General features: G+C 48.9%; 3 protein-coding genes across 3 annotated transcripts; 1 reads left to right on the forward strand and 2 right to left on the reverse strand.

The window, feature by feature from the left end:
- Positions 1–574: 574 nt before the first annotated feature.
- On the forward strand, positions 575–1,507 carry LOC311216437 (olfactory receptor 14A16-like; the record flags this gene model as incomplete). Its single annotated transcript, XM_084297972.1, has 1 exon — positions 575–1,507. The coding sequence occupies one exon, from the start codon at positions 575–577 to the stop codon at positions 1,505–1,507; it is 933 nt and encodes a 310-aa protein (XP_084154098.1).
- Positions 1,508–6,275: 4,768 nt separating this feature from the next.
- On the reverse strand, positions 6,276–7,223 carry LOC311216438 (olfactory receptor 6E1-like; the record flags this gene model as incomplete). Its single annotated transcript, XM_084297973.1, has 1 exon — positions 6,276–7,223. The coding sequence occupies one exon, from the start codon at positions 7,221–7,223 to the stop codon at positions 6,276–6,278; it is 948 nt and encodes a 315-aa protein (XP_084154099.1).
- Positions 7,224–42,551: 35,328 nt separating this feature from the next.
- LOC311216439 (olfactory receptor 14A16-like) lies at positions 42,552–43,487 on the reverse strand (the record flags this gene model as incomplete). The annotated part of the gene is made up of 1 exon (XM_084297974.1): positions 42,552–43,487. One exon carries the CDS (start codon positions 43,485–43,487, stop codon positions 42,552–42,554), a length of 936 nt encoding a protein of 311 aa, XP_084154100.1.
- Between the last annotated feature and the right edge of the window lie 10,684 nt (positions 43,488–54,171).

Below are 54,171 nucleotides of genomic sequence, written 5' to 3' on the forward strand. Positions count from 1 at the left end.
CCTCCCACCGAGCAGAGCCTCTGCCCTCTGGGCTGGGGGGTCCTGGGCAGGAGCTGCCTCCTGGGTCGCCAGAGCCCCAGAAGAAGGAAGGTCTGCCTCTCCTGCCATGTGCCCTGTCCAACTGCCTGGCAAAGGGCTGAGAGCCACTGCTCTGCCATGGTGCTGCCTGGCAGCCAGCATGCACAGCTGGGCTGGTTGACCCTTTCTGCTTGCTCATCTGTCTCTCCCTCCCCTCTCTCGGTCATGCTTCTTGTCCTCTTCCCTCCACCTCTCTGTATTGTTTGTTCTCATGCACTGGAGGTCTTGGATATGTAAGTAATTTGGGACAGCCAGCTGGGGGTCAGCAGAGGAGCAGATGCTGGCACTCAGGCAGAGAATTGTGTTCCTTACAGTGCACTCACCCAGCACAGGGCAGAGTGCCAGCTGGGGAGAGGGAAATATGCTATCCTGAGAAGGTAAGAATGGAAGTTAGTGTGCAGGAGCTCCATGAGAAACAGAGTGGATTTTGCTCGGATACCCTGTCCTGATTATGCATTTTCCTCCATGGACAGGCAACCATGCCCAGAGGCAGCAAATGTCCAACAGCAGCTTCCCCACTGAGTTCCTCCTCCTGCCATTCACAGACACACGCCAGCTGCAGCTCCTGCACTTCGCGCTCTTCCTGGGCATCTACCTGGCTGCCCTCCTGGGCAACGGCCTCATCCTCACAGCCGTAGCCTGTGATCACCACCTCCACACCCCCATGTACTTCTTCCTCCTCAACCTCTCTCTCCTTGACCTGGGCACTATTACCACCACTGTTCCCAAAGCCATAGCCAATTTCCTCTGGGAAACCAGGAATATCTCCTACTCAGGATGTATTGCCCAGGTCTTTTTCTTTCTGTTCATGATTGGAGGAGAGTATTGTCTTCTCACCGTCATGGCCTATGACCGCTATGTTGCCATCTGCAAACCCCTGCACTATGGGACAATAATGGACAGCAGAACTTGTGTCAACATGGCAGCAGCTGCCTGGGGCAGTGGCTTTCTCAATGCCATGGTGCACACTGCCAGTACATTTTCCCTTCTTTGCCAAGGCAATGCCCTGGACCTGTTCTTCTGTGAAATCCCCCAGATCCTCAAGCTCTCCTGCTCAGATGCCTACCTCAGGGAATTTGGACTTGTTCTGATTAGTCTCCCTTTAGCTTCAGAGTGTTTTATTTTTATTCTTTTCTCCTATGTGCAGATCATCAGATCAGTGCTGAGGATACCATCCAAGCAGGAACAGCACAAAGCTTTTTCCACATGTTTCCCTCACCTGGCTATGGTCTCCATCTTTTCCAGAACTGCCATATTTGCCTACCTGAAGCCCCCTTCCATCTCCTCCCCATCCCTGAACCTGATGGTGACAGTGCTGTACTCAGTGGTGCCTCCAGCAGTGAACCCCATCATCTACAGTATGAGGAACCAGGAGCTCAAGGATGCACTGAAGAAGCTGAGTCAATCAGTAGTCCTTCAGCAGCAGTAAGCTGCCCATGTCTCTTCACAAGGGATTTCCAATTCATCTCAGGAAACTGGTGGTCTTTGTGCATTTTTTTCTGTGATAATCTTGTTTGTCTGCCTTCACTCGACTTCTGTAGAGTGGCCTAAATCCACTCTTTTTGACCCAGAGGCCCTTGTACCTGTATCTATTGTTAAGGTACAACTGGCTTCCCCTGTCACATCTCTTTAATAAAAGGGTGTTTCCACAGTGCTGGTGCCTGGACGTTGGGTTCTTCTTCCAATGTTGTGGTCAGGAACAGGCTGAAGAAATTGTTTTATTATCAGGTGGAGGTCATTGCTCTATGAAATTGCTGTCAATGGCTCTATATCCAGGTGGAAGCTGGTGAGGAGTAGTGTCCCTCAGGGCCTGTCTTGGGACCAGCACTGTTTAATATTATTATCAGTGATGTAGACAGTGGGATCAAGTGCACCCTCAGCAACTTTGCCAATGACACCAATCTGAGTGGTGCTGTTGATACAACAAAAGGAAGGGATGATATCTGTTTGGACCTGAGCAAGTTTGAGAAGTGGGCCCATGTGAATCTAAACAGGTTCAACAAGTCCTTGTGCAAGGCATTGCACCTGGGCTAGGGCAATCCCAGACATGAGAACAGACTGGGAGAAGAAGTCCTTGAGAGCAGCCCTGCTGAGAAGGACTTGTGGGTTCTGGTGGAGAAAAAGTTTGACATGAGCCAGCAGTGCATACCTGCAGCCCAGAAGCCAACTGCACCCCAGGCTCCATCAACAGAGGAGTGTCCAGCAGGATGAGGGAGGTGATTGTGCCCCTCTGCTCTGCCCTTGTGAGGCCTCATTTGGAGTGTAGGGTCCCCAACACGAAAAGGAAGTTGATCTGTTAGAGTGGGTCCAGAGGAGGTTCACATAGCTGATTAGAGGACTGGAGCACATCTCCTGTGAAGAAAGGCTGAGAGAGCTGGGGCTGTTCAGCCTGAAGAAAAGAAGGGTCCTGGGAGACCTCAATGCAGCTTTTCAGTTCTTAAAGGAGTCTTATAAATAAGATAAAGAGTAACATTTTGCTTGGGCCAGTAATGACAGGACAAGAGAGAATGGCTTTAAACCAGGCCTCTCACTCTGCAGAGCATCACCACCAGCTCTGAGCACTGCATGGAGCACAGGGAGGGGACAGGAGTGGCAGGTCCTGTCCTGCCAGAGGAAAACTCAGATGTTGTCTGAGTTGTGTGGCCATGCTGGGTGAGGACTCACAGCAGGGCATTTGTGGTGCAGAGCCAGAGCCAGAGCTCGTGGACAGGAGTAACATGCAAGTGCAGGAGGCAGGTGGTCACTCTGGGCCAGTGGTGGAATGATTAGCCTGGGAAGGTGGCCCAGGACATCCGTCATCCCCAGCCTCTAGCCATGGCTGTTCCTAGTACTTGCTGCTCACTCTGATTTATGGCTGGGGTTTGCTGCCAGGCCACCCCCGTCCTCACCTTCAGCTCCCTGCCTGTGTGGGGGAATGGCCAACCCTGTCCAATGTCTTCCCTGGACCAGACACCTTCAGACCCCAGATCAGGGATGTCTATGAAACCTCCCGTGGGACATGGTCAGGGCAAGGCAGGCATCAGGTGCAGGGGGAAGGGGAGAGCTATAGAGAAAGGGAAGCAAGGGCTGCAGTGGGGATCGTGCTTGGGGACCATTACCCACCCTGACCACACCCTTCCCTGTGCTGTGCCTGAACCGTGGGGCCATGGGACCATGTGTGGGACAGAAAGGACAGGATGGTGCAGGGATAGAGCCCAAGTTAGGGAGAAGTGTCTATCTGCCAGAGGGTATGAAGGCCCCTCAGAGTGACCTGGACAGGATGGATCAAAGGGCAGAGGCCAATGGGATGAGTTTCAACTTGGTTAAGTGCATCTTCATGCAACGCTAGAGGCTTGTGGCAGAGTGTCTGGAAAGCTGTGCAGAGGAAAAAGATCTGGGGGTGTTTGTTGATGCTCACCTGAACATGAGCCAGCAGTCTGCCCAGGTGGCCAAGAAGGCCAATGGCATCCTGCCTTGTGTCAGGAATAATGCAGCCAGCAGGACCAGGGAGGTGATCATCCCCCTGTACTCTGCTCTGCTGAGGCTGCACCTTGAGTACTGTGTTCAGTTTTGGGCCCCTCACTACAAGAAGGACATTGAGGCCCTGCAAAACATCCAGAGAAGAGCTACAAAGCTGGTGAAGGGTCTGGAACATAAGTGCCTTGAGGAGCAGCTGAGGGAACTGGGGTTGTTTAGTCTGCAGAAGAGGAGGCTCAGGGGAGACCTAATTGCTCTCTCTAGCTATCAAAAGGAAGTTGTGGGGAGCTGGGGGTCAGCCTCTTCTTGCAGATAACTACTGATAGGATTAGAGGGAATGGCCCCAGATTGCTCCAGGGAGGTTTAGTTTGGAAATTAGAAGAAATTAGAATTTTCTTCTCAGAAAGAGTAGTCAGGCATTGGAATGGGTTGCCTAGGGAAGCAGTAGTGTCACCGTCCTTGGGGGTTTTTAAGGAGAGCTAGGACCTGGTGCTTAGGGACATGATTTAGTGGGTGACATTGGGAGTAGGGGCGTGGTTGGACCAGATGACCTTGGAGGTCTCTCCTCCAATGATTCTATGATTCTATTTTGCCCAGTTGCTGTATGAGCTTCAGGGAGTTAGAAACTTGCCCCATCTCCCAGAACTCTCATGAACTCCTTTACAGTATTTTTCTTTCTATGGTCTGTTTTTCTAAGACTTTTCCTTTGCAGATAGCCCTTAGATGCAGCATGGTCATGGCAGGCATTTCTTCTGCACTATGGGCCTGTGTTTTGGTTGTAAAGAAACTTTCCCAAGAGGTCCACCAACTCAAAGAGCATATACTTTCCTCGCTCTACATCTATGAACCAGTACTTCAGCTGTTAGGAGTAAGCATGCCTCTGCAAAAGAAAGGGGTATGGTGGGTCCACACAACATACCACTCTATGGTTTTACCCATGTGACCATGAAGGAGACATGAGAAAATGGGATGGGAAATCTACCTCAACCCTAGAGGCATGGGTATATAAGTTACAAGGAAAAACAATTGCAAAAGGGGGTGGAGGGGGGGACGGGGGGGGGAGACGGGGAATGGCTCTTCCAGGAAAATTGCTGCTCCAATTTCCATGAATACTCTGACCAGAACTAGAGGTGCTCTGCCTCCAATCGGGTGGAGGGACAACTGAGTTTATTGGACTGTGTGGGTTCAATGGCCTGACACATCAGACCAACAGAAGTTTAAGGCTCTTGTGGACACCAGCGCACAGTGTACTGTAATGCCATCCAGCTATAAAGGGGCAGAACTCATTTTTATTTCTGGGTTGACAGGGAAATCCTGACAGTTAACTGTACTGGAGGCTGAAGCAGAGTTACATTAAGATGATGACATTAAACAGCTGTTTACCTTGCCGTGTTTCTTGGAGAATCCTTCTGTTGTGGGGTTGCTGAGGGTCAAAGAGCAGCAGATGCTGATCATTACCCCAGTGGTGCACAGGGAGCAATATTGCACTAACTGAGACTCCCTGATTCACATTCATGAGTTGGTTTATTGACTGGAGAGACAAGAAGTGATCAGCAAGACTTGCTCACCCTTTAATAGTCCCATATGGCTAGTGTGAATTCTTGACAAAACGTGGAGACTAACAGTGGACTATCGTGGCCTGAATGAAATCATGCCACTACTGAGTGCTGCAGTGCTGGACGTGGTAGAACTCCAATATGAACTAGAATCAAAGCCAGACAAGAGGCATGCCACGACTGATACCACTAATGTGTTTTTCTCAATCCCTTTAGCAGCAGAGTGCAGTCCACAATGACACAGGACACGGGTGAATGCACGCAGGCACACTCAGCATTCACACAACCACAAACAACACCAGCAGCATTATCCTGATTGCCTCTCTGGCTGAGCAAGATGGAGGCCCATTAGTGGGAAATGTAAAGTGCTTGTGTGTGCAAATGCATGTGCATGTGCATGTGTGCAAGGTAGATCCCTCCAGCAGCTGGGATCAGATACTCAGCTTGCCCAGGACAAGTTCCTGGCTCCCAGTCTGCCCAGATGAAGACAGTTGGACATATGAGCCCCCGTAGGCGCAGCCCCACTGTAGCTGCTGGCACACACCAACCCAATCTAACACACACTCACAAGGACACAGGCACACACACATTAAGTCTACACACTCCCATCTCTCCTGTTGCTGACTACAATGACACATGGGCACTATGATGCCCTGGTTCTAGCCCAGCTGCTGCACTTACCCCTATGTACAACCATCAGGTGACCTACAGCCCTTGGCAGCAATCCCATTAGTCCAAATGGTGATGCGGAGAGCTGCTGCCAGTGATGCATCTGGATGGGTTTCTGCCTGGACAGTGGGGTGATAGCCCTCCCAAGGCAGTCCTGGAAGGAGCTGGGACAAGATCTTGGTTCCACAGGAGCCAGTGACTTGGATTCCCACCTGCCATTGTGCTTTGTGCTCCTCTGGGCTCATGGAGATGGGCTTTTGTTGAGCTGAGGGCTCTCCTGTGATGGGCCTGGAAGCAGTCAGGGCAGGGCATGAATTGAATTATTCATCCTGACATCATTTCCTTAGGCCTTTATTTTGTTTGCAGATGTGCTTCTTATCACACAGCCTAACATAATCCAGCAAGAACATAATCCTCTGGAGGCATCTGCATGTGGAGGTCATATATGTATGATTGTGGTATTACATAAGATATGACAGCAGAGAACTCAAATTGCTCTTCAGAAATGCATCACGGTTAGGCGAAAAGCTGTGCTGTTGCACGGGCCATGGCTTCCTTCAGGGCCAGCATCACGGCCTTGTTTCTAAGACTGTAGATGAATGGGTTTAAGAATGGGTACAGGACAGTGTTCAGCAAAGCTACAATGCTGTTGGTCTCCAAAGAAACATGTCCTGACGAGGGTGCGTAGAGAGCAATGCAGCTTCCATAGGCAATGGCCAAGGTGGTGAGATGGGAAGAGCATGTAGCAAAAGCTTTTCTCCTCGCAGAGGCTGCTGGCATTTGTAGAATACAGAAGAAGATGCTTGTGTAAGATGCCAGAGTTAAACACAAGGCAGACAGCACAATAAACAATAAGAAAACCGCATCTGTTTTCCAAAGCAGGGTGACATCAGAGCAGGACAGTTGGAATAAGGGGGTGTTGTCACAAAAAAAATGCTGGATCTTGTTCAAACCACAGAAAGTGAGCTGGGAGAGCAGCACCAGGCGGTAAATCAAGAATATGAAGCCCGTGACCCAAACAGCAGCAACCAGCTGGATACAGAGCTGATGCTTCATGATGGCAGCATAGCGCAAAGGCTGGCAGATGGCAACATAACGGTGAAAGGACATGACAACAAGGAGAACAAACTCTGCACCACCCAGGGCAAAATAGAAGGAGGACTGGGCAAAGCAGCCGCCTACTGAGATTGTTTTCCTGCCAAAGCTCAGAATCACTAACAGATTGGTGCTTGTGGAGGACGTAAACCAGATTTCCAGGAATGCCAGATTGCCAATGAAAAAGTACATGGGGGTTTGCAGGCGGTTATCCACACACACCAGGAAAATAATGGCTGCATTCCCCATCACCGTTGTCAGGTACATGAGTAGAAGGACCAGGCAGAGAAATAACTGTAGCCTTTGATCAAGCCCTGAGAAACCTGTGAGGATGAATTCAGAAACAACAGTTCCATTGCCTGTTCCCATGCCCAATTTCCATTCATCCTGCTGAGGCAGGAACATGGTAAAAGTACAGGTACAATAATTTCATGGTCTGGACAGGAGGCTACCTCCTTCCTTCTCTCTTTCCTTGCTTGCAGGCTTCCAATACAACAGAGAGAGGGACTTTTGTGTTTCACATATCAAGAAGAGCCCTCAGGGAATTTCTTGTTTTCTTTCCACCTTTGTCCATCAGCCACAAATGATTCTTTCTCAAGAAAAATGGACCAATAAGGGGTTGTTAGCGATTGCACCCTGTTCCTGGGAAAGTCCACATTCACTCAGAACAATTGCAAACATACATCATAACAACATCTTAAAAGGAAATCTCATGTCCTGAACAAATACATAGGTGCTAAACCATCAGTTCAAATATGTACATTGAAAGTTATTCTCTCTCCTCTTCAGTACTTGCCTTTTTGGACAAGCAGCTGAGGATCCCTTGATTTCAAACTGAGAAAACTTCAAGTACCTCTTTTGTAATGCCCTGCTTTCTTCTACATCATCTTCCTTTGCTTCTTTAGGAAAGAGGGAATACCAGTAGTAAGTGTAGTTTGCCTTTTTCAGAACTGTAAATTAAGGCCAGAATTCATTATGGTCCCACCAGATCAGTGGAAACAGATCTGTCACACAATCTCATCTGACCTCATTCTGTGTGGAAATGCAGTTGTTTCTGCAGTTGCTCTTCTCTCTTACTATCAAACGTCCTCACCTAAATGCCTTAATTTTCCGAGAGGTGTAAAAATCTTGTCATCTTTAAAAGTTTAAGGACAGTCCTTGTTGTACGAGGAGGAAGCGCCTAAAAAAAAAAAAATAAAAAAAAAACCTCAAAGTGCCATGTACTACTGTGTAGGTTTATATTTCAGTTGTCTAGAAGTCACATCCTTCAGGTTGAGCAATTTAACTTACCCTCGTCCTGTCAATGCTGAGAGAGAGAAGAGCATCTGAAAGAGATTCCTCACCTTTATTTGTCATGACAGTTCTAGGCTGGGACAACCCAGCCATGAGCACTTTCTCTTGTCTCCATTGACTGTTGGGGGAGCCTCGGGAGAACAAGTTCTCACAGGCACCAGGAATGAAGTAGGTGAAACTCATTACTGAAGTCTCAAGTCTCTGATGATTTTAGTAAATTATTCTCTTCTGTAAATCAAAGTATTCCTCAAACAGGAAAAAACAAACAAACAAACAAACAAAAACTTATTGAAGAAAGACAGACATTTTCTCCTTCACCTTTCCCTGTGTGTTTAGAAATAGAAAGGATCAGAGCAGATGACTACAAAAGGAGAACACCTCAAAATGCAAGGGTGTAGGAGGAGGAGATGATGGATTTGAGGCAGAAAAGTAGTTTCTCAGTGGGCTGTATTGTCCCCTCAGGACCTGTCCCAGGGCAGAATGAGTGCACTTAGACAGGAAAATGGAAAGCTCAGAAGTGGGGAGTACAACCATGTTTATGTGGACATTTCAGCCTGGGGTTTGGGCTGCTCTTAGAGCCCAGATAACCTGCCTTGCTCTTTGCCTCTTGACTGGCAAAGGGGAATCTGTGCACTGGCTTCATCTGGAAAACTTCTTCAGATTAAACCATTGTCTGTAATTGTTTTAGCTGAAGATTGGCCCAGTCACCAACAGCAATATGTTGTGGTTTAGACCTGACAGGCAGCTAAGCACTGAGGGGATCTGGTCAAGGACCTTTTCCCGTACGAAAAGGGTAAATAAGCATGGGAGAAAGTGATGGGAAACAAGTCTGGTCAGCCACATTAATCATAAGATCACAAAAACATAGAAAGATTTGGTCTCAAAGGTACCTAAAACATCATACAGTTCCAACAGCCCTGCAGTAGGCAGGGGTACATTGCATCAGACCAGGTTGATCAAACCCCATTAAACCTGGCCTTGATGAATTCCAGGAATGGGGCACCCACAACTTCTCTGGTCAACCAGTTACAGTACCTCACCGCCCTCAGAGAAATCAATTTCTTCTGAATATCCAGTCTAAAACTACCCTCTTTTAGTTTAAAAGCTACCTCTGTCTTGAATGGAAATGCAGGACAGGAAGACCCACTGGGCACAGTTGTTTGTGCTGCTGCTACTAAGGACAAGAGATATGCATCCCAGTCTGTCTCAGGAGCCTCACACTGAAATGTAGGTGCACAGGGTTCATGTGCAAGCCTGATACATGAACTCCTCATTCTGGTGGAGATAGTCAAGGAAGAGGAACACTCTTTTGTAAGCACCCAGGAAAGAAGTGCACAGCATCTGTCCCAGTCCATATCTTTTCTACCTCGTGCAGCTACTGAAACGGGGGACAGTCACCTTAAAGGTCTATGTCATGCTTTTCTGATCCATGCAGAATTATCAGATACCCAAAGGAATCAGAAATGACCCCAGAAACCAATGTTTGGGTTATCTCATCTATTTTTATTCACAGGCTCTCATCTGCATGGTATCTCTCCTCCAGCTGGATCCCTCTCTTCACATCTAATTCCTTTGCCCCCAGTGGGCTGCATCACCTCAGTACTTTGGCAACTTGGTTATATATGTTGCACCTGGGCTATTGCCCATGGTGGGGGTTAAGAGAATCTCCTTTCCTCTTCTTGTCTCACACCTGGCTTTCTCATCTGGAAGAAATCTCAGCTGATGAGCTACAGACTTCAGAAAAATTTTGTCTCTTTTTGAAACTCCAGAGAAATATCCTCATCAATCAAAGTGTTCATCAAGCAAGAATCTGTGTGGGTTGTGTTTGCTGAAAGTTGAGAAGCAAACAGTCCTGGAATTGTGATCATTGTTGGGCTAAAGCAGCCCTGTGTTTCAATTCTCTTCTGTGCTGAGGAAGGATGCTGCCAGCTGACACTGAGCAAACCAGAACCTTGGTAAGGAAGCCTCTGAGACATGGGTAGAGAAAGGAGTAAAAGTTTTATTCATTCACCCCTGAATTTTGATAGAGGGAACTTGATTTGATTAAGGTACTCATTAAAGGTGCCGTTTATATTTTTTGTGTGTGAAAGTATTGTGTGATATGTTACAAGAAAGATGCATGATATTGTTCAATATACAAGAAAAACATGGTAATATATATATATGGTAATACACATAGGCTAAATGTAGTAATATATGTACCATGTATAGTTCTTTAAGTTATAGGATGTTCTAAGGAAAGTAGGAGGGATCTGGGACAAAGGAACTACAAGGGGCAACTGCAGACTTGAGTGGAGAAGTCTGATGTCAGGAGAAGTGATGCAAGTCCTAGGGGATCAATGAGAAAAATGGTGCAATCTGGGGAGGTGAGGAGCAAGGTTGTCTCTACAGGGTCAAACTTCTCCTACCTGTCCAGACCTCCTTAAGAGACCTCTAGGCCTTTCTGTGTCTTAATAAGCCCCAAAGTGTAGTTGATGCTAAGTCTATCAACTTCAACTCCTGAGAGCAGACTGATGAAATCTCTCAGAAATTCAAAGTCAGAAGCCAAACCCCAGAGTTCTTCAAAGCATTGATTGGTCGCAATGAGGGCCATTTCTGAAAAAGCCCCATGGACACCTTAGAGCACTGTGGTGGCAATTGGAGGCCATGATCAGAGGTAGGCCAAGGCCCTGTGCAGGTGGCTCTGAGGCTGAGAAAATGCTGGCATCCTTCACACAGGCATCCACACCCATCAGCTTTCATGGGGCCTGTCAGATGACCAGACACAAGGAACCTCACCATGATCTTCCAGGCTATGTGACCTTCCTGATGGACTTTCAGCTCCTCAGATAGACACAACCAAGCCACACGACTGTCTCTCTCCAGTCATGTACTCAGGCACAAGACATTTGACAACCCACTGCCAAGGCTGCTTCTGAATGGGCCTTTCAGGTACTTGGGCAGAGGGCATCACACAAGCACCAGGTGCCTTCTGCTGGTCTGTGAGAGACGCTGCGAGATGTGAGCCTAAAAGTCCATCTGGCAGCCCAGAGGTGAGGGTTGACCTGGCAGCTACTTCCGAAAGATAGGACCTCCCAGTGCCTTGCCCAGCGATGCTCCTGATGCTGGCCTCTCAACTCCAGAGGCAGAAGTGAGCTCACAGTCCCCACCAAAACCAATTGCTTCCTGCTGGAGTCAGAGTTTCTAAGGCACAATTGACACCCTATAAGAACATCCAAACCCGGCACCCTCCTTGACGCCTGGCACCTAGCAAGATAAAGGCAAGGTCGTTTTCATCTTATAATTCTTAATAAATTTGCATCTCCTACTGCCACCCAGCAAAGCAAAAGTAGAAATTTCAAAGGAAAGAATGCTTCTCCTCAAGAATCCCTTGCTCTGACCTCTTAGTTGAGGAGTCCTCTCTGATGTGTTTTCGGTGTCCTGTGGAGCTCTGAGCAGCATGCCCCAGGAAGCAGCCTACCACAAGCAGCAAGACCCTGCCCTGTCCTGCCCTTGTTGGGGGGCTCCTTCCACCCAGAGCTTCTCCCCACAACACCCTGGGCAGCTCCCTGGGCAGGCTGAGTGCTGAGCCTGGCAGGCAGCAGAGGCCCTGCCCCGACACACAGCCCCTGGGGCACAGCAGGGACCCTGCTCTACACCACAGCCCTGGCCACCCCTGCCTGCACCCTGCCTGCACAGTCTGTAGCCAGCCCTGCCAGAATGAAGTCTCGTGTCCTGTTCCTCTGTTATTTATGACAGATAATCCATGCTCTGGAGCTTCTCATTCTCCTCTTCTCCAAAGAAACTCTGACAGTCCTCCTGAAAGCTCCCACAGGCTGTGGGATTTGCCAGCAAATCTGGAGATGGCACCAGGAACAACAGCTGTGTTGCCCTGCAGCCACAGACTTACCCTGTTAAGGGTTGTGAAGATTTCTCCTGCAGTGAGCTCTCAGCATCCCCCCCCCCCCCAACACACACTGCCTTTAACATCTCCCTCCCTTCTCTCAGCCTCCCTTGTCCCCTGCAGGCTGTGCCCCCAGCCCTGCTGCGCTGAGCAGAGTAACTGCTCCTGGGCAGAGCTGTCTCTCTGCAGTGCTGCCCGCTTGCCAGAAGCTCCCCTTGGGCCCAGGAGCCCAGCCCAGCTCATAAGCACAGGGGGCTCTTGCCAAGTCCCTGGGCCTCCAGAGGAATCAACTTTGAAACACACTGAAGTAAACATTCATGCTGATTCCCTCCATTGGATAGGGGACAATGTCCTTTTTCATTTCAGAAGAGGTATGATGTCCAAGAATCACTTTTTCCGTATCCTGGTTTTAGTCAGAACACCCAGCCTTCCCTCTCCTGAGGAAAGAGTTTCAGCTGGGTCAGTCAAGGCATCTCCTTCTTTATTTGCAGTCCAGATGCTAGAAGAGGGCTTAGTTGCCTCTCCCATGCCTCACACAAGCTCACAGGATTTGGGATTCCTCTTGCCTTGTTTTAAATATGCACAAATCAGGAATCTGCATGTTAGCTGCTTGTCTCAGCTCCCAGCACACTGAATGAAGACAGAGGCCAGGAGGAAGCTGTTCAGATGCAGACACCAGGTGAAAATGGAGGTGCCAGAGAGACATTAGAGTAATATTTGAAGTGCCAAATCCCTCTGGGCCATAAACAGAGATTTTATTGATGCATGTTCAGTATAATATAGTCGTAGCCATTTCTCAAGAGCAAAGAAATAAAAAGCAAACTATGACTTGGTTGCAATAACTGAAACATGGTGGGACTACACTGATCACTGGACTGCTACAATGAATGGCTATAAGCTGTTCAGAAGGGACAGGCAGCACAGAAGGGGTGGTGGTGTGGCTTTTTATATTAGAGAGTGTTTTGATGTTGTGGAACTCGAGTCTGGGAATGATAATGTTGAGTACATATGGGTTAGAGTCAGCGGGAAGGCCAACAAGGCAGGCATCGTGCTGGGGGTCTCTTATAGATCACCAAACCAGGATGAGGAGATGGATGAGGTGTTCTACAAGCAGCTGGCAGAAGTTGTGCAATCACCAGCACTTGTTCTCATGAGGGACTTCAACTTTGCAGACATAGCCTGGAAATGCAATGCAGCTCAGAGGAAGCAGTCTAGGAGGTTCCTGGATAGTGTCAAGGATAGCTTCCTGACCCATTTGGTTAGTGAGCCTACCAGGGGAGGTGCCCTGCTAGACCTGGTGTTCAAGAACAGAGAAGGACTGGTGGGAGATGTGGTGGTCAGGAGCTGGCTTGAGCAGAGTGAGCACGAAAAGGTAGAGTTCTCTATTCTTGGTGAAGTCAGGAGGGGGATCAGTAAAACTGCTGTCTTGGACTTCTGGAGGGCAGACCTTGAGCTCTTCAGGACACTGGTTGGCAGAGTCCTTTGGGAGACAGTCCTGAAGAGCAGAGGAGTCCAGGAAGGCTGAGCACTCTTCAAGAAGGAAATCTTAATGGCTCAGGAGCAGACTGTCCCCACATGCCCAAAGATGAGCCAGCATGGAAGAAGACTGGCCTGGCTGAACAGAGAGTTGTGGCTAGAGCTTAGGAAGAAAAAGAGGGTTTGGGACATTTGAAAAGAGGGCAGGCCTTTCAGGAGGGCTATCAGGATGTCATGGTGGCTGTGCAGGGACAAAATTAGAAAGGCCAAAGCTCATCTGGAGCTCACTCTGGCTACGGCTGTTAAAGAGAACAGAAAATGTTTTTTTGTAAATACAGAAACACAAAAAGGAGGACTAAGGAGAATCTCCATCCTTTACCGGATACGGGAGGAAACTTAGGGAAAAGAGATGAGGAGAAGACTGAGGTGCTTAATGCCTTCTTTGCTTCAGACTTTAGCAGCAAGACCAGTTGTTGTCTAGATACCCATCCCCCTGATCTGGTGGAAGGGATGGGGAGCAGAATGTGGCCCTCATAATCCATGAGGACATGGTTGGAGACCTGCTATGGCACTTGGATGTACACAAATCAGTGGGGTCAGATGGAATCCACCTGAGGGTACTGAGAGAACTGGTGGAAGAGTTGATCAAGTTGCTTTCTATCGTTTATCAACAGTCCTGGCTATCAGGGGAGGTGCCAGTCAACTGGCGACTAGCAAATGTGATGCCCATCTACAATGAGGATTGGAGGGTGGACTCAGGAAATGATGGGCCTGTTAGTTTGACTTCAGTACCAGGGAAGCTCATGGAACAGGTTATCTTGAGTGTCATCATGCGGCACTTGGAGGACAACCAGGCAATCAGGCCCAGTCAGCATGGGTTTATGAAAGGCAGATCCTGCTTGACGAACCTGATCTTCTTCTATAACAAAGTGACACACTTAGTGGATGACGGAAATGCTGTGGATGTGGTCTACCTTGACTTCAGTAAGGCTTTTGACATCGTTTCCCACAGCATTTTCCTGGAGAAACTGGCTGCTTGTGGCTTAGACTGGTGTATACTTCATTGGATTAAAAAGTGACTGGGTAGCTGGGCCCAAAGAGTTGTGGTGAATGGAGGACTCTGCTAGTGACCAGCAGTTGGAGGCCGGTCACTAGTGGAGTCCCCCAGGGCTCAGAACTAGGGCCAGTTCTCTTTAGTATCTTTATCGATGATCTGGATGAGGGGATCGAGTGCACCCTCAGTAAGTTTGCAGATGACACCAAGTTAGGTGTGTGTTTCAATCTGCTCGAGGGTAGGAAGGCTCTGCAGGAGGATCTGGATAGGCTGGACTGATGGGCTGAGGCCAACTGGATGAAGTTCAACAAGGCCAAGTGCCGGGTCCTGCACCTGGGGCACAACAACCCCAAGCAGAGCTACAGGCTGGGAGATGAGTGGTTTGAAAGCTGCCTGGCAGAGAAGGACCTGGGAGTATTGGTGGATAGTTGGCTGAATATGAGCCAGCAGTGCGCCAAGAAGGCCAAGAGCATCATGGCTTGTATAAGAAGCAGTGTGGCCAGCAGGTCTAGGGAAGTGATTGTCCCGCTGTACTCAGCTCTGGTGAGGCCGCACCTTGAATACTGTGTTCAGTTTTGGGCCCTTCGCTACAAGAAGGACATCAAGGTTCTCAAGCGAGTCCAGAGAAGGGCAACGAAGCTGGTGACGGGTCAGGAGAACAAGTCCTACAAGGAGTGGCTGAGGAAGATGGGATTGTTCAGTCTGGAGAAGAGGAGGCTCAGGGGCGACCATCTCTCTATATATAGGTACCTGAAAGGAGGCTGTAACAAGGCAGGCATTGGTCTATTCTCCTACGTGTCCTTTTATATGACAAGGGGGAATAGGCTAAAGTTGCACCAGAGGAGATTTAGGTTGGATATTGGCAAAAACTTCTTTAAGGGGAAGGCAGGAGGAGCCTGGCCAGGAGAGATGTGAGATTTGGGGGAGGAAAGAGGAGCTTGGACAGCAGAAGCTAACTATTTTGAAGAGGTAAGAATATTCAGGTAATGTTGATCCCACCATAAAGCTGAGTTAAAGCAGTCATGTAAGGGCCTTACCCTATTTTAACCTGTTACATTAATACCTAAATCTAAATGCCACTCCACACCCTGACAGAAATCCACCGCTCTAATTTTTTACCGCAATATCCCTGGAAGCCAAAATTAGTCCATAACCCCTTTCCATTACCTTTCCTCTATTGCTCACCCTGATCCTGCACTTCACCATAGCATTAAAATGCTCTATTTAACCCTGGTATTCTTGCAGACCTAAACAAAACCCTCAAACAAACAGCTTGCCCATACCCTAACCACAAACCTGACACCACAAGCAGAACACCAAACCCTCCCACTAAACATCTGCTTGATCTCTCAACCAGCAAGGTTCGCCACAGTCCCTAATTCCACACATGAACAACTAACTTTCAAAGCCTGTCTTCCTGTGCATTAACCTTCTCACCTTTAACCCTTTTCCTAACCCTTAACTTTAGGTTCTTGTTCCCTTGTGGCAGGGCAGGAACCATGAGATTGCTGTGCAGTCACATGGCATTCAAAATGAATGTGAGGGACCATGGATTTGATCAGCTTGTAGGCCACAAGGAGGAGATGGGTGGGAATGCTCTGATGAGCTCAGTTCTGCCTCAGGATCTCCTGAACCAGCAGGAGGAATTGGCCTGTGAAAGGGACTGTGAGGTCAGTTCTGTCTCTGTGGTTGATAGGACAGCAGCAGGAACATGTCACAGAAAGGGACTGTGAGGTCTTTTCCATCTGAAGTAGTTGTCAGGTCACACTTATACCCTGGATCTGTACTTTTCATCTGACATCTGCCAGTGGTCCTGGTAGGCCAGCAGAAGGTACCTAGTTGACATGCTGACTGTGGGATCCCCTCTGCCCACATACCCAGGAGGACCCAGACAGAAAGAAGGCCCACATATGGGTTGCCCTGTCCCTTCTACTTGAGTCCATGACCGGACAGCAGCAGGCACAAGGCTTGGGTTTGTCTACACAAGAAGCTGCAAGGCCAGTAGCTGGACCGTGGTTTGGAAGATGCTGTTGAGGTGATGTCTGTCTGGTTGGCTGACAGGCCGCAAGAAGGCCAGCGGGTTGGGAAGCCTACTTTAGGACAGGTTTCCACCCAGGTGGAACTTTCTTTGGTAGTAGGAAACAGCAGTAGAGAAAAACCTGCCAGAAAATGCACCTTGGAAGGTTGGCACTGGCCATGAAGAGGAAGAAATGTCCCTCAAAGAGTTGTGCTGTGGTGCTAGAGGTCACCCAAAGAGTGTCTTTGATCAGATCATGGCTTTGTGTTTGAAGGAACAGCTGGTGAGAGTTCACAAAACATCGGTGAAACCACGGAAATGCCAGGATGAGAGCAAGGTGAAGAACAGAGATGGGTGTCTGCAGGTTTCCAGGAAATAGGGCAATAGTGTGGGGCAGCATAGGAAAGTCTGGAGAGGATAAAGAGGTGGGTGCTGTCAAGAAGGGAAGGCCACAGCAGCCCTGACATTTTTGTCCCCTTCGATACAGCTTATGAGGAGATGAGATGCAGTCACTGCAAGGGGGCTCATTGCTTTCTTGAGACCCTGTGCAGAGGCAGGGAGGTGTCATACCATTGTTCTTCTTGAGGCATCACACAGCCCACCATATCCCACAGACCCCAAGCAAGAGCCCAGAGCCAGACATGGGGGTTCAGGACATTCCCTTCCAGTGGCTGGAATCAGGACCTGGCCCTTTTACTTCAGCACAACAAACCCAGACTTTTCTCAGCACAGTGCTTTGCCTATCTGTAATCATGGCCTCCAATTATCTGCCCTAACAAGTCCCTGAGGAGAACCTCTGGGTAATGGCCCTCAGTGGGGCCCATTAATACTCCAAGTCACTTCAACTTTTCCTTCTGACTTTACTTGCTCAAGCAATTGCATCATTCTCCTCTCATTACCTCAGGTTCACAGACCGAGCACCAAAATCCACCATGGAACTCATTACAATGCAGAAACAACTAAAGAACATAAACAACTAAAGAATTCCATAATGTTATTCATATCCTCTAGACTTGAACAGCTAATTGGAGAGCTTTCATAGTGTAGTTAAGGAGGAAGATTCCAAAAAGCACCTAATAAAAATCTTTTCTCATTTTAAAGGGTGATTTTTGTTGCATTTCAGTTTTGAGCATCTTTCTTCAATTGATATTAACCCAGGGCTTCTCCTATGGAGACATCCATAGGGAGGAAAAGCAGACTCTTGAGGTCTGATAGTGCATGGACAACCTTGCTCCTCACCACCCCAACCCTGACACTTCTCTCACTGGCCACCTGGAGCTTGAATCACTTTTCCTTACTCCACACTTCTGCACTGAAGTCTGCAGCTGGATGTTACAGCCCCTTTGCACTAGCTCCCACCTGCTTTCCTTAGAAAACTGGCTGGACACAGGCACACAAGGGTTTTTCCTTATTTTAAAACAATCAACAAGAAAACATGCAGCAATTTTCTAAACAGCAAAGCAAGCTCCTCATCTTGTATGTCTCCAGTCAGGTTTACCTTACTAGTTTATCCTCACAAAAGGATGACTGTAAATTAAGTGTTTCATACTGATTAATAGGAATGTATAGGTATTAAGATTACTATTATTCCATATGATTTTAATTCAATGATAAATGATGAGGAGCTTGCTACAGAAACAATTAGGCACACTGCTAATCGATGGGCAAGCTTGAACTCAATGAATCTCAAAGCAGCAACTGGGTCAGTGAGAGAAATCTGAATGATCAAAGAGTAAGGGGAGGGCAAATGAGGAGAACCATGGGAAATGCATAGGTCCAGACAGGCAGCTAGAAAGGGGACATTCAATACGGATAGTTTATTCAAGATGTGTGGAAGTGCCTGGAAGATGAGGGAGTACACCATGATGGAGAAAGCAATGAAATGCAAGTGCTCGTGACCATCAGTATTTCTTCTCCTGTGATGAATAGAGATCCTGAAAATTTATCTGAAGAAGGATGTAGATCACTGGTGAAGGGACTGTCTTTTTGTGCCATCACCAATGCAGATTACAAAAATACTTCCACACGTCATGGTAATATGTCCCACCCAATTCTTGTCATCCTATGGGGCAGGGCAGAGGGAGCTGACAGCCAAGGGACACATTTGGGTGACAAACAGGGGACCCAGCAGAGATAAGGAGTCAAGGCAGTGGGGTGGGGGAGGCCAGGAGAAGCAGCCCAAGGGGTGGTGCAGCCTGAGTGGGCAGCAGCTGTCTAGAGGAGGGGAGAGGCCAGGGAGCACATGCCAAGAGCATTCCTGCCAGCAGAGACAAGGCCAGGGCCGAGGCCAAGGGGAGCGGCAGGCCCAGGGCAGGGGGCTGCAAGGGCCATGCTGAGCTCCCTGCCCCTGCAGCAGCTGCACTGGCCCTCAGCAGATGTGCTGGCCGGCATGCACAAGGAGGTCCTGGTGTGCATCAGAGAGCAGCAAGGAGGGTACTTGAGAGGGCTGGGGTGATGTGGTTGGCAGTGTCCCATGAAAGGGCTGTCTGGAGTCCCCTCTGCTACAGCTGCTGCATGGAGCATGGCAGGAGGAGGGCACGCAGGGCTTGTGGCCACAGTGCAGAGCCTGGCCCTGGACTCTCCATGACTGCCTTGCAGGCATGGCCAGGCAAGCCGTGGTGAAGGGATAAATGCCCTGGGCCCTCTTCCTGCTCTGCCCAGGCCAGCAAGGGCCCAGAGGGGCCTCCTCTCCCCTGGCCCTGCTGCTCTGGGCTCCCTTTGCGCAGCCCTGGCTCTGCAGCACCAAGTCCTGCTGGGAGCACTCCCCTAAATGCTGCCACCACTCCCTCATGCTGCTGTTGCCCTGTACCGGGGACTGCCCAGCCCAGCCCATCCCCTGCCCACCTCTCCCCACTTGGATGTCCTCTCCCCAGTCCAGCACAGCCCAGCCAAGCCCATCCCAGTCCAACAGCCCAGGCTGGGCTGGCCCCAGGGCAGTGCCCACCACAGGCTGCTGCAGGGCTCTGGGCATGGCCACCACAGCTGCAGCCTCTCGCAAGGCACCACAGCTGCTGGGACAAAGGTGGTTCTGGGCCTCCCCAGCAACCCCAGGGCTGGGGCCAGCCATGGCTCAGGAAATGGACGGACATTAGGCTGCATTCTTCTTCACCAATGTTGTAAGTTGCCCCCTTAATTAATTTTCAGAGAGCATTGTATTAATAATAGCAAGGAATTTATTGATTAAGCAAACAGTAAGCAAAACAGTGCTGGGCGGCCGGGGAGTCTCAGCTCCGCCAATGGCGCGCACCTCACCCCCGCCAGGGTCCCTTTTTATATCTTGGTAATTCCAGGATTACACAGCGCATCCTGGTATGTTCTGCGCCTGCGTGCACTGTTGCTAGGGGTTCGTCTCTGTCCCTCTGGTGGTCGTGAAGATGAAGGCCGTAGTCTTCCTCGGTGTTGTGGTTCAACTTCTTCTTTTTTTTTTTTTTTTTATTTGGTCATGTTGGCCCAGCATGAGACAGGAAGGCAGGATGTTGATACACTAGTTTAACAACTTATCAGGAGGTGGTTACATGAACTTTGCAACAGTGTCTTTGAACGAAAGAGGCAACTGAGATGCAGAAAGAGAGAAGGAAAGGGGGGTTCTCTTTTTTTGTTACATTAAGCAAAAGAATTTTCATAGTGTCTAGCCAAGCATTATACAGCTCCTTACTTCAGCAGGGAGCTTTAGCAACTCCCGCTCCTCAAACCAAACTCCTTGTTTTTTATAATACAAAAGACAATGAACAAACATTTATGGTTTGTTCAAAAACCCTCTTCCTCTCTGCTCAAGTGTATCTAGCGACTCACCGAGGCTGTCCGTGTCCAACCATCCTCATGGAGCTGTCACTCCTGTCCTAGCCTGATCGTGTCACCTTCCTGCTTACTGTGGACAGCGATGGGTATGGGTTGGGGCAATCTTACCTGTCCTGGAGAGCACTGGCAGCTCTTCCTTCCAGCTGACTTCTCAAGGTGAGAGCAGCCAGGAGTGTGCTGTGGTCTGGTCCAATCGCCGAATGATTCTGGCTGAAATAGAAGAAGCTCCAAATAGAGCAGCATCCCTCTGTGAACATGGGCAGCCCCTGCCTCTCTGCCCGAGGCTCTACCGCGACTCACCGAGGCCGTCCGTGTCCCATCGTCCTCATGGAGCAGTCACTGCCCTCCTGGCCTCATCGTGTCACCTTCCTGCCTGCTGTTAGAGGCAGGTGGATGTGGGTTGTGGCAATCTTACATGTACATGCCCTTGAGAGCATTGGCAGCTCTACTGTCCAGCTGAGTGCTCGAGGCCAGACAGGCCAGGATTGTGCCATTTCTGGCTGAAAAAGGAAAAGCAACAAACGGAGCAGCATCCCCCTGTAACCATGGGCAGCGCGTGCCTGAGTATCCAAGGGTCTCCAGCGACTCACCGAGGCTGTCTGTATCCCATCATCCTGATCCAGCGGTCACTCATGTCCTGACCCAATCCTGTTACCATCCTGCTTGCAGTAAGAGCCTGGCGGGTGTGGGCTGGGGCAATCTTACCTGTCCTGGAGAGCATTGGGAGCTCTTCCTTACACCTGACTTCTAAAGGGGAGAGTGGCCAGGATTATACCGTTATCTGCTTCCATGCTGTGCATTTCTGGCTGAAAGAGAAGCACCACGAGACAGAGCAGCATCCCTCTGTGAACACGGGCAGCTCCTGCCTCTGTGACCAAGGGTCTCTAGTGACCCACCGAGGCTTTCCGTGTTCCGTCGTTTAACATGGAGTGGTCAATGACATCCTAGCCTGATCGTGTCACTTTCCTGCTTTCTGTGAACAGTGGTGGATGTGGGTTGGGGAGATCTTACTCTTACTGGAGAGCGCTGGAAGTTCCTTCCAGATGTCTTCTCAAGGGGAGAGTCGCCACGATTGTGCCGTCGTCTGCTTCCCATCGCTGTGTGTGTCTGACTTTAATAAGAGAAAGAACTAACCGAGCAGCATCCCCATGTGACCAGGGGCTGATCCTGCCTCTGTGCCCAACGGACTTGAGCGTCTCACCACGTCAATCTGTCTCCTGTCATCCTGATGGAGCAGTCACTCCCATCCTGGCCCAAGCGTGTCACTGTCCTGCTTGCTACGAGACCATGCTGGGGTGTGGGTTGGGGAAATCTTACTGGTCCTGGAGAGCGTTGGCAGCTCTTCCTCCCAGATGAGTGGTCGAGGGCAGAGAGGGCAGAAGGTTGCCGTGGTCTGGTCTCATCGCTGTGTGTGTCTGGCTGAAAGAAAAGAAACACAAAACAAAGCAGCACCTCCCTGTGACCATGGGCAGCCCCTGCCTCTCTGCTCAAGAGTATCTAGCGACTCACCGAGGCTGTCTGTGTCCCGTCTTCCTCATGCAGCATTCACTGCTGTCCTGCTCCCATTCTGTCAGCTTCATGCTTGCTGTGGACCATCAGGGGTGTAGCTTGGGGTGATCTTACCTGTCCTGGAGAGTGTTGGGAGCTCTTCCTTCCAGCTGAGTTCTCAAGGGGAGAGTGGTCAGGAGTGTGCTGTGGTTTGGTCCCATCACTGTGTGAATCTGGCTGCAAAAGGAGAAGCACCAAACGGAGCAGCATCCCCCTGAGACCACAGGCTGTCCCTACTTCACTGCCCGAGGGTCTCCAGCGACTCACCAAGGCTGTCATTATCCTGTCGTCCTCATACAGCGACCACTCCCGTCCTACCCCGATAATGACACCGTCCTCCTTGCTGTTAGAACCTGGTGGGTGTGGGTTGGGGGGATACTACCTGTTCTGCAGAGCGTTGGCAGCTCTTATTCCAGCTGATTTATCAAGGGGAGAGTGGCCTGGAGTGTGCTGTGTTTTTGTGCCAATGGCTGTGCGATTCTGGCTGCAAAAGAGAAGCACCAAAAGGAGCAGCATCCGTCTGTCAACACGGGCAGCCCCTGCCTCTGTGATCAACGGTCTCTAGAGACTCACCGAGTCTCTCTGTGTCCCATCGTCCTCATGGAGCTATCACTGCCATCTTAGTACGAGTGTGTCACCATCCTGCTTACTGTTACAGCCTGCTGGGTGTAGGTTGGGGAGATCTTACCTGTCCTGGCGCACGCTGGAAGATCCTTCAAGCTGACTTCTCAATGGGAGAGAGGCCAGTATTGTGCTGTGGCCTGGAGGCAATCCTCTGTGTGTCTGGCTTTAGTAAGAGAAGGAAAAAGAGGAGCAGCATCCCTCCATGACCACGGGCAGCCCCTGCCTCACTGCCCGAGGCTCTACCACAACTCACCGAGGTTGTCCTTGCTCCGTCATCCTGATCCAGTGGTCACTCCCGTCCTACCCCGATCATGTCACCATCCTGCTTGCTAATAGAACCTGGTGTGTGTGGCCTGGGGAAATCTTGCCTGTCCTGGAGAGCATTGGAAGCTCTTATTCCAGATGATTTCTCAAGGGGAGAGTGGCCAGGATTGTGCTGTGTTTTGGTGTCAATGGCTGTGTGATTCTGGCTGCAAAAGAGAAGCACCAAAAGGAGCAGCATCCCCCTGTGACCATGGGCAGCCCCTACCTCTGTGCCCGAAGGTCTCCAGTGACCCACTGAGGCCGTCCCTGTCCCATCATCCTCACGGAGCGGTCACTCCCATCCTCACCCGATCATGTCACCTTCCTGCTTGCTGTTCGAGGCTGGTGGATGTGGGCTGGGGTCATCTTACTTGTCCTGGATAGTGCTGAATGTTCCTTCCACATGTCTTCTCAAAGGGAGAGTCGCCACAAATGTGCCGTCGTCTGCTTCCCATCGCTGTGTGTGTCTGGCTTTAATAAGTGAAAGAAAAAATGCAGCAGCATCCCTGTGTGAGCAGGGGCTGACCTTGCCTCTGTGCCCAACAACCTCGAGTGTCTCACCACGTCAATCTGTCTCCCATCATCCTGATGGAGCGGTCACTCCTGTCCTGGCCCAAGCGTGTGACTGTCCTGCTTGCAGTTAGAGCCTGGTGGGTGTGGGTTGGGGCAATCTTACCTGTCCTGGAGAGCGTTGGCAGCTCTTCCTTACAACTGACATCTCAGGGGGAGAGCGGCCAGGATTGTGCCATGGTCTGGTCCACACTCCGCGTGATTTTGTCTGAAAGAGAAGAAGCATCAAACGGAGCAGCATCCCTCTGGCAACACGGGCAGCCCCTGCTTCTGTGTCTAAGGGTCTCCAGTTACTCACCGAGGCTGTCCGTGTCCCATCATCCTATTGCAGCGGTCATTGCCCTCCTGGCCCGATCATGTCACCGTCCTCCTTGCTCTTACAGCCTGCTGGGCGTACGTTGGGGCGATCTTACCTGTCCTGGAGAGCGCTGGAAGTTCCTTCCAGATGACTTCTCAAGGGGAGAGAGGCCAGGACTGTGCTGTGCTCTCGTCCCATCGCTGTGTGTGTCTGGCTTTAATATCAGAAAGAACAAACGGAGCAGCACCCCCGTGTGACCACAGCATGACCCTGCCTCTGTGCCCGAGGTTCTCGAGCATCTTACCAAGTCTGATTCCTGCCATCATCCTGTTGGAGTGCTCACTGCCGTCCTGGACCAATCGAATCACCTTCCTGTTTTCTGTGGACCTTGGTGAGTGTGGTTTGGGAGGATCTTACCTCTCCTGAAGAGCATGGCAAGTTCTTCCTTCCAGCTGACTTCTCAAGGGGAGAGAGGCCAGGAGTGTGCCGTGGTCTGGAGTCAATTCTGTGTGTGTCTGGCTTTAATAAGAGAAGGAAAAAGAGGAGCAGCATCCCTCCATGACCATGGGCAGCCCCTGCCTGTCTGCCCGAGGCTCTACCACGACTCACCGAGGCTGTCATTGCTCCGTCATCCTGATCCAGTGGTCACTCCCATCCTACCCCGATCATGTCACCATCCTTCTTGCTCTTAGAACCTGGTGGGTGTGGGTTTGGGAGATCTTACCTGTCCTGGAGAGCGTTGGCAGCTCTTCATTACAGCTGACTTCTCAAGGGAGAGAGGCCAGGATTGTGCCATGGTCTGGTAAACACTCCGTGTGATTTTGGCTGAAAGAGAAGAAGCACCAAACAGAGCAGCATCCCTCTGTGAACACGGGCAGCCCCTACCTTTGTGCCCGAGGGTCTGAAGCGACTCACCGAAGCTGTCATTGTTCCGTCATCCTGATAGAGAAGACACTACTGTCCTACCCCGATCATGTCAGCTTCCTGCTTGCTGTTATGGGCTGGTGGGTGTGGGTTAGGGCGATCTTACCTATCCTGGAGAGTGCTAGATGTTCATTCCAGGTGACTTCTCAAGGGGAGAGTCGCCACGATTGTGCCATCGTCTGCTTCCCATCGCTGTGTGTGTCTGGCTTTAATAAGAGAAAGAACAAACGGAGCAGCATCCCCATGTGACCAGGGGCTGACCCTGCCTCTGTGCCCAACAACCTCAAGCGTCTCACCACGTCAATCCGTCTCCTGTCATCCTGACCGAGCGGTCCCTTCCATCCTGGCCCAAGTGTGTCACTGTCCTGCTTGCAAAGAGACCATGCTAGGGTTTGGGTTGAGGCGAAATTACCTGTCCTGGAGATCACTGACACCTTTTCCAGCTGACTTCTCAATGCGAGAGAGTCCAGGAGTCTGCCATGGATTCTCAAGAGGAGAGCGGCCAGGTTGTGCCGTCGTTTTTTTCCATCGCTGTGTGATTCTGGCTGCAAAAGAGAAGCACCAACTGGAGAAGCATCCCTCTCTGAACACGGGCAGCCCCTGCCTCTCTGCTCAAGAGTATCTAGCGACTCACCGAGGATGTCTGTGTCCCAACTTCCTGATGAAGCATTCATTGCTGTCCTGCCCCAACTCTGTCAGCTTCCTGCTTCCTGTGCACCATCAGGGGTGAGGGTTGGAGCGATCTTACCTGTCCTGAAGAGCGCTGGGAGCCCTTCCTTCCAGCTGATTTCTCAAGGGGAGAGTGGCCACGAGTGTGCTGTGGTTTGCTCCCATCTCTGTGTGAATCTAGCTGCAAAAAGAGAAGTACAAAACGGAGTGGCATCCCCCTCAGAGCACAGGCTACCCCTACTTCTGTGCCCAAGGGTCTCCAGCGACTCATCGAGGCTGTCAATGTTCCGTCATCCTGATACAGTGGCCACTCCTATCCTACCCTGATCACGTCACCATCCTGCGTGCTAACAGAACCTGGTGGGTGTGCGTTAGGGCAATCTTACCTGTCCTGGAGAGCGTTGGCATCTCTTCCTCCAGATGAGTGCTCGAGGTCAGAGAGGCCAGAAGTTTGCCATGGTCCAGTCTAATGGCTACGTATGTTTCTGTCTGAAAGAGGAAAAGCACCAAACGGAGCAGCATCCCCCTGTAACCATGGGCAGCACTTGCCTGAGTGCCCAAGGGTCTCCAGCGACTCACCGAGGCTGTCGTGTCCCATCATACTCATGCAGCAGTCACGCCCGTCCTAACCCGATCATTTCACTGTCCTGCTTGCAGTGCTTGCACCTGGTGGGTGTGCATTAGGGCGATCTTACCTGTCCTGGAGAGCATTGGCAGCTCTTCCTTCCAGCTGAGTGCTCGAAGGCAGAGAGGCCAGGATTGTGCTGTTTCTGGCTGACAGTGGGAAAGCACCAAACAGAACAGCAACCCCCTGCGACCATGGCAGTCCCTGCGTCTCTGCTCAACAGTATCTAGCGACTCACCAATGCTGTCAGTGTCCGTTTGTTCTCATGGAGCGGTCACTGCCCTCCTGGCCTGAGCGTGTCACCATCCTGCTTGCTTTTACAGCCTGCTGGGCATAGGTTGATGAGGTCTTACCTGTCCTGGAGAGTGCTGGAAGTTCCTTCCAGCTGACTTCTCAACGGGAGAAATATCAGGATTGTGCCATGGTCTGGAGTCAATTCTCTGTGTGTCTGGCTTTAATAAGAGAAGGAAAAAGAGGAGCAGCATCCCTCCATGACCACGGGCAGCCCCTGCCTCTCTGCCCGAGGCTCTACCATGACTCACCGAGGCTGTCCGTGTTCCGTCAGCCTGATCCAGTGGTCACTCCCATTCTACCCCGAGCATGTCACCATCCTTCTTGCAGTTAGAGCCTGGTGGGTGTGGGTTCGGCAATCCTATGTGTCCTGGAGAGCATTGGCAGCTCTTCCTTCCAGCTGATTTCTCAAGGGGAGAGTGGCCAGGATTGTGCCATTCTCTGGTTCTATTGCTGTACATTACTGGCTAAAATAGAAGCACCACGAGACAGAGCAGCATCCCTCTGTGAACACAGGCAGCTCCTGCCTCTGTGACCAAGGGTCTCTAGTGACTCATCGAGGCTTTCCGTGTTCCATCGTCTCCATGGAGCTGTCACTGCCATCCTAGCCTGATCGTGTCACTTTCCTGCTTTCTGTGAACAGTGGTGGATGTGGGTTGGGGAGATCTTACTCTTACTGGAGAGCGCTGGAAGTTCCTTCCAGATGTCTTCTCAAAGGAAGAGTCGCCACAATTGTGCCGTCGTCTGCTTCCCATCGCTGTGTGTGTCTGGCTTTAATAAGAGAAAGAACAAACGGAGCAGCATCCCCATGTGACCAGGGGCTGACCCTGCCTCTGTGCCCGATGGACTTCAGCGTCTCACCACGTCAATCCGTCTCCTGTCATCCTGATGGAGCAGTCACTCCCGTCCTGGCCCAAGCGTGTCACTGTCCTGCTTGCTATGAGACCATGCTGGGGTGTGGGTTGGGGAAATCTTACTGGTCCTGGAGAGCGTTGGCAGCTCTTCCTCCCAGATGAGTGGTCGAGGGCAGAGAGGGCAGAAGGTTGCCGTGGTCTGGTCTCATCGCTGTGTGTGTCTGGCTGAAAGAAAAGAAACACAAAACAAAGCAGCACCTCCCTGTGACCATGGGCAGCCCCTGCCTCTCTGCTCAAGAGTATCTAGCGACTCACCGAGGCTGTCTGTGTCCCGTCTTCCTCATGCAGCATTCACTGCCGTCCTGCCCCCATTCTGTCAGCTTCCTGCTTCCCGGGGACCATCGGGGGTTTAGCTTGGGGCGATCTTACCTGTCCTGGAGAGGGTTGGCAGCTCTTATTCCAGCTGATTTCTCAAGGGGAGAGTGGCCAGGAGTGTGCTGTGGTTTGGTCCCATCACTGTGTGAATCTGGCTGCAAAAGGAGAAGCACCAAACGGAGCAGCATCCCCCTGAGACCACAGGCTGTCCCTACTTCACTGCCCGAGGGTCTCCAGCGACTCACCAAGGCTGTCATTATCCTGTCGTCCTCATACAGCGACCACTCCCGTCCTACCCCGATAATGACACCGTCCTCCTTGCTGTTAGAACCTGGTGGGTGTGTGTTTGGGCAATCTTACCTGTCCCAGGGAGCGTTGGCAGCTCTTCCTCCTAGATGAGTGGTCGAGGGCAGAGACGCCAGGATTGTGCCGTTTCTGGCTGAAAGAGGAAAAGCACCAAATGGAGCAGCAATGCCCAGCCTGCAGGGTGTTGGTTGGGGCGACCTTTCCTGTCCTGGAGAGCGCTGGAAGTTCCTTCCAACTGACTTCTCAAGGGCAGAGAGGCCAGGATTGTGCCATGGTCTGGAGGTAATCCTGTGTGTGTCTGGCTGAAAGAGAAGAACCAGAAAACAAAGCAGCACCTCCCTGTGACCATGGGCAGCCCCTGCCTTTGTGCCCAACGGACTCGAGCGTCTCACCACGTCAATCCGTCTCCCGCCATCCTGATGGAGCGGTCACTCCCGTCCTGGCCCAAGCGTGTCACTGTCCTGCTTGCTATGAGACCATGCTGGGGCGTGGGTTGGGGAAATCTTACATGTCCTGGAGATCACTGACACCTTTTCCAGCTGACTTCTAAATGCAAGAGAGTCCAGGAGTGTGCCATGGCTTCTCAAGAGGAGAGCGGCCAGGTCGTGCCGTCGTCTTTTTCCATTGCTGTGTGATTCTGGCTGCAAAAGAGAAGCACCAACCGAAAAAGCATCCCTATGTGAACACCGGCAGCCCCTGCCTCTCTGCTCAAGAGTATCTAGCGACTCACCGAGGCTGTCCGTGTCCCGTTGTCCTCATGGAGCGGTCATTGCCATCCTGGCCTGAGCGTGTCACCATCCTGCTTGCTGTTACAGCCTGCTGGGCATAGCTTGGGGTGATCTTTCCTGTCCTGGAGAGCGCTGGAAGTTCCTTCCAGCTGACTTCTCAACGGGAGAAATATCAGGATTGTGCCGTGGTCTGGAGTCAATTCTGTGTGTGTCTGCCTTTAATAAGAGAAGGAAAAAGAGGAGCACCATCCCTCCATGACCACGGGCAGCCTCTGCTTGTCTGCCTGAGGCTCTACCGTGAATCACGGAGGCTGTCCGTGTTCTGTCATCCTCGTGCAGCAGTCACTCCCATCTTAGCCCGATCGTGTCTCCGTCCTCCTTGCTGTTAGAACCTGGTGTGTGTGGTTTGGGGCAATCTTACCTGTCCTGGAGAGCGTTGGCAGCTCTTCCTTATAGCTGACTTTCAAAGGGAGACAGGCAAGGTTGTGCTGTGGTCTGGTCTCATCACTGTGCATTTCTGGCTAAAAGAGAAGCACCATGAGACAGAGAAGCATCCCTCTGTGAACACGAGCATCCCCTCCCTCTGTGCCCGAGTGTCTCTAGTGACTCACCGAGGCCGTCCCTGTCCCATCGTCCTCATGGAGCGGTCACTCCCGTCCTGACCCGATCGTGTCACCATCCTGCTTGAAGAGAGAGGAAAAAGAAGCTGACTCCCTCTGGTTGAGGTTGTCTATGGAGCGGACACTTGAGCGGGAGGAGCAGGCAGCCGAGCAGCCTCCCCGTCAGCACGGGCAGCCGGTACAGGCCTGCCCAACCGCCCAACCGCCCTTGGGGCCAGCATTCCGCAGCCATGGCCGTCCCCAACGCTTTGTGTTGTGCCAGCCTGGGCTTTGCTCTGCCCTTGCCCCTCAGGGTGCAGAAGCCTGGGGGTTGCCATGTGCTTCAGCTTGCTCTCTGGAAGAAGGCATGTGTGGCTAGAAGCATGCCTGCTGTTGTAATCCAGTTACATTTAACTGGAGTTAAAGCCACTTGGAGGCCGGTCACTAGTGGAGTCCCCCAGGGCTCAGGACTAGGGCCAGTCCTCTTTAATATCTTTATCGATGATCTGAATGAGGGCATCGAGTGCACCCTAAGTTTGCAGATGACACCAGGTTAGGGGTGTGTGTCGATCTGCTCGAGGGTAGGAAGGCTCTGCAGGAGGATCTGGATAGGCTGCACCGATGGGCTGAGGCCAACTGCATGAAGTTCAACAAGGCCAAGTGCCAGGTCCTGCACCTGGGGCGCAATAACCCCAAGCAGAGCTACAGGCTGGGAGATGAGTGGTTGGAAAGCTGCCTGGCAGAGAAGGACCTGGGAGTATTGGAGGATAGTCGGCTGAATATGAGCCAGCAGTGTGCTCAGGTGGCCAAGAAGGCCAACAGCATCCTGGCTGGAATAAGAAGCAGTGTGGCCAGCAGGGCTAGGGAGGTGATTGTCCCCCTGTACTCGGCTCTTGAGATTCGTTTCTGAAGGCTGAGCCACAGTATCTCTTGTCAAGTGTTCAGAGATTGTACTGATACAGAACGGATCATTTCCATATCAACTCTTAGAAATAGGAAAAATCCTGCAAATAAGCAATTGACATGATTATGCTTTTAGTGCTGCACAAGCTAACAGTAGTCAAGTAATCTTTGGCACTAATGCCATGGTATTTTGCAAGTTAAAGTCCTAAGTTAGGTAAATGCATGTTTTTAAACACAGTTTTCTTGGTGTAATCATGTTTGCACTCTCTATTACTCATCTTTTACGTCTGTATTCTTAATCTATTTCTACAATCGTTTTGTGTAATTTTGTTTAGTTTCTTCTCCTACATGCATTCACTTGCATTCTGAATTACCTTTTTCCTCTCTTATGCTGTCGTACACTTTTTCCTCTCTTGGACTTTTTTTTCATTGCTCTGCTGATCTAGACATAGTTCTTTCTATATCTCCATTTGTTCTTATTTCAGCCCACAAATAATTAGATTCCATTTACTTCTGAGCAAGATATATCTCACTGCAGAAAGAAAGTTCTCCAAGTAGCAAACAGATTACACAAGAGCTAGCAAGGTCCACCCTATCTATCAGTCACTCCTGAACTAACTAGTGATGCACTGCTTCCCATGCTCTCTATCCCATGATACAGCAAAATAGAACCACTTCCACGCATCAAAGGCTCATCTCCTACAAACAGGGATCAGTGTTATTTATGGTTCATGTGTTCAGTCATGTGTCAAACACGAACATCTGGATTCCAAGATCTGTGTCAACGCTGATGTGTTCACACGGCACTCTCAGTCTTACCATCTGTTCCATAAAACCTTAGAGCTCTTTGAAGTATGAGGCCCTCACCCTCAGACTTCGAAGTATATTCCCATCTGGATAAACACATATTGCCTAAATCAATCTCCCTGCACTGTGTAGTTTTACTGTAATATAATATGGTGGATTTTTATTATTATTATTATTTTTCTTAATGGAAGGCTTAAAAGCAGGTGTTTTACTGACAGGAAGAATGAAAAGACCTCCCAGTTTTTCATTCCCTCTACAGCAGATCAATCTTCATCAGCTGGCAGAATCATAAGAGCTCATGCAGCTCACAGAACTGCAGTGAAATATGTCTCCGGTTAGCTAGACAAGAGAAGGTTGGTGTGCAGATGTAGACATGGGTTATAGGTAAATATATCAAAAGCAGTGGGAAGCAATAGCTGTAAAATAAGGCAACTGGAGAGGAACAGCTGACAATAGGACATAGTGAAAGTGAGAAAGGAGGAAAGGAAGAGCGAAGCTATAAATCTGAGTTACGGAAGAATCACTTTTTCTTCAGGCTTTATTCAACTAAGAAACACATAGTTTTGAACTGCGCTTTTCACAGATTAGGAAAAGTGGTAAATCTATCATTTAATCAGCCATTTGGATAGTTAAGGTGCTGCCCTGTGTTTAGGCAGAAGCAGCTGGAGTGAAGATTAGACTGGTTCAAAACAGAACAGGGTGTAATTATTTCAGCCCTCTGAGCCCAGATTTTTACTTTCCCTGGGCAGCTGCAAGATAGCTAGAGAGCAGCTCTCTGCCATTTACAGATAGATAAGTGATTGTTTTCCATTTCCAAAATTCGATTTATTTTTGATTAATAAGCATCCAAACTCTTCTGTATCACCCTATCTCTGTCAGAAAAGGAGAACAATGAAGAAAAAAAGGGGGGGAATGACGACACGTGGTATAAGCAACCCAGACAAGTAAATCAATATTCCAATTCTCAACCAGACAAAAGTTCAAAATACTGAAAGGGTGTCAGAAAGCTTCCAGGAATTTTAGTCCACACTGAAGGTATTGGCACCCAGAGAGGACTGACAGCATGAGTGACTGCTTGACAAAGAAATTACTAATCATGTGGGTCTACCATTTAAGTAACTTTCAAAGGGCAATCTGAATAAAGGAGGCAAAGGATTGATCTGATAGGCTAACAACTGGTATACTGGTTCAAAATCCTCTGTGAAGAGAAGTTTGAGGTCTCTTCCCTAAAGAGAAGGCTTAACGACCCTTCAAAATCAAAAGAGATTGTCTCTGTAGAAACACTTTCAGACTGAGATGAGAAAAGTAATTTAAAGAGTCTTAATTTTCTTGTATTGCTCAGAAGCCAGAGTTCACATAGACAAAAAAGATAAGGACTTTAACGCTTAGAGAAAGGGGCACTGAATTTGTAAATTAAGTCAATGTGGACACCCTTTCTTTCTACACATTCAAAAAAAAAAGGTGAACAAAAAGGACAAAGAACAGGATGAATGTGTTTTACAAATGCTAGAAACATATGTAACAAGATAGCTGTATTAGAAACATATGTTGAGGGAAAATTATGATTACATTGGAATGACAGAGACTTGGTTATATCAAGCTATCAACTGGGAGATAAAATTACCAAGGGATAAAGTTTGCGGATGGGTGAGGTAAAACAAAAGTAATGAGGGAGGGAGTAATTTGCGTACAGGGAGAATACTGAATAAACAGAAATAAATGACACTAGGATTTTGGCTGACACAACCGGGACTGTTTGAAGTAAACAGAAGAATGAGATATGGAAAAAGTTAGTCCTTGGACCTTGCCGCAGACTTTCAGGAGAGGATGAAAAAGCATATCAGGAAACGTTTTTACAGATGAAGGAAGTCTGTATCGAATCCAGCGTAATGATCCAGTGGAGGAGTTCAATTACCTAGACATTTCCTAGGAAAATGTTAGTGGGAAAAACTATTAAGCAAGCATGATTATAAGAGTAAAAAAGGATTGCTTCCTTATGGAATATGCTCAAAAGCCACTCAGGCCACAGGAAAAGGGTAATGTGGATATAGTGACTAGAAATAAACTAGACACGATGAATACAGTGAAAGCTGGGAGGAGTATTACAATAAATGTATAGTGCAGTACATGTGGTTGCAATGCCATTAAGACTGGGGGGGTAAGTTGCACTTGCATGTTAAATAAAATCAGACCCTTACTGAACATTAAATAAATTAAAAGTAGCCAAAAAGAATCAAGCTTCACCAAAGGAAACGCAGGGAAAAATCCGAGGTATATTTAAGAATATATTTTCAAAATACAAGTAATTCATCAGGGATGAAGCCAGAAAATAAATAAATAAATAAATAAATAAACCTGCAATTGTATCAGGGAAGTGTAGTGCTTTATCTAGTCCCATTCACTGAACAATAGGAAAAGAAGCATCTTGTGGCCAGTAACACACGTTTGTAACAGCATAAATTCCACATGACCTGTGAGCCCATCTGTTTTGCTACTGGTGCTGGAAGAAAAATGTGAGTAGATGAGAAGGGACTGCAGATGAAAAGTAGAGACTAGGTGTGAAGAGAGAAATGGTACATGTTTCAATAGTTTCTCTGACATTTCCCTGTTTGCAGTGAATGAGGTTCACAAATGACCTTGCTGCCACGCACAAAGCCTAATAGCCAACCTCCACAGCACATTACAGGCAGACACTCACACCAATGTGAGGAACCTAGATTCAAGATCATATTTTGGCTAACAGAGATTGGACTCAATTCTCTGAGGAAGATATTAAAAAAAAAAAAAAAAAAAAAGTTCATTTTATAAAAAGTAATTGCATTTATTATTTGGAAATTTAGCCACACAAAAATATTCACACATGCAGTAGTTAAGTCAGGTTAAACCTAAACTAATCACCAAGTTGATGATTAAAGAGAAAAAGCAGTATGTAATCCTTTCCCTGAAAGGAACAGTGTTTTAGGGGAAAAACACTAAGGAGTAGATACATGAATAAACATCACGGGTCACAGTACGGCCACCTGGATTGCTATGTCACCTGAAGTGTGGGTATGTGTACTCTGCCTTGCTTTTCTCCTTACACAGTGTGGTGGTTTTACTCGGGTGGGCAGCCGAGTTCCACCACAACCGCTCTCTCACTCCCCCTCCTGAAAGGGGAACACGGAGAAAATACAATCAAAAGGGCTCAAAGGTTGAGATAAGGACAGGGAGAATGTGCAGTAATTATTGTGACTGTCAAAACAGACTCAGCATAGGGAGACAGTCAGATTGATTGCCTATTCCTAAGCAGCTAGAAAAGCGAGAAACAAAGGAAAGAAACCAAAAGCACCTATCCCCCCCATCCACCCTCTTCCACCTCCTCCCCCCAAGTAGCGCAGGGGAGTGGGGGAATGGGGGTTATGGTCAGTCTATAGCGCTTCTCCACCGCTCCTTCTCAATCCCTCTTGTCCCCTGTGCTGTGGGGTCCCTCCCACAGGATGCAGGCCTTGCTGAACTGACCTGGCGTGGGCTTCCCACAGGCAGCAGCTCTTCCAGAACTGCTCCCACATGGCTTCATACCATGGGCTCCATCCCTCAGGAGCAGACTGCTCCAGCACAGGTCCCCCACGGGCAGCAGCTCCTACCAGGTCACCTGCTCCTGCGTGGGCTCCTCCACGGGCTGCAGCGTGGAACCCTGCTCCACCGTGGTACTCCATGGGCTGCAGGGGGACAGCCTGCTTCACCATGGGCCTCACCACAGGCCGCAGGGGACTTCTGCTCCATGCCTGGAGCACCTCTCCCCCTCCTTCCTCACTGACCTTGGTGTTGTCTTCAGGGGGCAGTGGCGACCTGGCTCAGGAACGGCACGGCGACCAACCCCAGGCCGCTCGGTCCATCGGCTCACAGACACCAACGTGGTGGATGGCAAATGGCGTTTATTGTCGAGTCACATGGCATTATATACCCGAGGCCCATAGCGTCACTTCCGCTTGCTTACATCACAGACCACACGCTGCTGTCCATCAAGGGACGGGCTCCACCTTTCCATACAGCACGACATCTTCCGGCCGCCAGACCCTAACTACCCACACCTTGGCACCCGCAAGGCCGTTCCTCACTCCTCACTCTCCCAGCTGCTGTGTGACACAGTGTTGTGTTTTTTTTCCCCTGTCTTAAATCTGCTCTCACAGAGGCGCAAAACAACATCACTTACTGGCTCAGCTCTGGCCAGCAGTGGGGCCCTTGCCAAACATGGGGCAGCTTCTAGATCCTTCTCACAGAAGCCATGCCTGTGGCCCCCTAACACCAAAACCTTGCCACGTAAACCCATGACACAGCAAGTGGCTCAGACTTTCTCTTCCTGGAACTACTCAAGAAATGAGAGTATGAGTAGCTTTCTCACACCAAGACAATTAGAACAAATGTTGAGGTTTGAAAGCCTGTTGCTCTAAGGATTGAAGCCTATTTTTAACATTTTAGATGTTGTTTGGCATTCATAGAGCAGTGTTCAATGGTAGGCCTCACAGCTGGTTTCCTCTGGATTTCCGATAATCCAACAAATTTCTCCTTCCGTTGATAGCAGTCTCACCCTAGTATGCAACAGTCTCGTAGTAGCAAGTCCTGGTCCCTGCCAAATAATTATCAGTACAGGAAAGATCTGAGAAACATTCTAAATGGATACTGTCAGTAGATGTTTGCGATGATTTTAAAAAATCTGAATAGAAACATTGAAGATCATACCCATGCAGGGAATGTGATTAGACCCTGTTTCAAGCATCTTAGCACCACTGAGACCAAACATCAAGGAAAAAAAAAAAAAAAAAAAAAAAAAACGAAAAAAAAAACAACCTTTCAGATTTGTTTTTGAGAGTCTGAATAACACATTATCTCTTCTCATTTTGTTGCTTATTAGACAGTATTGCCATTCACATATTTTTCTCCAACAATGAGAAAGTCAAATGGCAAAAAGGTTGGAAAATAGTTCTGAAAAACACCAGTTTAATCAGGGATAGTTCACCGGTCTTGAGCCTGAAAAAATGCCACGTCTCCAAATCCAGTCTTTTTTTAAACTCTGTGCCTTTTCCCCAAAGAATTATGAAATAGTGACAAAGGCAGTCCTGAAGGTCTGAACACCAGTGCATTTGAAAGCCTGAGACATGAGCACTACAGTCTGCCTGGGCAGACCTATTCTCCCATGTGGAGCCTATGGTTCAGTTAACAGGACTCCAACCATCTGCAGGAAAGTACACAAGAACATCAAGCCCTTAATTATTCTCCACTATCGCAGTATATTTATATTCTGAAATCAGAACTTCATTTTCTGCTGACATTTAAGTGTGGAAATTAATCACTTGGGATTGTAATTCTACATATGATGCTAGGGGAAATTATAAAAACATCCAAAGTACCACATCTTTAGTCTGCATTTTGGTTTAGACATGTTAGATAATGCTTAGTGAAGCATTTTACATCCTATTAAAGCTTTACAGCACACACTCTTCCTACTAAAAAATTCTTAGAGTGAGTGCCTAAGTGCTGCTTAAAATCAGATACACTTCTAAAATAGAAAACATAATATTTAATTTTCCTGTATGATAGAGTTCATGCAACTCTTTTGTATTTTTGGTGCAGTATTCATGGCAATAACTGCTGGTGGTAAAATATAGTAGGTAGAGATCAAGTAGCACGTGTGCATTGTAACATTATAGGTTCCAGAATTTTGATATATGACTCAAATAAATACAATAAACACAATATTTATTTAATATAATGCACCTGGATGCTATTTCTATTAATGAATGATAATGTGCTATAGAGCTTTCTAATATTCTAAAATAAAAACATTATTCAAGACACATAGGCTGAAGCATTCTGGAAGTCCTTAGACACAGTGGAGTACCATTTGTCAATAAAGAAGTCTTTTCATGAACATTAACAACAGTATTTCAAAACAAGTGGGTATTGATCACAAAATCTGAATCAACTTTTAAGCACATAATCAAATCTTGCTAATGCTAGTAGGGCAACGTAACTCACCCAGGTAAATATTCAGGCAACTATAAAAATAAAAACAGAGAAGGCAGGAAGAAAGCCATAGACATGTCATAAAGATTGCACAAGATTCCATGGCTTTAAAATCATTTTTTTTTCAGTAATTTTAATTTCTGTATTAGAATTTACCATGAGGAAAAAAAAGCGTTGAGTCACCTGACCCAAAGAGTTCATTCCAGAAATATCTTCAGCAACTGTGATTTGATCAAATTTGAACTAACTATTGGAAGTGTTGAAAGCCCCATCCTTAACACTAGATAAACTTACTGACGAATTCCAAGTGCTTGATCCAAACACTAATTTTGTTGGAGAACAGTTCCAACCTTAGAACAGTTTTTCTACCTCCGTTCTTGTAAAAAGATGCATTGAAACTTTCCAGACACTTCAGCTATAGGTATATATAGGTATACCAACCTAGTATGTTTCAGCCTATATTATTGATATTTTAAGATACTAAAACAAGGTTCTTACGGTATGGTGATAACCATAGATGTAATTGTGACCATATGTGTCTATTCTACTGGGAGAAATAAACTGTAAAAGTTTACTACTATCTTTGCCACAGCTGTAATAATAAATGGTAAAAATCATCATCTAAGCATCAAAAAGTTCTCTTGATAAAGTTCTCTTGATTTAAAGATCAAAGCCAAGATTTCCTTAAGTGGTATATTCTTTATTGCAGCGCTGGATGCACGGGGGATCCTTCCACCTATCGTGCATGTTCGAAGTGACAAACTATCTCGTATTTATACAGCGAAACAATGAATATTCAATTAGCACCTATACATATTCATTACCTAACCCCACCTACCCTCGCTTCGTATGCTAATTAGCTTATCAGTCCTTGCGCTTGCGCAAAGCCTTCCAAGAGTTGTGGGCCAGGGTCTCCAGGATGTGGGCAGTGGTCTTTGGGAGGAAGGCCGTAGGTCTTCCTTGTAATGCACTTTCTTAATCAGTTGTTTTCCAAGCTGTAAAAATCACACAAAATCACAGAATCACAGAATTTCTAGGTTGGAAGAGACCTCAAGATCATCGAGTCCCACCTCTGACCTAACGCTAGCAGTCCCAACTAAACCATATCCCTAAGCTCTACATCTAAACGTCTTTTAAAGACTTCCAGGGATGGTGACTCCACCACTTCCCTGGGCAGCCTGTTCCAATGCCTAACAACCCTTTCAGTAAAGAAGTTCTTCCTAACATCTAACCTAAAACTCCCCTGGCGCAACTTAAGCCCATTCCCCCTCGTCCTGTCACCAGGCACGTGGGAGAACAGACCAACCCCCACCTCGCTACAGGCTCCCTTGAGGTACCTATAGAGAGTGATAAGGTCACCCCTGAGCCTCCTCTTCTCCAGGCTGAACAAGCCCAGCTCCCTCAGCCGCTCCTCGTAGGACTTGTTCTCCAGGCCCCTCACCAGCTTCGTCGCCCTTCTCTGCACCCGCTCAAGCACCTCGATGTCCTTCTTGTAGCGAGGGGCCCAAAACTGAACACAGTACTCGAGGTGCGGCCTCACCAGAGCTGAGTACAGGGGGACGATCACCTCCCTAGCCCTGCTGGCCACACTGTTCCTGATACAAGCCAGGATGCCGTTGGCCTTCTTGGCCACCTGAGCACACTGCTGGCTCATATTCAGCCGACTATCCACCAATACTCCCAGGTCCTTCTCTGCCTGGCAGCTCTCCAACCACTCACCTCCCAGCCTGTAGCTCTGCTTGGGGTTATTGCGCCCCAGGTGCAGGACCCGGCACTTGGCCTTGTTGAACTTCATGCAGTTGACCTCAGCCCATTGGTGCAGCCTATCCAGATCCTCCTGCAGAGCTTTCCTACCCTCGAGCAGATCGACACACTCACCTAACTTGGTGTCATCTGCGAACTTACTGAGGGTGCACTCGATGCCCTCATCCAGATCATCGATGAAGATATTAAAGAGGACCGGCCCCAGCACCGAGCCCTGGGGGACGCCACTAGTGACTGGCCTCCAACTGGACTTGGCTCCATTCACCACGACTCTTTGGGCCCGGCTATCCAGCCAGTTTCTAACCCAACGAAGTGTGCGCCAGTCCAAGCCAAGAGCAGCCAGTTTCTTGAGGAGAATGCTGTGGGAGACGGTGTCAAAAGCCTTGCTGAAGTCAACGTAGACCACATCCACAGCCCTTCCCTCGTCCATCCAGCGCGTCACTTTGTCATAGAAGGAGATCAGGTTCGTCAAGCAGGATCTGCCTTTCATAAACCCATGCTGACTGGGCCTGATCGCCTGCTTGCCCTGCAAGTGCTGTGTGATGACTCTCAGGAGGATCTGCTCCATGAGCTTCCCTGGCACTGAGGTCAAACTGACAGGCCTGTAGTTTCCTGGGTCTGCACTCCGGCCCTTCTTGTAGATGGGCGTCACATTTGCTAGCCGCCAGTCAACTGGGACCTCCCCCGATAGCCAGGACTGCTGATAAATAATGGACAGTGGCTTGGCCAGCTCCTCTGCCAGTTCTCTCAGTACCCTTGGGTGGATCCCATCCGGCCCCATCAACTTGTGCACATCCAAGTGCCGTAGCAGGTCACCAACCAGTTCTTCATGGATAGTGAGGGCCACATCCTGCTCCCCATCCCCTTCCACCAGCTCAGGGTACTGAGTATCCAGAGAACAACCGGTATTGCCACTAAAGACTGAGGCAAAGAAGGCATTGAGCACCTCCGCCTTTTCCTCATCTCTTGTAACTAAGTTTCCCCCCACATCCAGTAAAGGATGGAGATTCTCCTTAGTACTCCTTTTTGTGTTGATGTATTTATAGAAATGTTTTTTGTTTTCTTTAACGGCAGTAGCCAGATTGAACTCCAGATGAGCTTTGGCTTTCCTAATTTTGTCCCTGCACAACCTTAGTCCTCCCTAGTGGCCTGCCCACTTTTCCAAAGATTATAAACCCTCTTTTTTCTCCTAAACTCAAGCCACAATTCTCTGTTGAGCCAGGCTGGTCTTCTTCCCTGCCAGCTCGTCTTTGGGCACGTGGGGACAGACCGTTCTGTGCCATTAAGATTTCCCTCTTGAAGAGCGCCCAGCCTTCCTGGACCCCTCTGCCCTTCAGAACCGCCTCCCAAGGGACTCCACCAACCAGTGTCCTGAGCAGCTCAAAGTCAGCCCTCCAAAAGTCCGATACAGCGGTTTTACTGGTCCCCTTCCTGGCCTCGCCAAGAATAGTGAACTCCACCATTTCGTGGTCACTCTGCCCAAGACAGCTCCCGACAATCACATCCTCCACCAGTCCTTCTCTGTTTGTGAAGAGAAGTTCTAGCAGGGCACCACCCCTGGTAGGTTCACTAACCAGCTGCGTCAGGAAGCTATCTTCCACGCTCTCCAGAAACCTCCTAGACTGCTTTCTCAGGGCTGTCTTGTGCTTCCAGGATATGTCAGGGAAGTTGAAGTCCCCCACGAGTACAAGAGCTGAAGATTTCGCAACTTCTGTCAGTTGCCTGTAGAATTCTTCATCCGTCTCCTCATCCTGGTTCGGCGATCTATAGCAGACCCCGACCAGGACACTAGCCTTGTTGTCCCTGGCGATCCTAACCCAAAGGGACTCGACCTTGTCATTCCCAGCCTCGAGTTCTACAACCTCGATAGACTCTCTAATACAGAGAGCCACACCACCACCCCTTCTGTGCTGCCTGTCCCTTCTAAAGAGCTTATAGCCAGGCATTGCAGCACTCCAGTCATGAGACTGGTCCCACCATGTCTCCGTGATGGCAACCAAGTCATAGCCTGCCTGCTGCACGATGGCTTCCAGCTCTGCCTGTTTGTTACCCATGCTGCGTGCATTGGTGTAGATGCACTTCAGCTGGGCCATTGCCTTATCCTCTGGCCTTGCCATTGTTCCCCCTGGCACAGCCCCAACAATCCTAGCTTCAGCCCCATCCCCCTTCCTACCTAGTTTAAAGCCCTCTCAATGAGCCCTGCCAGCTCCTGGCCCTCCTTTCATGAAGGTCAACAAGGGCACGTGCAGGGTCCTGCCCTGCAGAGGAATAACCCCAAGCACCAGTACAGACCACTGAAACTGGCCACCCACAGAGGTTTCGGAGTCTCTTTCCTCGGAGATACTCAAAGCATGTATAGATGCAGTCCTGGAAATCCTGCTCCTGCTAATGATGCTTGAAGGGCTTCGACTGGACTCTTCCAGTCCTAATTATTGGGTGATTCTGTAATGACAAACAGCTTTACTGAGAATTTTTCTGTGGGACACCATGCTAGTTTGGTTCCTGGAGCCCACGTAGCAGAGCCTCGGGTTGTAAGGGTTTTTAGGGTTAGGGCTTTAGGATTTTTAGGGTTAGGATTTTAAGGGATTTTAGGGTTAGGGTTGGAAGGGTTTTTAGGGTTAGGGCTTTAGGGTTTTTAGGGTTAGGGTTGTAAGGGATTTTAGGGTTAGGGCTTTAGGGTTTTTAGGGGGCAGAGCCAAGTAGCCTGCCTCTCTTGCTGAGTCTACGCCCAGCACTGCAGCCAGCAGGATGGGGTTGTGCCTGTGTGGTCCCATTCCCTCCCGCTCCTGCCCTTCCTGGCCCATTTCCTCCTGGGTGCCAGCTCATGAAGGCATTTTCAGCGGGTCAAAGCATGTCACCTCCTCACAGGAGCTTCTTTCCTGGGCCAGGCTAAAGCACCTTTGAGTCGCAGACCTCTCATCAGCACTGACTTCTTGCGCGAGCTGCTGGAAATTGTCTAAGAAGCAAGGAAAGCCCAGACGGGTTTTGTTTCCCTCTGGAGGAGCAGAACAAATTTTTTCCTGCCAGAGGTTATGGGACTGTGGCTCTGTGCTGGGGTGCCGAGGACCTGCTGAGCCTGCTTGCTGTCACTTTGCTTTACCATCTTTGATCCCGTTGGAAAACTTGCCACCACCCAGAGGAACAGCACGGTTGTGGGAAGCAACACAACCTGACCACCTGCAGCCCCTTCTCCAGGGACATCCGTGCGATGTGTGGCTGTTGTAGGAGTTCAGGGCAACCACAGGGAATTTCAAGTGGCTCAGACCATGTCCTTAGATCCCAGCTATGGTTCTTCATTGAAGGGGACGTGAGTCATTCCTCAGGCTCCCTTCCCTGCAACCTCTGTGTCTCTGCTGCCTCTCATTGGACTACAGAGCCCTAATTAGCCCAGGTAGTTTTCCACTTAGCCCTTTGGGTGACGATCTGAAGCTGCATTTGCTGCCCACCCCTAGAAACGGGCTGTCTGTGAATAATCCCTGTGCTCTCCTGGGTTCAGACATCAGCATCTGACACGAGTCCTGTCACATGCTGGACACCCCTGAGCAGATATGTCCTGACCAGTCCCATCTCCAGTGGCTCTGGGCACCCACAGATGAGAGCTGAATCCATCCCAAAATTCCCTATAAAATCACCTGATGATCTCATCCGCACATGGAGAACACAAGGTTAACAGCAGGCCCTGTTAGGGTGCAATTTCTTGAGCGTATTCTTGACTCCATCAAATGGAAAAAAGTCTCAAACTTCAGACACAGCACTGAAGACATCCCCTTTTATTACAGAGAGGTGGAAAAGGAGTACAGCTCCGACATAAATACATTTAAAGATGGCTTCTGGGACAGAGGGACTGGGCTTGTGCCTCTGGAGGAGTGAGACAAATCCAGACATTCATGCCCAAACAGGGTAGTCAGAGAAAAATGTCCAAAGCACAAGAAAACAAACAAACAAACTGCAACAACAACAAAAAATGTGCATAAATATGGGTGGCTTAGTCCTGCTGAAGTACTGCCAACAGAATCAGTTTTTTCAGGGAATCCTTCAGCTCCTGGTTCCTCATGCTGTAGATGAAGGGATTCAGCGTTGGAGGCACCACCGAGTACAGGACTGCCACCACCTGATCCAGGGATGAGGAGGAGATGGAGTGGGGTCTCAGGTAGGCAACTGTGCCAGTGCTGATGAACAGGGAGACCACAGCCAGGTGAGGGAAGCACGTGGAAAAGGCTTTGTGCTGGCCCTGCTCAGAGGGCATCCTCAGCACAGCCCTGAAGATTTGCACATAGGACAGCACAATGAGAACAAAACACCCCAAAGCTAAACAAAGACTAACTGCAATGACCCAAAGTTCCCTGAGGTAGGCATCCGAGCAAGAGAGCCTGAGGATCTGGGGGACTTCACAGAAGAACTGGTCCAGGGCATTGCCTTGGCAGAGTGGTATGGAAAATGTATTGGCCGTGTGCAGCACGGAATAGAAAAAACTTCCGCCCCAGGCAGCTGCTGCTGTTTTCATACAAGCTCTACTGCTCATAAAGGTCCCGTAGTGCAGGGGCTTGCAGATGGCAACGTAGCAGTCATAGGCCATGACGGTGAGAAGGGAATATTCTGCTCCAAGCAAGAAGAAGAGAAAAAAGACTTGGGCAACGCATCCTGAATAGGAGATGGTCCTGGTGTCCCACAGGGAATTGGCCACGGCTTTGGGAACAGTGGTGGAGATGGAGCCCAGGTCGAGGAGGGCGAGGTTGAGGAGGAAGAAGTACATGGGGGTGTGGAGGCGGTGGTCGCAGGCTACGGCTGTGAGGATGAGGCCGTTGCCCAGGAGGGCAGCCAGGTAGATGCCCAGGAAGAGCCCGAAGTGCAGGAGCTGCAGCTCGCGTGTGTCTGCAAATGGCAGGAGGAGGAACTCTGTGGGGAAGCTGCTGTTGGACATTTGCTGGCTTTGGGTGTATTAGTCTGTCCATTGAGAAATTTAAAGAGGAATTTTAGATAGTGTTTTCTGAGCAAAACCTAAACCAAATTTCCCTGAAACCTTCTCAGCAAGAATCACAGTCTTTTCCCTGTGAAGAATACATGCTACAGCTTGTAAAATATTTAGTTTTTATTTTTATTTTATTTTTTTCCCTAGGGATACAATAATTATCAGGTTAATCCTCTGTGTCCTCTGTGGGCTTCGGAAGTGTCAGTACTACCCCGCTGTATATAGTAAAGAATATCAGGGACTGATCCATTACAATTCTCCTTACTGTCCTTCATGGCAGCAAAACAGAAGCATAGACTCCTGAGAGTGCCTTTCATTTAGATAGTGCAGGCGTTGGTGCTCCCCAGAAAGAATTTCCCCCAAAGATGGCCTGGGGGTGCTGTGGACCTCTTAGCAGCCTGCCCCAGGCAGCAGCCTCTGGGCACCAGCAGGACCCTGCCTGTCCTGCCTGTTTCAGGGGGCTCCGTCCACCCACAGCTTCTCCCCGCAGTGTCCTGGGCAGTTCCCCGGGCAGGCTGAGTGCTGAGGCTGGCAGGCGGCAGAGACCCTGCCCTGGCACACAGCCTCTGAGGCAAAGCAGGGACCCTGCTCTGCACCACAGCCCTGGCCACCCCTGCCTGTACCCCGGCTGCACAGCCTGCAGCCAGCCTTGCGGGAAGGAACCCTCATGTCCTGTCCCTCTGACAGCTTTGTCAGGTAGTCCCTGCTCTGGAACTTGTTCTTCTCCTATCTTAGGAACTCTTAAGTGTCCTCCAGAAAGATCCCATGTGCTGTGGGGTGTGCCAGCAAATCTGCAGATGGCACCAGGAACAACAGCTGTGTTGCCCTGCAGCCACAGACTTACCCTGTTCAGGGCTGTGAAGATTTCTCTTGCAGTGAGCTCTCAGCATCCCCCCTCCACATTGACTTTAACATCTCCCTCCCTTCTCTCAGCCACCCTTGTCCCCTGCAGGCAGTGCCCCCAGCCCTGCTGTGCTGTGCAGAGGAGCTGCTCCTGGGCAGAGCTGTCTCTCTGCAGTGCTGCCCGCTTTCCAGGAGCTCCCCTTGGTCCCAGGAGCCCGGCCCAGCTCAACAGCACAGGGAGCTCTTGACAAGTCCCTGGGCCTCCAGGGGAAACAACTTTGAATCAAACTGATGTAATCACTGCTCTTCCTTCTGTCAGCTAGAGAGAGACACCTACTTCTAGTTATATTTTTTCTCCTAAATCAAAGTAAGAGTTCATTATGGGAATCATTTTTCCTGTCCTTTTATTAGTTAGGACACCCACAAATTGACTGAGAGCTGCATTCTGTTTCTTCCAAGCACTTGTTAAGATTGAGGAGAAGGAATCTTTTTCACAGCAAATGAAATCCCTCTGTCTACACAGACTACACAACCAATTGTTGGCCAGCAAGCTCATGGAATCATAGAATGTTTGGGGTTGGAAGGGACCTTAAGGTCTAGTTCCAGTCACTCTTAAATGGGCAGAGTCACTTCCCTCTAGACCAGTTTGCTCAAGGTTTCATCCAACCTGACATTGGACTCTACCAGGAGAGAGGCATCCACCACTTCTCTGGGCAACCTCTTCCAGTGTCTCACCACCCACTGCGTGAAGAGTTTCTTCTTTATATCTGATCTAAATCTACTCTTTTCTAGCTTAAAAGCACTGCCCCTTGTCCTATCATTACACTCCCTGATAGAGTTTCTCCAGATATTTCTCCAATCTTTCTCTCCCTGTTCTGTTAAGAGAGAGGAGGGAGAGAGTGGCTGTGTGGTGCTTGGCTACCTCCTGGGGATAAAGCACAACACATCTGGGGCACAAACCTAACCAACAGGTGATAAAGGAGGCAGTGAAGGGAGCCAGACCTGGTCAGTCACACTGACTGGTGAAAGCATGGGAGAGAGAGAAAATGCTTCTTCCAGCGAGGTTATCTGACCAGGAATCTTGTCGGTTGGGAAACCAAGGGAAAACAGGGAATACTAGTAAAAGGGGATGTCCTATGACGAGAGGCTGAAGAAACTTGGGTTGTCTAGTGTGGAGAAAAGAAGGCTGAGGAGCGACCTCATTGCTTTCAGCCACTGTCTTAGGAGGGCAAGTGGAGAGGGAGCTGATGACCTCTTCTCACTGGTAACTGATCAGAGAAAGTGTGGGAATGGCACATAGATGCACCAGGGGAGGTCCAGACTGGAGAGTAGGAAAAATTTCTGTACTGTGAGGGTGGTCAAACACTGGAATAGGATTCCTTGAGACCTGCTTGTAGTTCTAGGCCTGTCAATGTTCAAGAAGCATTTGGACATTGCCCTCATTGACATGCTGTAACTTTTGTTTAGTTCTGAAGAGGTCAGGTAGTTGGACTAGATGATCTTTGAAGGTCTCTTCCAACTAAACTACTCTGTTCTAGTCTAGTCTAGTCTAGTCTAGTCACTACACATGTGGGTAGGCCCCATTTATGTATTGGAAGACCACAACAATATCTCCTGGAGTCTTCTTTTCTTCAAGGTAATCCCGTCTCTCTCAGCTGCTCTTCACAGGTGTATTTGGTGTGCACGGCATGCTTTTGGTAGTCAGGTGGTAGGCTGCAGGGGGTTGCTGGATGGTGAAGAACATCAGTTTGAACACTTTGGGTTAGCTCTCCTGGCTGTGTCCCATCACCATGTCCTGCACAATTCCAACCTACATGGCATGGGGTACAGTATGAGAAACAGAAACCCTTGATGCTTTGTAGACACTCTCCATGACTGTTTCTAAACACTCTCAAAAACATTTACCCTCTGCACTAACACACCTTATCCGTGGAGAACCCCAGTGCAACAGCTGTCTGGAAGAGTGTTTTGTTTTCATCTTTCCTTTAACATGTGACCGAGTCTTAGAAGACGGAAGAGGCTACAAAAGTCTTTGTTTGGAAGGCAAAGTTGAGGCTAAATGAGTCTGGAAAAAAAAAAAAAGTCTGAGACATAAATAAAAAGATATGCATTTATTGAGCTATTTAAACAACACTATTTTTTTTTTTTTTTGTTTTACTGATGGTGTGGAGAATGTTAGGAAACATGGCATTTGCCTTTGCAAGTAATACTTCTTGGAGCTAGGATGGACATTCTGCTACTCACCAGGAATGATCCAAGATGACCAAGAGTGGCCTCGCAAGGACATCAGGGAGCTCTCTCTGCTGTCATGGGTGAATCCCGTCAGGTCCCATAGATATGTGTATCCCATTTGGTCAAGTATGCCCTGACCTGATCCACTCCCACCAAGTGTACATCTTCCTTCCAGACTCTCCCCATTCTTCGTGACTAGGGATTCCTGAAGGGCAGTCTTGCCAGTACTGACTGACGTGAAAAAGGAATTCAACACCTCTTGTCTTTTCCCTGTCCTGTATCAACAGATCCTGGGCCTCATTCAGCAGTGGGTCCACATATTCCAGAACCTTTCTTTTGTCACCTGTGTACTTCTAGAAGCTCTTTTTACTGCCTTAGACATCCTTGTCCTAATTCCACTGGAGTTGTGCTTTAGTTTTCCGATATGCTTACATGCTTCCTTACATGCTCAGACAAGGCCTTTGTATTCCTCTCAGGGTATCTGTTCTTGTTTCCACCTTGTCTATGCTTCTTTTCTGCACTGGAGTTTGGTGAGAAGCTTCTGGTTCATCCATGCAGGCCTCTTGCTGTTTTTACCTGAGTTTGTTTTTCTTGGGTTGGACTGCCCTTGATGTTGGAGGGGGTGGTCCTGGAATATTAACCACCTTTCTTGGACTGCTCTTCAATACAGGGCCTTACTCCAAAGGACTCTTCCAAGCAGATATTGAAGGGGCCAAAGATGGCTCTCCTGAAGAGCTATGCTGCCCTCCCGCAGGATCAACTCCACCATGGTCCCTGCAGGGAACATTGTTAACTTATCCTGAGCTTACCATGAACCACAGCCCCCAGATCCCTTTTTTTCAGAGTTATGCTCCATCCACTTGTCCCTCAGTCTATATGTACATTCAGGAATACATGGTCTGATGTACAGAATCTGGCATTAGTTCTTATTGAATTTTATATTGTAGCGACTGACCAACGTTCTGATCTATCAAGATGTCTCTGTAAGGCCCCTCTACCCTCAAGGCAATTGATAGAGTTTCCTAATTTACTAGATGTAGGGCAGTGTCGCGTTAAGGGGTGTAGCTGAGTAACTGTTACGGGCCCGGTCGGATTCAGAGTACTGAACCAGTTGGACATTCACCGAAAACACGTTAACTGTCTGGGGGTCCTGTCATACATTCACCATCAACGCATTAACGGTCTGGGGGTCCGTTCAGACATTCACCAAAAACGCATTAACCATCTGGGGGTCTGTTCAGACATTCACCAAAACCGCATTAACCGTCTGGGGGTCTGGTTAGATTCAGAACACTGAACTATCATGGATAACCACCCTCACCCTAGTTGCATTAATGAGAGCTATCACAATGCAATCAAGTATGGTTTATTACAGCAACAGATAATCAGGTTCTTTTGGATTGCCGGTGATAGGGACTGTCTGCAAAAGCAAGCTAGTATGCATGAAATACACAGGTGTTATAGGTGTTACAGATGTTACAAGTGTTATAGATGTTATAGATGTTATAGATGTTGCAGGTGTTACAGGTGTCACAGGTGTCACAGGTGCGCAGCCTAGAAATAAACGCATTAAAAGGATCAAAGACTCTATAGAGATTTATAAGCAAGTATTCAGATCTCACCCAAAGGCGTCCCAATGGGGGGGGGAAGAGAGGCTCAGCCCGTCGACTGATCCCAGGAGTCAGGAGGTCCTAAGGATGTTGTATTTCCTCGGGATGGTATCTCCCCTGATGGTGGTATCTTCCCTAACATCCCCTCTCTCTTGGGCCAATTGATATTATTTTCTATCTTTTAGGTGGAGCTTGAGTGGCTCTAGTCAAGCATATCTTAGTTATGATTGGTGTAAAGTTTTCCCGTCTCCGTTTAAAGTAATAGGCTCTGAGAAATTCAGAGCGCATGCTCAGTGAGGGGTGGTCGCACCTTGGAGGCGGGTAGCTTTTGGGATGGAGGTGTGTTTTGGTATTATAATGATATTATAATGAGCAAAAAGTACACTAGGGTCCAGCATTTGTCAAAACATGAGAGGTCTTTGGCTTAGGGTGGCAAAAAGTGCAGCTTTGTGCACAAGAACAATCGAGGCCCCACCTGATTACAGAGCCTAGCCGTGGTGTCTCCACTCCACTCTACGCTCCGTGCTGTTCCTTGGAGCTAGCACACCAAGTTTCCCCAGCGCGATAGCATCTAAGGTTGGGAGCCTAGGGAACGCTCAGGTAATGCAGTTATGCCCTACCCTGAAAGCCTCTTCAATGCTGTACCTTTTCCTTAAAAATGGGAATGTTAGTTTTATTTTCCTAGTTACTTCAGGCATTTACACCACAGGCAGTCCACTCATGTGCCTAAGCTCTCAAACACCTTTTAGAAAGTACTGTCTCTAAATTACCACTTCTCCATTAATCTACTCCCAATTTTGGGGAGGAGAGAGATATGTTAAAGGGGAGGTTTATATTATTTAGCTAAATGACAAGGGACAGCTCCCAGGTGAGTGACAAGGCACAAATGGAGGCCACATTTTTAGGCAGTCTGCACTGACAAAACTCTAATACCTACATTCCCAGTCTCTGAAGTCCTAACTTAAAGGATTACCGCTAAGACAGACACCTTTGTGCACCTCAGATGTCAAATGGTGTTTACATTTGAACAACTCACTGCTCTTCTCTATCTCCTGTAATTACTGTGGGAGTTTAGCCTATATTATTTTTTACATATCTGAGCAGAGGTGAAAGAAATCCCAAATTGTGTGGGTTTGTGGCTGATAAGGAAGGTTCTGGGCCCCATTACAGGCCTAGGACATCAAACTCAGAATGAGATGCATCAATTGACTCCCTGTGATCACTTCCCTCAGCATGGGAAAATGTGATCCCTGCCAGTCACATTCTGGGTGTCCTGCCTAAAAGTGGAAGAAGACAAGGTGATTCTTTGATGAATCTTCTCCCAGTAGCAGGAATGACACTGCTGGAAGTAAGTGTCTCTCCCCAGCTCAGAGAGGGAACATCAGGGATTGCTTCAGCCTGATTCAAAATCATTTCCCTGGAGTTCCCTCGTGTCAAGAGCTCCCTGTGCTGCTAAGCTGGGCCTGGCTCCTGGGCCCAAGGGGAGCTCCTGGCAAGCGGGCAGCACTGCAGAGAGACAGCTCTGCCCAGGAGCAGCTCCTCTGCACAGTGCAGCAGGGCTGGGGGCACTGCTTGCAGGGGACAAGGGTGGCTGAGAGAAGGAAAGGAGATGTTAAAGTCAGCGTGGAGGGGGGGATGCTGAGAGCTAATGTCGTCTACCTGTAAAGCTATCACTGCTCAGAGAAGATGATGGTAGTGGACACCTCTAGAGGTCCCTTCTGACTCAGGGGAGAAGGGGCTGGACTGTGCAGTCAGAGTGCATGACAATCCTGTGTTTTGAGGCCTTTATGGTGTTTGTAATCCCTGCTTCTCAAGGTTACCCAGTGAGTGGGGTAATTCTCAAAACAATGTTCTTCCCCAAGGGAACCTGGAGTACAGCTGGTACAAGAATACTACTGAAAACTTCCCAGAAACTCTACCAGGCATTCCAGAATAAAGAAATCACAAACTTGTGATTACAAATAAGGAGATCGGTTCCAGGGCAGATGTGTTCTGTAGCGGAGAGGGCATTGAGGCAGGCAAGGCTCTTTCCTGCACTGAGGCCACTCGGGAGCCACCAGCAGCCAGAAAGGACAGCAGGAAGAGGTTCTTCACAGAGAGGGTGGTTGCACACTGGAACAGGCTCCCCAGGGAAGTGGTCACTGCACCGAGCCTGTCTGAATTTAAGAAGAGATTGGACTGTGCACTTAGGCACATGGTCTGAACTTTTGGGTAGACATGTGCGGTGTCAAGAGTTGGACTTGATGATCCTTAAGGGTCCCTTCCAACTCAGGATATTCTATGATTCTATGATTCTATGATTCTATCATGGGAAGGTCTATGCGACACTGGGCCTACTGGCTCCAGATGGGATGCGCCCCTCTCAGAGGGGGAGAAGGATTTTTGCCCAGGAGTTAGTGGAGCTGATAGACAGGGCTTTAAACTAGAGTTGAAGGGGGAAAGGGATAAAATAAGGCCCACCGGTGATAAGCTAAGTGATGGAGTGCAAAACCTTGTCAGATGTCAAGTGGGAATATCACAAGGCTGACACAAGCAGGTCCAGGAGGTTCCTAAAGCACCGCGACGATAACTTCTTGGTGCAAGTGTTAAGGGAGACAACTAGGAAAGGTGCCCTCCTAGATCTGTTGCTGGAGTATACAGAGAGTGTTGTGGGGGCTGTGGAAATTGGTGGCTGTCTTGGTCATAGTGACCATGAAGTGGTTGAGCTTAAAATTTTTGTGACAGGAGGAAAACTGCTGCCAAAACTTCAGCCCTGGATATGGGGAGAGCAGACTTCAGGCTGCTCAGAGGACTAGTTAGCAAGGTCCCCTGGGAAACTGCTTTTGAAGGTGTCGGTATCCATCAGTGCTGGTCAGTCTTTAAACACTGCATCCTAAAAACACAGGTAGTCAAGAAGGTGGGGAAGCAGGCCAGCTTGGCTGACCAGGGATCTTATTCTGGAGCAGAGGGATGAAAAGAAAGTGTATGGCTGTTGGAAGCAAGGTCAGGCAAAGTGGAAGGACTACAGGGATTCTGTTCGCTTTTGTAGGGAGAAGATTCCTGTGGCCAAAGCCCAATTAGAGTTGAAGCTGGCCACATCTGTGGGTGACAATAAGAAGTTTTCTTTTAAATATATGAATAGAAAAAGGAGGACCAGAGAAAATATAGATCCTCTACTTGATGGGGAAGGTCACCTCACAGACAAGGACATAGGAAAAGCAAAGATGTTTAATGCCTTCTTTGCCTCCATCTTCAATGCCGAGGATGGGCTTCAGGACCCTGAGTGCCCTGAGCTGGAGAACCGTGACAGTGGGAATGATAAACGCCCAACTGACCCTCAAGCGTGTGTGATTTGCTGCTACACCTGGATCCATTCAAGTCCATGGGTGTCCTGGTTTCAGTTAGGACAGAGTTAATTTTCCTCCTAGTAGCTGGTGGAATGCTATGTTTTGGCATAGGATGAGAAGAGTGCTGATAACACCCCGATGTTTTAATTGTTGCAGAGCAGTGCTTATACCAAGCCAAGGACGTCTCAGCTTCTTGCTCTCTCCTGCCAACGGGCAGGCTGGGGGTGCAGCAAGAGCTGGGAGGGGACAGACCCAGGACAGGTGACCCAAACTAGCCAAAGGGGTGTGCCATACTATCTGACATCATGCTAAACAATATATAGGGGTGGCTAGCCGGGGGGAGGGGGCCGGACTTCTCGGGGTTAGGCTGGGCATTGGTCAGCAGGTGGTGAGCAGGTGCATTGTGCATCACTTGTTTGTACACATTATTAGTAGTAGTACTATTATCATCATTGTTATTATTATTATTATTGTTATTATTATTTTTCTTGTCTTATTAAACTGTCTTTATCTCAACTCACGGGCTTCACTTTCCATTTCTCTCCCCCATCTCAGAGAGGGAAGGGGGAGGGTGAGCGAATGGCTGTGTGGTGTTTAGCTGCTGTCCGTGTTAAACCACGACAATGGGTCCGGATGGGATTCATCCCAGAGTGCTCAGAGAGCTGGCTGACATTATCACAGGGCCTCTCTCAATTATTATAAGAGTTGTGGGAATGTGGAGAGGTCCCAGTTGGCAAATGTCGTGCCAGTTTCAAGAAGGACAAGAAAGAAGACCCTGTTAACTACAGGCCTGTTAGTCTCATGTCAGTGCCTGGTAAAAGTACGGAGAAGATTGTTCTGGTAGCTATTGAAGTGTGCTTGGGGGACAATGCAGTCATTGGTCCCAGTCAACATGGGTTCATGAGAGGTAGGTCCTGTTTGACAAAATTGATTTCCTTTTATGATAAGATCACCCATCTAATTGATCAAGGGAAACCAGCTGATGTGATCTTTTTGGATTTCAGTAAAGCTTTTGTCACAGTTTCACATATGATCCTACTGGACAAAATGTCCAGCATATAGCTGGACAAAAATATCATACCTTGGGTGAATAACTGGCTGACGGGTAGCACTCAAAGGGTTGTGGCAAATGGCTCCGCATCAGGTTGGCAGCCAGTCACCAGTGGGGTCCCTCAAGGCTTCGTTTTAGGGCCAGTTCAATTAAATGTTTGCATAAACAATTTGGATGTATGACTAGAAGGTGTTTATAGCTAATTTGATTATGATACTAAACTGGGAGGAGTTGTTGACTCTGTTGAGGGTGAAAATGCCTTGCAGAGAGATCTGGACAGATCAGGGAGATGGGTGATCACCAACTGCATGAAGTTTAAGAAGACCAAGTGCCGGGTCCTGCTGGTCACTAAAAAGAATAGATCAGCACCTGCCCCTCCACTCCCCCTCGTGAGGAAGCTGTAGACTACGATGGGGTCTCCCGTCAGCCTCTTCTTTCCCAGGCTGAACAGTCCAAGTGACCTCTTCCGCTCCTCATACATCTTCCCCTCTAGGCCCTTCACCATCTTCGTTGCCCTCCTCTGGACACTCTTCTATAGTTTCATGTCCTTTTTGTACTGTGGTGCCCAGAACTGCACACAGTACTCGAGGCGAGGCCACACCAGCGCAGAGTAGAGCAGGACAGTCACTTCCCTCAACCAACTAGCAAAGCCATGCTTGACGCACCCCAGGATACGGTTGGTTCTCCTGCCTGCCAGGGCACACTACTGGCTTATGTTCAGCTTGCTGTCAACCACAACCCCCAGATCTCTCTCTGTGGGGCTGCTCTCCAGCGTCTCGTCCCCCAGTCTGTAAGCATAGCCAGGGTTGCCCCATCCCAGCTACAGGACCCAGCACTTTCTCTTTTAAAACTTCATGCAGTTGGTGATTGCCCAGCTCTCCAATCTATCTCTGCAAGGCTTTTCCACCTTCAATGGAGTCAACAACTCCTCCAAGTTTAGTATCATCAGCAAATTAGCTCAAAACACCTTCTAGTCCTACATCCACATTGTTTATAAAAACATTTGGGTAGACCCATGTGGAGCTAGGAGTTGGACTCAATGATCATTATGTGTCCCTTTTAACTTCGGATAGTCTATGATTCTATAGTAATATTCAGAGTTATGAATATAAGTATATGTTGTCGACGGAAGGAAGACACAGGCGCTCAATATGAGTGAACAATGAACTTCAACTTTAATGGATAGCTCAGTCGCCTTTTATCTAGTTCGAACATAATCAACTCATACATATTGCAAAAACTAAGCTCAGGATTGGCTAACATTTCCCGCTCTTTTCAGGTAGTTCCTCCTTCTTTTAGCCACCATCCCGCCTTAGGGACTTTCCCCATCGCTCAAGGGCATCGTGTCCTTGAGCCTGATTGGCTCTCAGCCAGCTGTGTACGTGCCAGACTCATGTGAGTTGAGTACGGTACTTTACTAGCCCATTGCCTCTTAACTGCCCAACATCCACGTGTCCTATTTCGCTTAACCATTCCTCCACAAGTATACATAAGTATGGGCATATATATAGGAAAAAAAAACAATCCCTGATTAATTTCTGTCAATTTCCAAATGCCTCTTGAACACTGGCAGG

The sequence above is a fragment of the Netta rufina genome (genome assembly GCF_964035555.1).
Source record: "Netta rufina genome assembly, chromosome: 18".
Lineage (NCBI taxonomy): Eukaryota > Metazoa > Chordata > Aves > Anseriformes > Anatidae > Netta > Netta rufina.